This window comes from Jaculus jaculus, chromosome 1 (assembly GCF_020740685.1).
Source record: "Jaculus jaculus isolate mJacJac1 chromosome 1, mJacJac1.mat.Y.cur, whole genome shotgun sequence".
NCBI lineage: Eukaryota > Metazoa > Chordata > Mammalia > Rodentia > Dipodidae > Jaculus > Jaculus jaculus.
Window position 1 is genome coordinate 214,947,201 of NC_059102.1, and position 72,089 is coordinate 215,019,289.

The following is a 72,089-nucleotide window of genomic DNA, read 5'->3' on the forward strand; positions in this document are numbered from 1 at the left end:
TTGTGTATATACTTATTAATAAAAATTTGTTTATTTAGCAGAATTTGGTATAAGGCTTGATTTCACTGTCTCAAAATATCTTATACAGGAGCTAATGAGAAAGATGCCATCATTTCATCTCACTCAGAGATTGATAGCCAAGAGAACTTGACCATACTGAGAATGAAATCAGGTTAGGTCCATTCCCTTCCTGTATAGTTTACCACATTTAAATCCAAATCTGATTCTATGAATTGGCCATCTATGTCAGCTTCTCCTACCTGTGTCCAAACATGACATTACTCTCAAGTTTCTCTTTTAAGTTATCTTCATCAGATTCTGTAACTATGGAAATGACCAGAAAGGATTAGATCAGCATGTGAGCAGTACATTGGATTACAGGTATCTTTTAAATATCTGTGTAGTTTCATATTTCAATTTTTTCTTTAAGGAGCATATTTTATATTTTAATTTTACAATACCATTCCAATTCCTAAATAGTTAGAGGGCATTTAGTGATTATTTTCTGGGAATTTAATGATTATTTTCTGGTAATTTGAACACAAACCTTAGCCAAAAGCATCTGTTAGCTAAGAAGATAAAGCCTTTTAGCAGTTAAACAATTAAAATACTTAACAGAAAGTCACTTCAACCATTAGCAGTAAGACAAGATAACTGCTTTTTAGATGCATTGCATTTTTATTATGTTGTGTATTAATGAGTATTTTATCATTCAGATTTACCTAAAGTTCTTTGGAGAAAAAATATCTAATATATAATAAAAATTTCAGTGGGTTCTCCTAATAAGATATCATTTAACATCTCTCATGTTAAAACTTATCAACTGGGTTTGAATATATCTCCTACCCTCAGCAATAAAATACAACCATTGTAAACCTCAAAATCAATTTCAATGATTGTCCTTGGATGACCTCAGTAAGAGACAAGACAATAAAGCTCACTTGCTTTGCTCCATAAATTGGATAGTTTAAATGTTTGTGTCTGAATCCTGGGCTTTGTAGCACTCATTAGTAAATTTAAAGCTAGCTCAAGGCATAGTGGTACACTCCCATGATCCCAACACTCAGGAAGTGGAGGTAGGAGGCTGACCATGAGTTTAAGGCTAGCCTGGACTATATCAAGTGTGCTGTAGATCACTATGAGCTATAGTGAGATTCTGCCTCCACCCACCCCTCCAAAAGTGGAGCTTGACCTGAAATTCATTCTACAATAATAGTTATATTGCAGGAGATTCTCTGTATTTTCTGACAGAGATTGTACTTACACTTACTTTCATAGAGAAACAGTCTAGTGGCTTATATTTGACTAAAATTTGGCTTACTTAAGCCCCATTCCCTTTCCCCTAACTTATGTAGTTTCAAATACTTGACTAGCTACCATCTCTTACCAAGGAGACACCATCCAGGGTAGCTTTTGATTTGGAGAGGGGTGTTGAGACAGACTCTCATATATCCCAGACTGGCATTGAACTCCTAACCCACCTGCTTCTAGCCCCCAAATACCAGAATTATTGGTATGGGTGAACACACTAGGCTAAGCTTTCTAAAGGGGTGAGTTTTGTTGTCATTGTTGGTTTAAATGAATGTGAATTAATCAACTTCCCTTTTTTAGGACAAAATACCTGAGAAAAATCAGCTAAGATAAGACAGGCTTATTTTATCTTATAGTTCCAGGTTACCACCTACCATGGGTTGAATGGGCAGAGGCAGAGTGGCAGCTAATGACAGGTGGTCACATTCAGCACAGTGAGGAGCAGAGAATGATGAATGCTTCTCTCAGTCAGCTTTCTCTTTTCTTAAAGGGTCCAGTACCACAGCTTATGAAATGATGTTACCCAAAGTTAAGGTGGGCTAGCGTAATTTACATAATCCCTCAATCCTGTCATATTGGCAATCAATATAAACCACCCCAGGAAGGGAGATTGCATTTTTATTTCTCCAAAGAACTTTAGGTAAATCTGAATGATAATGGTGTGGTGACCATTTCAGGCCTTCCAGTCCGGCCTAGGTAGGACATCAGGGCAGTGATGCCCAAATGGGCTTTGGGAGCCCAGACATAATGGGTGGTCTCTGTATCTGCAGTTTCATTTCCCTTAGTGAGCTAAGTGTCTTCACTTCATAGGGTTGAATTATAACTTTCTTATAGGGTGTTCCAGCTCAGACTTGACTCCTGTACTTTTGGAAACCTGAGGGTTCGAGTTAAAGACACCATAAATAGGACTGAGCAGGGAATATAAAGTTTCCAGCCATTTCTCAGTTTCACAAAAAGCAGGACACTGGATTAATCTGCTTACAGCATCATTGTGCCATCTGGTGGGCACACTTGGAAGCTTTGAAGATGTTCCTACTCTTTCTGAAAAGGACGTGCATCATCTTCCCGACATTTCTGCCATTAGTTTTACAATTTTATTTTTTCTAACTCCTTATTCAGATGACTCACTTAGACATACTCCCCATACTTTGGAAAAATGCTTCTGTCCTTCTCACAAAATGAACGACCACACGAAACTGTCTACATCATTGACAAAACAAGAAAAGCTTCAGCCCCACAAAACTTGGTTTTGCTGCTGTGGTCTCCATGGTTGGAGTGTGCCTAAGCCAGACCTCTCAAGTATGGCCCAAGAGGGCACACAGTAGCTAGGACAACATCTGCAGGGGTACTTGACCCCTGGGGTCTTAGACTGGCTATACCTATATGCACTTCTGAACATGTGTTTTAAATGTGTGCATTCATGTATGTGCATGCGTGAATATGCATGTGGGGAGATATATATATATATATATATATATATATATATACAGTTTTGTATTACTATAACAAAACACATTAGACAGGCTACCACTAAGAAGTTTATTTAACTCACGGTTTTGGAAGAGCTTTATGAGAGCAATGAAAGGTGGAAGACCATGGTGAGAACATGGTGGTGGTGGTGGGGGGAACAAAATGTCACATCTCTAGGTAGGAAGTACAGAAACTCCAGATACTGGAATCCCATAATTCCCTTAATCCCCTTGGAGGACAGGCACGCATAGATCCAAGCACCCCTTCTTAGGCTCTAATCTCTTAAAAGCCACCAGATCTACTTAATTCAGTCACTCTGGGACCACACCTTTACCTGTGGTTCTTTGCAAGATACGCATTTAAGCCATAGTAAGAATGTATGCCATTCTGAAAGCCTTCACTTTTTAAAGGTTTTGGTCAACTTGTGTGTGTGTGTTTTAATATATTTTAATTTCATTCATACTTTGAATAATCGAGGGAATACATTCTGTCTCCATGTTCAACAAATCGGATATGGAGAATCCTTTATGCACAGAGAGGTCATACAGCTGGTCAGTGGAGATGGAAGCCCTGAGCTGGGGACTTAGGAGCACATGGGTTAAAGGAGAAACTGCTAACAAGGGACTAGATATTTACAAAAATTATATTTGAAAAGTCAAGTATATTTGAATTGAAGCGGTTGGTTTGATTTACTATTCCCAGACATTACATAGGCATAGACAATTTATTTAAACTTAGCGTTCTGCCCACATGCTGTGATGTAAATATGACTGAGAAGTATAAAAGTGCCACCTAGTGGATGGATAAAGAAATGAATTAAAATATTTACAAACAGATTTTTACTTTTTCTCCTCCTTTTCCTTTGGATATGAGTGTCTCCCTGAAAGGCTCATACATTGAACTGTTAGTCCCGAGTTCATGGTGCCATTCTGAGAAGTTATGGAAATTTAGGTGGCTAGAACAAGCTGGAGGCTGTAGGTCATTTGGGGACCAGTCCTTAGGATATGTTTTCATTGGCTCTTTCTTGTCCTGCTCTCCACTTCCTGCCCATCAAGAAGTCACAAACACATTTATCCATTTTTTTTCCTTAACTAAATTGTGGTGCAAGATCCACTTAAATCAACTATCAGTTTACTAGATATTTCTGGGAAAGCAATTTTGTCCTTATTATCTTGCCATTCTTTTAATGGGGATAGTTATTTCAAACAGTCACAGCAGAGACTTAAAATATAACACCTCATACTTTGTGACTGATACTGTTTTGTATGTAATAAGGTTTTCTATTACAGGTATTAAGCTCGTGACAGTATCTGAGCATTGTGATAAACACATAATTATCATAGATGTGTGAATTCCTGCCTATGCACAGCAGTGCACTTTGACAGTTCCTGATGTTTACAAGACATTCCACTAGTATGTGAGGGAGTGTCAAGGGGAGTGGAAAAATGGCATCAGCCACTAAAATATAAACATGACACCTTCCTATAGAACAAATCACACACATACACACACAAAGTGGGATTTCTTGCTGAGAACAGGAAGTATTCTGGGCATTGCATCCATACCACTCTGGTCCTCATCTGACTTCAAGGGTGATGCTACACCAATCAAGGAAAATACTTCCTGCTTCCCATGAAGGGGACAGAAAAGACAAAATCTCTAAATTTAGGGTGATAATATTTACCAACGTGTAGATTGCTTTTATATTGTCACTAGGAGAGAAAATGAATACACTTTGTAAGGCAAGGAAAATAAGCAATATTTATCAAAATAATAAATTTATTTATTTAATATTTTCTAAGCAATTTTATTTGTAGAACATGTCCTACAAACTGCCTGGCACATTTAAAGAATGTTAGGAAGACGGAAACAATACTTCAGTGGATGACTGGTTAAAGAAATGTGGATTCTCATGCTTCTGTAAGAGTCCGAGGAAGCCTTTTCTGTATCAGAAATATCTCCAAGGAAAATTTGAAGTGAGAAAAGTAAACATATGGAGCCCTTCAGTGTGGAGGAATGTTTCACCTCATTGAATGTTTTCTATCTCATAGCATTTACTTTTTGAATTAAGGGAATAATAATTCAAAAACTAACACATTGGGTGGGCAAGTGCAGGATGGAGTGAGTAGGCCAGATCCCTAATTCCTGGCTCCTCCCAGTTCCCTGGTCCCTGGTCCCTGTTCCCTGTGCTGAGGGTGTGCCTGCAGCATGGAATGGGTAGGCCAGATCCCTGTTTCCCAGCTCCTTCCAGTATGCTGGTCTCAGTTCCCTGCACCAGACTGTGTGTGGATGGGTGTGCCATGGAGTGAGTATACCAGATCCCTTTTCCCCCCAATCCCCTGTTCCTTGCTAGAAGAGGTCTGGTCCTTGTGTGGGCTGTGGAATAAGGCCTTTTGCTTTGAGATCTTAAGTGGCTGATGTACTATGATCCCTGTACAACTGAGTCAGAGGGTTCATGGGCTGAAGGAAAAAAAAAAACTTGCTTCCTCTCCAATAAAATAGTCTACCTGAAATGGGTAGAACATAATGCAAAGATGCCAACAAATGCCAGAAAATGGATATCTCCTCCAAGGATGCCTAGTCCTACAATGTAAACCTCCAATGAAATGATAGAAAAATCAACAGAAAGTCAATCTCCAAATGAAAACACAACAATGGATGAGACCATGATCAAAAGAATTGCTGAACTGGAAGCAAACCATCAAAAAAAAAAAAAAAAACCCAATAATCACATAAATAAAATTGAACAGAATTGTCTCTTAGAGCATTCAGCTTTTGACACTAGGCTTAACGTGATGGAAGCAAACATTAGAACTTTCAAAAGAAAATGAACTGAAGGTGAGTCAAGATATGGAAGATCAAACAACTGACTGAGTAAGTTTAATGAAGACATGATCAAATGTAAGAAAACATTCCAGGAAGCATCAAGAAAATCAGAACTTATCCAGGTGTGGTGGTGCACACCTTTAATCCTAACATTTGAGAGGCAGAGGTAAGGAGAATCACTATGAGTTTGAGTCCACCCTGAGACTACCTAGTGAATTCCAGGTCAGCCTGAGCTAGAGTGAGAGACTAACTCAAAAAAAAAAAAAGAGTGAAATATTACCTCAAAAAAGAGATGTACATGATGCACAATAACACATCAGAAAACAAAAAATCAAATAGAACTTATAAAAACTTCTCCAGAACCACTCACTACCAGAGAGAGATACTCATGTGGAAGACAGAACCTCTGACCAGAAGACAAGAAGGAAGAAATTGATTGGGAGGCTAAAAACTTTACTGAGTTCAAAAAAATCAAGTGACCAGAACATGAATGAACTGTGGAATACCCTAAAATAACCAAATATGTGGATCATGAGCATACCAGAAGTTAGAAGAAGTCCAGATCAGAGGCATAGAGAACATAAGCAACAAAATTATTGAAGAAAAATTTCCAAATCTTTCAAAAGAGAGGCCCATCCAAACACAAGAAGCCACAGTACACCAAACAGATAAGGTGAAAGAAGAACTCTCCAAGGCATATCGTAGTTAAAATTCTTAACAATGAAAACAAAGAGAGAGCATTAAAAGCAGCAAGAGAGAAACAACTCACAACATACAAAGGCAACCCCATTAGGATTACATCAGATTTCTCAATGGAAACCCTGAAAGCCAGAAAAGCCTGGAATAGAATACTTCAAATTCTAAAAAAACTATAGCTTTCAACCCAAGCTATTCTAACCAGCAAAAGTATCCCTCATAATACATGGTGAAAGAAAAACTTTCCATGAAAAAATACAACTCCATGATTATATGAACACAAACAAAGCCTACAGAGAATTCTTCAGGGAATACTCCACACAGAAGAGTCAAACTACCAATCTCACAAGCCAACAAGATGAAGATCACAATAACCAAAAATAGACCAGGCTTAACATAGTACAAAACACAGGAAAGCATCAAACACCATAAAACACCTCATTGTGGCAGGGATTAATTCAACCCTCACAATAATAACCTTAGATATCAATGCTCTTAACTCACTCATCAAAGACACAAGTTATCAGGGTGGATCAAAAAACTGAACTTCTATCTGTTGTCTTCAAGAAACCCACCTCACCACTAAAGATAGACACCTCCTCAGGGTAAAAAGATGGACAATGAAATGGAAATAACAAACAAGCTGGCATTGCTATATTAATATGTGATAACATAGACTTAAAACCAAAAGTAATCAAAAGGACAAAGAAAACCAATTCTTATTTATCAAGGGAATGATCCAACATGAGCATATTACAATCATAAATACATATGCATCAAACACAGGTTCAGCATTTATAAAAAAAAAAAAAAACCTACTCGACAACAAAATAGAAATAAACACCAACACCATTATAGCTGGAAACTTCAATACTCCACAAACATTAATAGACAGATCATCCAAGCAGAAAATCAACAGGAAAATAATAGAGTTCAATAACATCACAGATCAACTAGACCTGACATATCTACAGAACTTGAAAACCCAACTCTACAGAATGCACATTCTTCTCAGCAGCCCATGGAACCTTCCCCCCCAAAAGACCATATATTAAGCCATAAAGCATGCCTCCATAAAGTCAGGAAAACTGAAGTAACTTCCTGCATTATGTCAGATCATCATGCTTTAAATCTAGAAATTAACAAGAGACACATCAAGCACCCCACCAGCTCTTAGAGGCTAAACAACACACTTTTAAACACTGAATGGTTGTAGAAGAAATCAAAAAAGAAATTGGAAAATTTGTAGAATTGAATGATCATGAAAACACAACCTACCAAAACTTGTGGGACACAATGAAGGCAGTCCTAAGGGGAAACTTTACAGTGTTAAATGCCTTCATTACAAAGACAGAGAAATTCCAAATTAATAACCTAACTGTCCAACTACAGGCACTGGAAAAACAAGAAGAATCCAACCTGAAGAGCTCTGGAAGAAAAGAAATAATCAAGATCATAACAGAAATTAATAAATTAGAAACTAAGAAAACAATTTAAAAAATTGATGAAATGAAGATCTTGTTCATTGAAAAAATAAACAAGATTGACAAACCCCTGGCTAATTTGATCAAGAAAAAAAAAAGATTAATCTCAAATCAACAAAATCAGAAATGACTAAAGGAAAGATCAACGAAGTTGGAAGAATTGTCAGGGCATACCTCCAAAACATCTACTCCACAAAATAGAAAAATCTTGAAGAAATGGATAAATTCTTAGACACATACCACCTACCAAAAGTAAATTCAGAGCAGATTAATCTCCTAACAAACCTATCATATCCATCAAGATTAAAAAGGTAATCAGAAACTTCTCAAAAATTAAAGTCCAGGACCAATAGCTTCTCAGGTGAATTCTATCACGCCTTCATTGAAGAATTGTAACCAATTTTTCTCAATTTTTTTCACATAGTCAGAGACCAGGAAATTCTCCCTTTTATGGAGTAAACATCACCCTAGTACCAAAACCATACAGAGATGTAGCCACAAAAGAAAACTATAGGCCTATATCCATGATGAATTTAGATGCAAAGATCCTGAACAAAATCCACAGAAACCAAATTCAACAACACATCGCAAGGATTATCCATCTTGACCAAGTAGACTTCATCCCAGTAATGCAGTGATGGTTCAACATACATAAGTCAGTCAATATAATACACCACATAAACAAACTTAACCATAAGAATCACATAATCATCTCAATTGATGCAGAGAAGCTCCTTGACAAAATACAACACCACTACATGATCAAAACACTGGAAAGAATAGGCATGGAGGGTTTATATCTCAACAGAATAAAGACTATATATAAATCACCCTGTAGCAGACAGCTTCAGGTTCACTGAGATGGATTTCCAGACCAGGCACAGTTATGAAGGAAGGGATTTATTGAAGCTTACAGATCCAGGGGAAGTTCCATAATGGCAGAAGAAGTTGGCCTGCCTTCACGGGCCCAACCAGAGAGAGAGAAGCCCAAGCCAAAAAGCCAAAAACCACACAGCACACTTCAGGAACTCCAGCTAGGCACACTTTGCATATCTTTAGATTGAAATCTGAAACATACCACCACACCTTAAGATCCACCCAGTGACACTGCCTCTAGCCATGTGGCTGCTGATGCAAACTACAAACAAATACAAAACTGAATATATTGGGGGCCATCTATTCAAACCACCACACACCCAAAGCCCAAATAATACCTAATGGGGAAAACTCAAGGAGTTCCCACAGAGATCAGGCACCAGACAGGGGTGCCCACTCTCGCACTGCTCTTCAACATCGTACTAGAAGTACTAGGCCAAGCAACAAGACAGGAGAAATAAATAAAATGGATTCAAATTGGGAAGAATAGTCCAGTTAGCCCTATTTGCAGTTGACATGGTTCCGTACAGAAATGACCAAAATCTCAAAACTTCTAAAGGTTATTATTTCCTTTAGTAAAATGGCAGTATACAGAATCAATGCACAAATTCAGTAGCCTTTCTATATGTAAAGAATAAGTATATAGAGAAAGATATCAGCGAGACTGTTCTATTTTCAATAGCAACAAAAAATTAAATACCTTGAAATATCACTAACCAAGGATGTGAAAGACCTATATAACAAAAACATAAAAAATGTCAAGAGAGAAATAGAGGTGTAACTGAGAAGATGGAAAGACCTCCCATGTGCCTGGATAGGTAGGAGTAATATTGTGAAAATGGCAATTCTACAGATATACAGAATATACAGATTTAACACAATACCAGTAAAAAATACCAGTGTCATTCTCCACCAAGATTGAAAAAAAAAAAAAGATCTCGAAATTCATATTTAATGGCAGCAGGACTTGGCTTACTCACTCCAGACTGCTGTTCCAACCCTCACACTGACTGCACAGGGAACTCAGACCTGGGATGTAGGAAGGGAGAGAAATGGGTCTAGATAACTCACTCCAGACAGCCATGCCTGCCTATACACTTACCACACAGGGAACTCAGACCTGGGCTGTGGCCAGGCCTTGGAAATACAAACATATCCTCAGGGGAAAAAAAAAAAAAAGACTTCTGGAGGTATTACCATACTTGATCTAAAACTATATTATAAAGCCATAGTGACAAAAATGGCATGGTACTGGAATAAAAACAGAAACATAGACCAATGAAACAGAACTAACCCAGACCTTGATCTTTGAAAAATGTGCTAATATTGTAGACTTGAGAAGAGGCAGCATTTTCAACAAATAGTGTTGGACAAGTTGGATGGTCATATGTAGAAACATGAACTTTGATGCACTCATTTCTCCATACACAAATATCAAGTATAAATAAATTAAAGACCTCAATATAAAATCTGAAATTCTTCAACTACTGGAAGAAAAAATAGGAGGCATGCTCCATGATATACGACTGGGAAAAGACTTCCTGAACAAAACCCCAGTAGCCCAGGAAATTAAAAAGCACTCAACCAATAGGATCTAATGAAGCTAAAATCTTTCCCACAGACAAACATACCATAAGCAGAGCCAATAGATTATCCACTGAATGGTAGAAAATCGTCATCAGCTGAGATCACCGAGAGAAGCCTAATATCTAGAACCTATCATGTAGCAGACAGACTCAGGTTCACTGAGATGAACTTCCAGACCAGGCACAGTTGTGGAGGAAGGGATATTTATTGGAGCTTACAGATCCAGGGGAAGTTCCATAATGGCAGAAGAAGATGGCCTCCCTTCACAAGTCCAAGCAGACAGAGAAAAGCACAAGCCTAAAGGTCAAAAGCCACAGCACACATCAGGAACTACAGTTAGGCACACTTTGCATATATATAGATTGAAATAGGAAACCCACCACCACACCTTAAGATCACCCAGTGACATTGCCTCCAGCCAGGTAGCCAGCAGATGCAAACTACAAACAATAAAGAACTGAATATATTGGGAGCTGTCTATTCTATTCAAACCACCACATATCAAGAACTCTGAAATCTAAATAAAAAAATCAAATAACACTCTCCAAAATTTGGACAAAGGGCAGAGTAGTGAGTTCTCAGAGGAAGAATTACAAATGACTAACACACACTTTATAAAAATGTTCAACATCCCTGATCAATAGAGAAATGTAAGTTAAAACAACTATGAGATTCCACCTTACACAAGGAAGAATAGCAAACATTAAAAAATAAAATGAAAACAAATGTCAGCAAGGATGTGGAGAAATGGGAACACTTATTCACTGTTGGTGGGACAGTAAGCTGGTACAACCACCATGGAAATCAATATGGAGACTGCTGAAAAGGATAAATATAGATTTACCAACAGACCTTTTTATTCCCTTACTAACTGGACATTTACCCTAAAAGCTCCACATCACAGCTCAGGGATATTTCCTCAACCATATTTATAGCTGCTCAGTTCATAATAGCTAATACTGGAATCAACCCAGGAACCCATCATTGGATGAATGGATACCCAAAATGTGGTATATCTACATGATGGAATCCTACCCAGCATAAGAAAATATCATACAATGAAATTTGGAGAAAAATGGTCAAACTTGGATCAAATCATATTAAGTGAACTCACATAATCACAAAAAGACAATTAACGCATGGTCTCACTCATATGCATTTCCTAACCTGGATCAGCCAAAGTTGTTAACAGACCTGAATGCATCTTGAGATTTGGATGATAGAGATGGTAGGGTTTGGGTGGGGGGAAGGAGTGGGGGAGACACAAAACTGAACCCAAATTGAACTGGTACCATAGAAACCTATGTCCTGCAAGTTAGACTAAAAGGTTGAACTCTCAATAGGACCGTAGGGGGGAACAATTGAATCAAAGGGCCCTGGACAGGGTGAGATGAAACCTAACCTTAAATTTCTCCTGTTCCTATATGTTTTCCTGTCTTTCTTTTTTTTTCTTTTTCCTTGGCACTGGCCAATAATTCCTTATACCAGAATGTGGTTAACATCCACAGTGAGCTGTTGACTGGAAAGACCTACAAGATCTCTGAAAACAAACAAGACTTCTGTCAGATCACTTGAGGTTAATGGTAAGATCACCAGAGGTTAATGGTAAGACCGTAGTACCGAAGACATCATATGCTGTCAGCACGGACCATAGAGAGACCTGGTTGGAATCCAGAAGAGAGCCAGTCCCTATACAGTTAGCCTATCTACTGCTGGAAGGTGGTGCATGAGTTACCGGGGGAAAGTGGCCAACACCTGTCTGAGCAACTCAAAGTCTGAGCTACTTAGGAGCAAACAACCTGATCTGATGCTCCACAAGTACTATAGTGGCACATAGCCATGGTGGGTAACCAACTGCTCTTGGATTGGCTAACAGATCTAGTCAGTTTAAAGGAAACCATATCTGGAACTGGAAAACAAGTCAGAATCACATCCAGATAATGATGCTTTCCAATGTCAAGCTCCCACTAATCTTGGGCCATAAGAAGGTCTAAATCCTTTAAATTTTCTCTAAATTAGTAATGGTTACCCCATTTAATTTGTGCTGACTTCACTCACCATTGGAGAATCTGCTTCTCTTTTTCAGATGGGAGTGGGACCTGAGGAGATAAATGACCCAGCACACTCCACCCAGCTCCAGCTGAATCCACGGAAGAATTGTGGAAATGAGCAAGAGTGCTACTTTCTTGGTTAACCTGATGTCAGCACAGAGGTGAAGGGGATAGACACGGAGGACACTCAATACCTACCAAAGCAGAGATCCAGAGGCTCCTAAGACCCCATCACTGAAGTAGACTTAAAATGCACTCAGCATGGCTCAGGGAACTTTGCGGAAAAGGGGGTGGAAAGTTTGTTAGAGCTACAAGTTAGGACATTATGGATGGAGACATTGCCTCTGCCCCTTAACTGACTGTTGCCCCCAGAATGCATGACCCACAGTCCCCATGGATGTGACCTGCATTCCCAACAAGGAAGGCCTCTTCAGCAAAGGGGCAGGAATGAGGGAAAGAATGGTACCAACATGTGTTGTTTGCAGAATAAGTATGTCCATCTCTAATAATAATAAACATAAATTAAAAACTAAGTTGGTATGCAAAGATAAATATATAAAAAGTGTGTTTTTCATGAGTACTTCTCAAAAAGAACAGAAAGATCTCTTCAGCAGTTGCAACCTAATGTTGTTGTGTGATAACTGTTGCCTCGAGATTATTACTCTGGGGCTGGAGAGATTACTCAGTGGTTAAAGGCACCTGCTTACAAAGCCTGTCTTCCCAGATTCAATTCTCTAGTATCCAAGTAAAGCCAGACTTACAAAATGATGCATGCATCTGAAGTTCATTTGCAGCAGCAAGAGGTCATGGCACACCAATACTCTCTTTGTCTTTCTCAAATACATAAAAATATTTTTAGAAGCATTATTAATATAACAGATAATATGCCAGTATTTTGTAATCATGAAGATGTAGGGATTTTCAATCAAAGTTTTCATCTATAAGCAGTTTTGGATTTCACCTGTTTCTGCCATATCAGTCATTGTGAGCATGGGAGGTTTGAGTTTTATTTTATTTATTGATTTATTTTTGTTTTTTGAGGTAGTGTCTCACTCTAACCCAGGCTGACCTGGAATTCAGTATGTAGTCTCAGGGTGGCCTCAAACTCATGGTGATCCTCCTACCTCTGCCTCCTGAGTGTTGGGATTAAAGGAGTGCTCTACCAGGCCTGGCTGGGTTTTAATCTTTACTGGTGTTGATTTTGTTTTTCTTTGGGTGGTTTCTTTTTTGTCCCTGTCTCTAGTTTGTTCAACACATCTTTCTTCTTTCTCATCTCACAGGAGTCTGTGCACCCTGTTTACTTCAGTTTGAAATTACATATTTTCTGTAATTATCTTAGTTTGTTAATCATGTTAACTAAACAGTAAACCATGAAATAAGAGATGATTATTTACCCAACTCTAGTCTCCAAAGCTCATTAAGGCATGATCATATTCTCTAAAAATATATTTCATTTTGGACATTTTCTGTAGCTATTAACACGGGTTGAAAACAGTTCAGACTCTATTCTGTTTTACTATTTTAGGACAGTATTCAAGTAAATATTTACACAAAGAACACTCCAGGAATTAGATTACAAGAAGCATTTTGAGAATGCTGCAGATTCTACCAAGTTCAGCTGCCTGGTTCCTGCTGTAAGAATGCATTTTACATCATTTTCAGCCCAATGTATCATTACCTAGCTCTTTGTAAATCCATGCTCACAGTGGCAGATGCCTAAATGAGGTTTTAGTTTGCTTCTCTTAGTTCTCTGAACCTCCTGTTTCCACAAACGCTGCAAATCAGCACATTATTTATTTAGAAATAACTCTTAGGCAAGTACAAATTTAAGATTTGTCTCCAAGGCACTACTTCATTGTAAATTGTTGCTCATAAACCCATCCTGTCTAGAAATTCTGTAGTTCTCATTGTCATTCAATTTTAGGTATGCTACACATGTTGGTCTGAAACATATATTAAAAATGAGAGCTGAACATTTTCTTAAGTGTGTGTTTGTCATTTGTATTTCTTCCTCTGTGAATTGCCTGTTCAACTCTGTGCCCCATTTTGTGAGTGGGGTATTTGTCTTCTTATTGTTTAGACTTTTGAGTTCTTTGTAAATTCTAGAAATAAGGCCTCTATCAGTTGGATAACCTGCAAATATTTTCTCCCATTCTGTGGGTATTCTATTGGCTTTGCTTATTATATGCTTGTCTGTAAAGAAACTAGTCAGTTTCATATGATCCCATTGGTTGAGTGACTGTTTAAGAACTTGAGCCACTGGGGTTTTGTTCAGGAAGTCTTTTTCCATTCCTATATCATGGAAAGTACTTCCTAAATTTTCTTCCAGTAGTTGAGGTCTTTGATCCATTTGGATTTGAGTGCAGTGCATGGTGAAATGTGTGGATCAAGTTTTAGTTTCCTGCATGTGGTTATCCAGTTTGTCCAGTAGCATTTGTTGAAGATGCTATCTTTTTTCCAGCCTATATTGTTTGGGCCTTTGTTGAATATCAAGTTGCTTGACCCAGAATCCGGTCCTCAAGTCTATTCCATTGGTCTATACTCCAGTTTTTATGACAGTACCATGCTGTTTTTATTACTATGGCTTTGTAGTATAGCTTTAGATCAGGTATGGTGATGCCACCAGAGGTATTTCTTTTGCTGAGGATATGTTTGGATATGCGAGGCCTTCTGCCTTTCCATATGAAATTTGAGATCATTTTTTTCTATCTCTGTGAAGAACACTGTAGGGATTTTAATTGGAATTGCATTAAATCTATATATTGCCTTTGGTAGGATTGTCATCTTCACAATGTTAATTCTGCCTATCCAGGAGCATGGGAGGTCTTTCCATCTTCTCAAGTCCTCCTCAATTTCTTTTTTGAGAGTTTTTATATTTTCTTGTATAGATCTTTTACTTCCTTGGTTAACGTTATTCCAAGGTATTTTATTTTTTTTTTTTGCTATTGAAAATGGGACTATGTCCTTTATTTCTTTTTCTGTGTCATTGTCATTTGCATACAGAAATGCTACCGATTTTTGTTCATCATCCCTAATCATCAGAGAAATGCAAATTAAAACAACTATGAGATTCCACCTTATCCCAATAAGGATAGCCAACATCAAAAAGTCAAATGAAAATAAATGCTGGCGAGGATGTGGAGAAGCAGGGATACTCATTCACTGTTGGTGGGAATGCAGGATGGTACAACTACTTTGGAAAGCAATATGGAGACTCCTGAAAAAGCTGACTATATAAATACCAACAGACCCAGTTATACCCTTACTGGGCATCTACCCTAAAACCTTTAACCAAAGGCCAGAGAGATTTGCTCAACCATGTTTGTAGCAGCTCAATTCATAATAGCTAAAAGCTCGAATCAACCCAGATGTCCATCATTAGAAGAATGGATAACAAAGATGTGGTATATCTACACAATGGAATTCTATACAGCAGTAAGAAAAAATGACACAAAGAAATTTGAGGAAAAATGGTTGAACCTGGAACAGATCATTCTCAGCGAACTTACCCAATCACAGAAAAAAAAAAAAAAAATCGACACATAGTTTCACTCATCTACAACACCTAACCTGAATCTACCCAAGATACCTTACATACCCAGCAAGCACCTCATGGACTAGACAATAGGATGGATGGGAGGGCGGGGAGGAAATCAAAGGGTGGAAAACAGTAATCTGGACCCAAACCGCAATGGTACCATAAAGTTCTATTTCCTAAAAGACAGACCAAATGGCTGAACCTTCACTAGACCCTTACAGGAAACACCTGAACCACAAGACACTGGAGAGGGTAGGTTCAAGACTAACCTAAATCTTCTACATCTTCCCTCCCTCCCTCTCCCCCTCTTCCCTCTATCTCTCTGCTCTCTAACTCTTGTATATTAGTTATGTTTTTCCTCAATTTCTTAGTGGACACTGACCTGTAACCCCCACTTCCAGCTTGGGGCTACCATCCACAATGAGCTTTTGATCAGAGAAACCTATAAGGTTTCCTAAAACAATGACAGACTTCTGTCAGAGTACTTGATAACCCACCAAAGGCCAGTGGTAAGACCCTATTGCTGAAGACTCCATACGCAGCTGACACGTAAAATGGAATGACATGGCTGGAAGCCAGGAGAGAGTCAGTCCCCAGATAGTCAGCGTGTCTAGTGCCAGAAGGTGCTACATGGGAGACTGGGGGAAATGACCAATGTCTGTCCAAGCAACTCATTGTCTAACCTAATTAGCAACAAATAACCTGATGTGATGCCCACACAAGTGCAATAGTGGCACACAGCCATGGTGAGGAACCAACTGCTCTTGATTTGGCTAACTGATCCCCTCAGTGGTACTAGACCCATAGCTGGAGCTGGGAAACAAGTCACAACCATACCCAAACAGAAGCCCACTCTACAATATCAAGCTACCATCAATCATGGGGTACAAGAGGGCCTACACCTATCAAACTGTCTATCAAAAAAGTGTTATCTCAGTTTTCCAGGTGCTAGCTTACTCTTCGTTGGAGAATCTCCTTCTCTTTTTCAGATAGATGCAGATCCTAAGGAGAGAGCTGCCCCAACATACCTCAAAAGGGGCCCGACTGAAACTAAGGACAATTGGCGAAACAAGCAAGGGTGATGTTTTCCTGTGAACAGGATACCAGCACAAAGGAGAAGGAGACCAACACAGAGAAAAATCAACTCCTATCAAATCAATGAGCCAGAGCCTCAGAGGCCCCCAGCACCTCAGCACTGAAGCAGACCAAAAATGAACCCAACATGGCTCAGGGAAATTTTGCAGAAGAGGGGGTGGAAAGAATGTCAGAGTCACATGTTGGGTCATGATTTGTAGAGACATTTATCATAGCAATAACTGGGGGCTAACTCCACAATGCACGACCCATTTACATCAATAAGGAGGGTCCAGTGGGAGGGGGTAGATCATAGATGAGCCTAAACAATGGTACCAAACTGCCTGTATTTGCTGAAAAGAAAACTAATAAATTAAATTAAAAACAAAATGAGAGCTGAGTAGATGGCTCAGTGGGTTAAGGGCTTGATACATTAGTGTGATTGATGTGAGTTTGAATCCACAGAACCCACCTAAAAGATAGATGTTGTAATACTAGCGTGTCTGTAGCAAGAAGATACATTTAGGGGCTGGGAGAAAGGCAAGGCAATGAAAGGTGCTTGCAAGTCTGCTTGCCCAGGTCCAAGGTATTCAAGTAAGCTGAACAGAGAAAGTGGCATAAGCTTCTGGTTTTCATTTGTGTTGGCAAAGAAGCCCTGGTGCAAGTGTGTGCACACACACATGCAAGTGAATTAACTAATTACTTTAAAATTCAAAATAGAACAGAGGCTGAGACAAGAGAATTACTGGAAGGTTGCAAGCAAAATAACCTGAGAAACACAGGAGTGAAGGAGAGACTGTACCTTAAATGAGAAGACCATTGAAAGATGTTTTCCTGCACTGTGACACACACATCTATACTGACACCCATAAACATGCATACACACCTGCACTTACACCCATAAACATGAGCATACACTTGCACCTACACACACCTACACTTATACCCATAAACATGCACACAAACACATGTATGTACACCCATAAACATGAATGTGCACCTGAACTTACACTCACAAACATACACACGCAACTGCAATTACACACATAAATGTACATACACACTTGCACTTACACCCAAACACGATGAAAAGACAAGAACTCAGATTTTTCTGTAAACTTGTTATTGAATTCAGTCAAATTTTTCCTTGACACAAGAAGCAAAGCATGGTCAGAGAAAAAAAAGATTCTTGCAAATTGATGACAACACTCCTTAATTTGATTTCCTCAGGTTTCCAGTCCTTATTTAACACATGATTATATGGTGGTTTCCTTAGCAGTCTTACTTGATCCTGTGGTTTGAACATGATATGTCCCCAAAAGGCTAATGTGTGAAGGTTTGATCCCCAGCTATTGAGGCTATTTTGAGAAGAGGGAGACTCAGCAGAAAGGAGTCAGTCACTAACAGCACACCCATAAAGGGAGAGTCTTGCCCCTTGACCTCCTCTCCTCTATCTCTCTCTTCTTGCTGACCACCATAGGAGAGCAGTGTCCTCCACCAGATACCAGCTACCAGGATGCTCTGCTTCACCTCAGCCTAATACAATGAAGTCAGGTGACCAGATCATAGGCGACATCTGACAATGCAAGGTGAAATAAATCTTTTGTCCTTCAAACTATTTCAGGTGGTTTTCACAGAGACTATCAAGGCTAATACATGCTATAACTTGATACTTTTCTGGAATATCTGTCATATTTGAATCTTCAGAAATATCCCCTTACATCATTTGTTTGGCTAAGAAAAATCATGATCAAAGGCAAGAAGCTGGATGCAAGAAAACAAGCTATAGCTACAGAATAGGAATTTTGAAAATGACAGTTTATTTTCTTTTAATATTTCCTTACAAACATAAAACTTGTTATATTTGTTACTGTAGAGAAAACAGGATGGCTTTCCAATGACAGTAAGCCCTCTTCCAGTGAGTAAACTAGTTTGTCCTTCAGGATACTAAAACTGCAACAGTCAACTCTTCTACACTGCTTGAGTTTTCTCCAAAATCCAGTCCACATACTTGTCCACATTGGTGTAAATGCCTGGCCGCTCCCTTTGACCACAGCCTTCACCCCAGCTTGTGATGCCCACCAAGTGCCAGACTTCATTGTATTTACAGGACAAGGGACCCCCTGAATCTCCCTATTAATGGGGGAGAAAAGAAAATGTACACAGATTGCTTCAGACAGTTCCCATATAAATACATTTTATTTCCAGTGACTAAAATTCTGTCTGGCCCACCCACAATCTTTAAAGAATCTGATTGTAGGTCCAGTCTGTGCATTTTGACTTTCTTTTTCTGAATATAAAGGCCTATGCTATTAAAGAATACATTAATATCCCATTTTAATCACATTTCAGTGATTGAGAAAAGTGTATTACCTTACACGCATCCTTCCCTCCTTCTTTATATCCTGCACAGATCATCTTATTTGTTATTTTATGCCCTCTGTACCTTGTCTGGCATTCTTCATTTGATACCAAAGGAATCTTGGCTTTCTGGAGAGTATTTTGTATTTTGTCTGGAAAAGATTTGTTTTTAGTGTAATAATCATATGTGTGTGCGTGTATGCAAATAAATCTATTTAAAATCAAAATTTTACTTATAAATTTTTGAAATATAAGCATATTAGGCTTGTCTCATAGAATTTTGTATAAGGTCCGAATGTAAAGAAGACATTATTCCTAATGGTGTGTGTATTAGTTTAGTAATATAAATTAAATTTAGAATTAATTATACACTGCAGAATTACTTCCCAGATGAAACAATTGGGCAACAAGCTGCGACTTTCATTAGCAAGTGCTATGTCTCATGTTAAACTTCAATAAAAACAGTTTATTGAGAGGCTTAATGATATTTAAAATTTCCAATCAAACTATATGGTATCAGCCTCCCTTAGATGATGTTTTTCTCTTTCCTTCTTTGTTTTTAAAATTTTTTATTTATTCATTTGAGAGCTACAGACACAGAGAGAAAGACAGATAGAGGGAGAGAGAGAGAATGGGCGTGCCAGGGCTTCCAGCCTCTGCAAACGAACTCCAGACGCGTGCACCCCCTTGTGCATCTGGCTAACGTGGGACCTGGGGAACTGAGCCTGGAACCGGGGTCCTTAGGCTTCACAGGCAAGCGCTTAACCGCTAAGCCATCTCTCCAGCCCTCTTTCCTTCTTTATTACATGTTTTCCTTCAAGTGAGCAGTGCTGCTTTTACTAGCCTTGTGTTGTGTGTGACTGCACAGAGAAGCAAAGATCATGTTCAAACTATGGCCCTTGATTTCAGGATGCAGCATTGGGAGACAGCCGTTATTTACCTTGTAATTCTCTGTATCCCCAGCCAGTTACCCAACATTCAGTATGCATCACATTTCTGTCTCCTTTGGAAGGTAAGCATATAGGCCGTTGAGAATCTAAATGTTAAGAACCAGAGTTAGTTTTCTGCCACTATGCATAAATGTCCTCCAGAAGACTGGGTGGTGAAGGCATGGCCTCCAATCAGTGGTGGAACCTTCAGGAGTTGGGGCTGACAGGAGGAGGTTAGGTCATTGAGAGTGTACCTTTGAAGGTCTTGGGACCTCTCTCTCTCTCTCTTTCCCTCCCTCCCTCTCTCCTTCCCAAGGTATGAGGTGAGCACTTTGTCTCCCCACCCTTCACCACAGGCCCAGAAACAATGGAGCCCACCAACCTTCAACTGAACCTTCTGAAACCATGAGACAAAATTTACTTTTCTCCTCCCAAGGTGATTAAGTCAGATACTGTGTGAAGAAAGTCTGACACAGAAACAAAATACATTCCCTTTCCCAGAGGACTTTCATTTCACATGTCATTATTTGTGTTATCTAAGTTTGTTATATTTATTTTGCTAATTCTCATATTTTTCACCTTTCATGTTCAGCATTCTACATTATACACTGTAAGTTGAAGAGAAAAGCTATTTCTCATACCATTAGCTTTTATTCTACTTAGGATTATTATCCTGTAAGATTTGCTTAATCATTTCACAGTCTTCAATTCTTTTGTCAGTAAAAGGAAATATTAACCTAAATTATCTTTAATATTGTAGTATACTATAAAATCCCATCATTCTGTGTACCTGAAGAAGCCTATGTGACCCAGCTGTCAGGCAAGAGTATCAACTTTAACAGAGTGAAAGACCAGCTTCCCAGACCCTTACTGTCTTGCTAAAACAAACCAAATAAAATAAAATAAAATTAAATTAAATAAAATAAAATAAAATAAAATTAAATTAAATTAAAAAAAAGATTGACAGTCAGGCCATGGATTTTTCAGTGTGTAGCATTTTATCTAGGACATCATAAAAGATAATTTTCCACTTAAAATTCTACATACCTGTGTAATTAATAGTAGATTCCAGTCTCAACAAGGCAATATCATACCCACTTTCTGCCATTTTATATTGATCATGAACTATTATTTTTTGAACTCCAAAGAAAGCAGTAGTTTCATTAATTTCTGATTGATTTATAATGCCACTATAGACACGTAGAATTTTAGGTGTTTCTACCCTAAGGAGCATATAATAGATGGGGAAAGATAAGTTGTTACTAAGTAATTCCCAAACATTTTGAGTTTCATAACTATTTATCTGAGTAGTATAACTATTTATATTTTTCTGCCAAAGTTATGCCTTTACATGGAATGAAGTAAATTTTGTCCTAAAAAATTTAAGTCACATATTCTTTCCACAAGGAAAGTAATAGATTAACATTGGCTTTATATTAATTACATTAAATGAATGGTCTGTCCATTACTTGCACACACAAACTCATGAAGTGAATTGGGATTTAGTCTCAACCATGACATTGACTAACTGTGACCCTGAGAAATTTATGTGGACTTTCTGACTTTGCCATATATGAAAGTTCACTGGGGCTATTGATCTCAAATGTAGCCATTGAGTTATGTGAGTAATCAACATGCTTACAAAAACTACAACCTACAAAACACACACATCCACACACACACATCTGCATGTCTGGAGATAACTCAGGAGACACTAACAGTAATGAAGGGGAATAAGTTCAGCTAAAATTTCCTGCAATACACAAAAGCCCCAGCTGGGATGTTTGTGTCTGGCCACTATTGAAAGTGACTTAACTAAAGAATCTCATTTGATCATCTATAATGAAATATTTCTCTATTTTGAGGCAGAGGAAGAGGGAACTTTATGAATTTAGTTTTGGGTTCAAGACATCGAAGTACTCATAGTGAGCAACAGAAAGCCTTGAGGATGTCTTAGCTTCTAAATAGGAAAGTCGAGGGCTGGGAAGATGGCTCAGTGGATAAAGTGCTCATTACTACTAAGCCTGGAGGACCCTAGCTGCATCCTTAGGCCCCAAGTCAAAAGCTGTCCCTGAGGGCCTTCTGCCATCCCAGCACTCTGATAGTTGTAATTTCAGCACTCCAAAAATTAGATGAAGGCTAAAGACAGGGTAATTTCTTGGAAGCTCATGGCCAGTGCAGCAAAGCACTACAACAGCAGAGTGAGAATCCAGAGAGGAAAATGCTGCCTCAAATGAGGTAGAAGGTGAGGACCAACCTTGAAGTTGTCCTCTGATCTCCATGCTTGCACATAAGTGGCAAGCACTCTCATAACATACAAACATGCATGCACATGTGCATACCTGTATGCACATGTGTGTGCATGCACATGCACACACACACACACAATAAATGTGTAAGTAATTGAGTAAATAAATAATGAAAAGATGGAAAGTGAAATAGTGTCCAAATAGCCACCTTCTTGCACATTTTTTGTTGCCTCTCTCCCCAGAGGAAAAAAAAATAATAATTTAACCAACAGAATAATTCACAGGTAGAAAGTTATAAAAATTAACTAATATGGTAGTAACAGACTTCATCCATGAGTGAGATGGTGAGCTACTAACAAGAGTAGGCATACTAACTCATCAAAACAGTGAGCGGCTGTCAGGATCCACTGGTTCCCGATGATGGAGCCCCCGCACAGGTGTCTCTGAGTGGGCGAGGTGATGTGCAGAGTTACCTGCCATGGCCACTCACCACGAACAGATGCAGTCCCTCCAACAATTCTGGGCTTTATTCTAGTTGTACACTCTACAACAGAAGAACGAGAGGAGCACTCACTGGAGAATTTCTGGAAACCCCTCAGTCTACAAGTAGAGAAGTGGCGGGAAAGCAGAGCTTTGGTAACATAAGTAGCAGCAAAGAACAATAAAGACCTAGTTAGATAACAATTACACACATGTCTTAATGTTCACTGTATTTTGTTTCTCAGTTTAAATGAAAGGCTGACAACACACCCCTCAATGTTGCATTTGGTGTTAGGAAATGCCTCTTTTAGTAGCACTGCTAGGTATCTTCAAAGTTACATGTTATTAGGAACAACAACAGTATTGAGCATGACAAGCACCTCGGTATCCACTCCCTGTCATATCAGAATGTCATTTCATCTAAAACAGTGCAGGAAAACCTAGCTGTCTCAGTGAACTCAGAAGGTAAACTTGTACTGGCTAAAATAGCTGAATGGGGTGAGAGCTACACCAAAGAAGGTGTGCTACAAACAAATGCAGTTTCCTTTTCTTTCTCACTTTCTCCTGAAGCTATCAATCTACAGCTGATATGTTCTCTAACCTTGACAGGCCACAGAATGTTATGCAGAGGAAGGACTGGGAAATGAGATTTAATTTTATCAAGGTGTCAATTCTAGTTCCCAGTTTTTAAATCCTGTCTACTTTGCCATAAAAAATTTTGCTAAGTGTCTCTTCTATTCCCCAGAATGCTCCTTGTTTTCAGTAAATGCATCATAAGAAACATGGAGAGCATATGAAATATAACTTAGCTGAGTAAACTTTCTGAAGAGGCTTCAGTCATCCAAAGATTCCCATTGAGCCCCTCTAAACTCTAAGAAGGCATCATTTTCTGGTTAAGACAGTTTTGGCAAAATATAGCATTCAAAGGTCCTATGAAACAATACAGCACTCATAGTTCTATGAAATGTGCTCTCAGAGGTTATGGATCCATTTACCTTCTTGGTACGGTAAATAGAGTGTATATTTATAGAGCTATCAGGAAATTTCAGGTGCACCATATTTTGTAAACCATAATAAAATTAGGTGTTAAGCAAAAGTAGTCTAAAATATGTATCAATGTAAATAAATAGTTTTTATGGTAACTTAGAAGTATTTGTTCCATGTCCTTTGCTGTTTGGATTCTGTCCCAGAGAACTATTCCTTTGCCCATAAACTGTTATTTCTGTACTGGGAAATTAGCCACTGGGATGGAAATAGTGCTGAGCTGATTTCACTATAAATTTAGGTATTATAGGCTTCATATACTCTAGAAAATTTTTTATTTCCAGACTCATTCTTATAAATTAATGAGGTTTTTCTGTAACTTTCCCCAATATTCATTAAGTCTGCAGAGTATTTTCAGGGAATCCAAATGAATGGCAGGCCCTGAAAACAGAGCCAGGCCAGAATACTTGAATAAATACATAACTTTTTGAACATATGATGATAATTTAGGTTCCATTGAAAGACAACATGAGAATAAAATGAATAATTTGATTAACTATGACCCTTGTTGACATTTCAATCATAGAGGATAACAAGAAAAAATTTTGGCCTTGACAAAAAGAATCTGGCCTGGGCTGGAGGGATGGCTTAGCAGTTAAGGCATTTGTCTGAAAAGCCAAAGGACCCAGGTTCTATTCCCCAGGACCCATGTTAGCTAGATGCACAAGGGGGCACACACTTCTGGAGTCCTATTGCAGTGCTGGAAGCTCTGTTGCACCCATTCTCTCTCTCTCTCCCCCCCTTCTTTCTCTGTCAAATAAATAAATAAAAATAAAATATTAAAAGACGAATCTGGCCTGTGAGTACTGCCTGAATCTGAGCCACCATGAGTTGTCTTTTGTATAAATGACTTAAATTAAAGTATATATTTAATTCTTCAAGGCAATATATAATCTCATCAAGAATCAATGTATGTGTTTAAAGCATGGTTAGCTTGGATGAAAGAAATAAAAACAATAGAAAATTGCTACATTAAAAAAAACTTTTGCTCATTTTTATTGAATTTTTGATTGCTTTATTGAAAACTTCAATAAAAAATGCGAAGTTTTATTTATACTTTTTCTCTCTTCTATGTCTATTGTTGTTCTTGTTTTTGAGATGATTTTGCTATGAAGTTCAGCTTGGCCTTGAACTCATGATTCTTCTGCCTGAGCCTCCCAAGTCCCTGAATACCAGGCTTATACCATCCTTCCCAACCCCCTCTATGGCTATCATTCATTATCTTGGTCCTGACACACTCACTTCAGAATAACTCCTTCAACAGTGTTTTCTCAAGTACTCACCATTCTCCATTTTGCATAACCTTAATGTGTATCCAGAGATGCCTCCTCTTCCATGAAGTATTTTAGTTGGAGATCCATTTGAAGAAAGTTTTAAGTAACATTTGCCTCTACAGTTGAAAACAAGATTGTATAAGAATAACGCATTTTTGCAGGGCCAGAACAGACACATCTACTGAACCTTTAATTTGTCCTACTTTCTTTCACTGCAAGATTCTTGAGGTGGGGAATAGGTAAAGAACTGACAGCGAATGGCATTGGTGCACATTTTCTGGCAGGCTTCATGACCTTTCACATCAATAATGTCCAATTCTTCTCCCAAGAAGTCAGTGTCACGGTAAAAGGAAGAATGGCAGAATACTAGGCAACAAATGACATGTCAGATATGAAACATAACCTGGGTATTCATCAATGTCTCCAGAATTTCTAATATCAAGGAGAGGAAAGAATGTTCTTTGTTTACCTGGGACACTGTGCCTGCAGGTTTGGAGACTAAAACCAGAAAGGGTGTGGTTCTTTTTAATGCGTGTACTTGGTAATCCACTTTGAGATGTTTTAAGAAGACACAGATGTCTAACAAAAAAAAAAAAAAGAGGATGTACAAATCAAGCAGGTACAATGTAGTTACCAGCTATTTGCTAGAGACACTAGAGGGTAAGACTTCTTTCCACTGCCAGTTGAAAATTCTCCTGGTGATGTCTAGCATGCACCTCTTCCCCTTATGTCTTCTCTTCATGAACTCTTTTGGTCTTCTCCATCTTTTCTTATACTAACTATCTCAAGATATCACCAGTTCTTCCCTTCACAGCCCACATTATACTGTATACTGTATACATCATTGCTTGTCTGTGATGGTATATCTCAATCTGAACACTTCTCCATCACCCCAACTCTGGTCCAAGGAGACTAGGTGTCTTCTAATATATAATAGATGGTAGCCACCAAGTAAAGTGTGTAAATTTTACTGAGTTAACGAGAAGAACAGCTCTGTTTATCATGGGGCTGATCTGGTGCTTCTGAAAGTATGGCCTTACTACATGGAAAATATGGTTCTGTGATGGGCAAGGAATAAAAGAACTGACTTGCTGAACTGTTCTGGAGACAAGTCCATTAAGACAAGCAAAGGATCTGGCAGTTCTACTTCAGTTGAGATACAGAATCTAGGTTTGAATCAGGTTTAAAAATATTCTTTTTTCCTTAGTGAATCTTTTTTTAAAATATATTTTTATTTATTCATTTGCAAGCACAGAGAGAGATAGCAAGGAGACTTTCAGAGAGATTGGGCAGACCAGGGCCTCCAGCCACTTCAAATAAACTTCAGATGCATGTGCCACTTTGTGAATCTGGCTCTGTGGGTACTGGGGAATCAAACCTGGGTTGTTAGCTTTGCAGGCCATCACCTTACCCATTCTTCTTAAAGAATCTTATTTTTATTCATTTTTTTTGTTTATTTATTTATTTGACAGTGACAGACACCGAGAGAAAGGCAGATACATAGAGAGAGAATGGGCGTTCCAGGGCCTCGAGCCACTGCAAATGAATTCCAGATGTGTGCGCCCCCTTGTGCATCTGGCTAGTGTGGGTCCTGGGGAATCGAGCCTTGAACTGGGGTCCTTAGGCTTCACAGGCAAGCGCTTAACAGCTAAGCCATCTCTCCAGCCCTTCTTAGAGAAACTTAATGAAGGGCAACAATCTAACCTTTGATAAACAAAGTAATTCCCCCTACTTCCTTGCTGCTCTCTCTCTTGCTCTCTCTCTCTCTCTCTCTCTCTCTCTCTCTCTCTCTCTCTCTCTCTCTGTGTGTGTGTGTGTTTATGATCATGCATATGTGGAAGTCTGAAGACACTTTGAGCATTTGTCCTCTCCTTCAACTTTATGTGGGATAGGGCCTTGTTTTCTTTTGTTTTTGCTGCTTCATGTCTGCCACTCTACCTGGTCAGGATTCTCTTGGGTTTGCCTCCTACTGCAGTAGGCACATTGGGATTATAGATGTATAGATGTATATGCCACTTTGTATCCAGCTTTACAAGGAAATTGAACTTGGGTTGGAAGGTTTACATACAAACACCTGTAACCGCTGACCCATTTCCTCAATCTCCCAGCCCTGGTGTTGCTCCTTTGTAATTCCTATCAGTAGAGAAATGGGGCTTCAGTTCCAGAATACTCCCCACCCAACACACACACCACAGCACAACCCTCTTGATGTACACTTTCATTTCTACCCCTCTTGGCTTACTTTGGCTGTCATATTTCACTGATATTTATGATTCTTTCTACTGTGGGTTCAATGATCTTAAACAAGACACTGAACTGGATTTCCTCCTAGTGACACTAGCAACTAGACAAGTCTCCTTTTCCAAAGATGCAGTCCTCCCAGTGGGCTTGTGGGCCATAGAGAGCAAATAGAAAGGGAAGGAGCTAAGAATTTTCCTTTGCAATTTTTGGACTGCCCAAATGTGTACACTACAATTTTAGTTGATCAGACTGTTTAATAATGGATTTTGATCAGCTGATTTTAAAAGATAACAAATCACCCTTAATTTTAACTTACCTTTGAGATTCTTTTGGCCAATGTTGTGAAAAGAAAGTAAAAAATAAACAATTAGGATGATGAGTACAAATGCGGCGACAGACAAAAGCATCTGGTGTCAAAACACTGTCAATGTTATTGTCTGCAAATGCTGTGTCAGGGAAGATGTCCCTAATGCAAGCTGCATAAGAAGAAAATTATGTTAGGAAACCATTGCTCCAACAGTGTCGGCAAATTTTATATTAGATGTTTAAAGCCCATCCCAAAATCTTTGATATTTTTAAATTTAGAAGCAACAAAAATAATTACTTAAACTCAAAATTAAAAAGGAAACTCTAGGACATAATGAACTATATATCATACAAAGAAAGTTAATGAATTTATTACATCAGACAGTATAAGCTGGTAATCTAAAGTTAGACCCATTAGTGTTAAAATAAAATATCACCAGATTCATACATGTTTAAAGGGATAAGTAACACATTGAGAAACAAAAGTTACCCAGGTTAGACAATGCACAGGATTTCAAGGAAAATCCAGATACCACATTATTGAGCTTTGTTATTCTGCTTGGTATCCCAGTTTGGGAATTCTTCAACAGACAAATTTTACTGAATAAAGACAAAATGGAAAATGGGTAAAATCATGAGATGATAAGCAAGTGCTATTTTTAGAGAGAACTTGGACACAATAGTAAAGGTACTACCTGAAAAGCATTCATCGGAGAAGGTGGGCAGCTGCTTGAGTCCCAGCATCTCCTCTAAGTACATGGTGGCCCCTGGGCTCTTATGAACTTTACTGCATTAGCTAAATGACAGCACAAGAAACATGATGGTATCTACAGTGGGCTTGTATGGATGGGTGACTTCTCTAGCCTTTTTCAACTTTATGTGTATGTTAATCCCAAGGAACTTTGTTCTGGCTTGTAGTTCATATTGTCCTGAGACATAACACATGTTCTCTGAGGTCAGAGAAAGACCAGATATAGAAGGCTACTTTCCAATATTTTAATTATTGGTTTAAAATATTTTTATATTTTCTCTTTATCTCTTTTATAAATATAGAAATGGAATATTAAAATCCAGTGATATAATAAAATATTTATAATTTAAAATTATTGCTCCTTTCTGTTGGATTCCAGATAAATATAGTTTTCTTTGCAGATTTAGATCATTTTAAGTATTGCTAAATATAAAAAGTAGTAATACATTTTTCTAATAACACTAATGTTGAAGATACAGACCAAAGATTGTTAGTGAGCAGACATTTTCATATTCTCTATCTCTCTTTTTTTGGTTTTCAAGGTATGGTTTCACTCTAGCTCAGGCTGAGCTGGAATTCATGATGTATTCCCAAGGTGGCTTTGAACTCATGGTGATGCTCCTACCTTTGCCTCTCAAGTGCTGTGATTAAAAGCATGCACGACCACTCCTAGCTCATTTTCATATGACTATCCAGTATATTTATTCCTAAAATATTTCACTTTGTGTACATGGCTTTACCTCAATACTGGGGAATTCAACCTGGGCCATCAGGCTTTGCAAACAAGTACCTTTAATCAATGAGACATCTTTCCAGCCCCATTATTCCTAGAACATTTCAAAATCCAATACCAAACATGACAAAACTGTGCTCTTGGTTTTAGCTCCTTTGCCTTTGATAAGCAACTGTTATTTCAAGAGCTTGATTAAACTTTAGTTTTAACTGTGTTTTGCTGGAGTATATCATATTTTAGAATGGAAAGAACACTGCCAATCATACAGATTGCTGCTATTTCAAAACTGCTGACTTAAAAATATAGCACTGGATGTAGCATTGGATGTAGGCTAAGCATGTGTATATTTTATAGAACTATCATTGAGACAGATTTTTATTTTTGAGGTAGGGTCTCATTCTAGCCCAGGCTGACCTGGAATTCACTATTTAATCTCAGGGTGGCCTTGAACTCAAGGTGGTCCACCTACCTCTGCCTCCCAAGTGCTGGGAGTAAAGGCATGTGCCACCACGCCTGATGAGACAGAATATTTTATGAATATGTACTAGTTAGGCTTTCAATTAACTTTTCATGACCAAACAATCATTGCTATTATACGGGTTTCTGTTAGAGAACTTTACATTCATGAAAACCATTTTATAAGAAATTGGTGTTTTGCTTTTCACCAGACATTTCCATGTGCTTGGGTGCAGCTTTCAGCCTGCTCACCGATGTGCTGCACTGGGAAAATGCCTTGTTGCATATGTGAAAAAGTGACAGTGCATGTCATCCGTGCATCGCTCTTGGCATTCCAGAGCACTGGTAGCAACAGAGCCATTATAGTTCATGCCCTTCAGGTCTAGGTCCATATACAAATCTTTGTTGCAAGCTAAAAAGATAAAAGATAAAAGTAGAAAACACAAAAATCACACATAACCCCGCAGCAATGCCAGTACTGCAATCATTCTTCTTGAGCACCCTTTTAACTTTTCTCCCATGTTTCCTCAGAAGTTCTTTGTTTTTGTTGTAATCTGCTTTGTTCCTGTTCTCACATTGAAGCACTAAGAGAAAGCTCATGTCCTTATAATGCCATGACTTTAGACTTGTAAATTTCCATTGGATATCCATTGACTAAGTGATCAGCAACCTAACAAAAGTGTCCTTCTTGGGCTGGAGAGATGGCTTAGCAGTTAACCGCTTCCCTGTGAAGCCTAAGGACCCTGGTTCAAGGCTTGATTCCCCAGGACCCACGTTAGCCAGATGCACAAGGGGGCACATGAGTCTGGAGTTCGTTTGCAGTGGCTGGAGGCCCTGGCGTGCCCATTCTCTCTCACTCTCTCTCTCTTTCTGCCTCTTTCTCTGTCTGTCACTTTCAAATAAATAAATAAACATAAAACAAAAATTTTAAATATTTAAAAAAATAAAAGTGTCCTTCTTGCTGGGCATGGTGGCACACGCCTTTAATCCCAGCACTCGGGAGGCAGAGGTAGGAGGATCACCACGAGTTTGAGGCCACCCTGAGAGTCTATAGTGAATTCCAGGTCAGCCTGGGCTAGATTGAGACCCTACTTGAAAAAACAAAACACAACAACAATAACAACAACAACAATACAGCAACAACAACAACAACAAAATGAAGTGTCACTCTCACTAGTACAGCTGGTGTCATTTCAATCTTTGAATTTTCTCCTTTTGATCTGAATTAATATGTTTAATAAAGACTTCCATGTCAAATTTTAGGTAGGGAAGGGAAAAGAAAGTACACAAGTAATAAGAACTAGGTACGGACTGGAGTTAAGGTGCTTACCTGCAAGGCCAAAGGACCTAGGTTCGATTCCTCAGGACCCATGTAAGCCAGATGTACAAAGTGGCACATGTGATTGGAGTTCATTTGAGTGACTGGAAGCCCTGACATACCCATTTTCTTTCTCTCACTCTTTAACTATCTCTCTCTCTCTCTCTCTCTCTCAAGTAAATAAACTATATATGTATATGTATGTGTATATATACACATATATATGTTAAAAAAGAATGAGGTAGCAATGTATCTGTTTAAGAATTTAAGGCATCTGGCTTAGGACTACTTGGACCATGCCAGCTTGTTGCAAAATTGGGCCATTTCTCTGCCTTCCTGATTGAAGTGCCCCTGGGTCCCCCATGCCCAGACACCCTGCACCCAAGGGTGCAAACTGTATGGAGTGAATAGGCCAAAGCTCCTTGTTGAACCCCCACCTCCCAGTTCACTGGTTCAAATACCCATGCTGCTGCCTTGGGGAGGCCTGGTCCATGAGTGGGGGCTATAGAAGCAGGCCTTTTGCTTTGGTATCCTGACTGGCCTCTGGGTACCCACAATCCTATTCCCCTGAGTCAGAGGGTACACAGGCCACTGTAGTATTAGGTATATTACATCTGGCTCTCCAGCTTCCTGGTGCCTGGCTCCCCAACCTGATTCCTGGGTGATGAAGTATACCTACAAGTGGAATGAGTAGGCCAGACCTCACAGTACCCCAGGTAACTTTGACGCATTGCAACGTCCACAATCTGTGTATCTGTGGTTATAACCCCATCATACACCAATACACCAATACAATTCACATTTAAAACAGAACACCCTCTGAAGATCCTACAAGGACAAAAATTTGCTTCCTCCTAAATAGAGTAAAGCATTTCCCCAAGATGGGTAGACCACAACATAAAAAAGCCAATGAAAGAAAACTGAGAGGTCTCCACCAAGGATACCTAGTCCCACAGTGGAAGCCTCCAATAAAGTCATAGAGAAACCAACAGAAATTCAATGCCAAAATGAAAACACAACAACCAATGACACCCTGATCAAAAGAATTGCTGAGCTGGAAGCAAACCATCAAAAATCCAATAACTGTGTCAATGAAATTTATCAGAATCATCTCTTAGAGTGTTGAACTTTTGACAATAGGCTTAACTTTTTTGAAGAAAACATTGGAACCCTCAAAAGAGATACAAATGAATTGCAGGTGAGTCAACAATTAGAAGATCTAAAAAACAGCTGATTAAGCTTAATGAAGACTTGGTTAAATGTAAGAACGAATTCCAGGAAGCATCAAAAAAATCATAACTACAACTAAAATCATACCTCAAAAAAGAGATGGACACAATGCAGAACAACAAAACAGAAAACAAAAATCAAATAGAACTTATAAAAAACTTTCTAGAACCCCTCACCAACAGAGTTACTCAGGTGGAAGACAGAACCTCTGACCTGAAAGACAAGACAGAAAAAATTGATTGGGAGGCCAAAAACTTTGCTAAGTAATAAAATCAAGTGCACAGAATACTAGGGAACTTTGTAATACACTGAAACAACTAAACATCCAGATCATTGGTATAACAGAAGGGAAATCCAAGCCAGAGGCATAGAGAACATATTCAACAAAATCATTGAAGAAAATCTTCCCAATCTCTCAAAAGAAAGATCCATCAAGATACAGGGAACTCACAGAACACCAAACAGACAGGACCAAAGAAGAAACTCTACAAGGCACATCATAGTTAAAACTCTTAACAATGAAAACAAAGAGAGAGTGCTAAAAGCAGCAAGAGAGAAACAACTCACTACATGCAAAAGCAATCCCATTAGAATTACCTCAGATTTCTCAATGGAAATGCTAAAAGCCAGAAGTGTCTAGAATGGAACACTTCAAAGTCATAAATATTATAGCTTACAACCCAAGCTACTCTACCTAGCAAAAGTATCCCTAATAATAGATGGTGAAAGGAAAACTTTTGATGAAAATGTCATCTCTATGATTATGTGAACACAAGGCCAAACATACAGAGAATACTTCAGGGAATGCTCTGTTGCAGTCAGGTTCATATTGCTGGCAGAAATCACTCAACTAAGATCAGCTTATGGGAAAAAGAGGTCTATTTTAGCTTACAGGCTCAAGGAGAAGCTCCACGATGGCAGGGGAAAACAATGGCATGAGCAGAGGGTATACATCATCCCCTGGCCAACATAAGGTGGACAATAGCAACAACAAGCATCACACAAACTGCTACCTTAGTCCATGCAAAGCTCTTTCTCACCTTTCTAAGGCAAACTTCACCGTACATAGTTCTTACTGCATTCAGGTCTTTCAATTCTGACCAGAAGAGTCCTTCAAGCTGTACTTACAGCATGACAAGTCATCTCTTAGGCCAAGGTTTCAAATCCTTCCACAGTCCTCTTGAAAATCAGCTCCAAAAGGCCAAAGCCACACAGTCATGTGTCTAGCAGCAATCCCACTCCTCAGTACCACTTTACAGTTGCAGTCAGGTTTGTACTGCTGGTAGAAATCACCAAACTAAGAGGAGCTTGTGGGAAAAGGGTTTATTTTGGATTATAAGCTTGAGGAGAAAGCTCCATGATGGCAGGGGGAAACAATGGCATGAGCAGAGGGTGGACATCATCCCCTGGCCAACATAAGGTGGATCATAGCAACAGGAGACTGTGCCAAGCACTGGCAAAGGGAAACTGGCCATAACACCCATAAGTCCACCCCCCCAAAAGTATGCAATACACTGCCCCAGAAGGTGTTAATTCTCAAATGTCCATGAGCTGGGAATTTAGAATTCAGAACACCTAAGTTTATGGGGGACACCTGAATCAAACCACCACATGCTCCACACAGAACAGTCAAACAACCAATCTCAAGAGCCAATAAAAGATGAACACAACAATGAAAAATAGCCCAGGCTCAAAACAGTACAAAACACAAGAATGCACCAAACCACATAAATCACCTCATCATGGCATGGATTAATTTGATCTTCACAGTAATAATGTTAAGTATTAATGGTCTTAACACACCTATCAAAAGACATATGTTATCAGGGAGGATCAACAAAATGGACCCTTCTATCTGTTGTCTTCTGGAAGCCCATCTCATGATGAAAGATAGGCATCTCCTCAAGGTCAAAGGATGGAAAATGATGTTCCAAGCAAATGGAAATAAAAAACAAGTGGTGATGCTATATTAATATCTGATAAAATAGACTTCAAACAAAAATTAATCAAAAGGACATAATGCCACTTCTTATTCATCAAGTGAATGATCTAACATGAGAACATCACAGTCATAAATCTATATGCACCAAACACAGCTGCACCACAATTTATAAAACAAAACCTACTTGACAACAAAACAGAAATAAATAATAAGACCAGGATAGTTGGAGTCTTCAATGCTCCAATATCCTCAATAGTCAGATACTCCAAGCAAAAGATCATCAGGGAAGTAATAGAGCTCAACAAAATCATAGATCAACTAGATGTAATGGACATCTACAGAACTTTCCACCCCAACTCTACAGAATACACATTCTTCCCAGTAGCTCATGGACTCTTCTTCAAAATAGACGATACATTAGGCAATAGAGCATTTCTCTGTAAATTCAGGAAAGTTGAAATAATTTCCTGCATCATGTAACATCATACTGGTTTAAAGCTAGAAATTAATGAGACACATTAAGAACTCACCAGCTACTTGTGACAAAACAATACACTTTAAAGAATGAATAGATTGTGGAAGAAATCAAAAAGAAATTGAAAAATTTTTAGAGTTGAATGATAATGAAAACACAATGTACAAAAATTATGGGACACAATGAAGGCAGTCCTAAGGGGAAAACTCATAGCACTAAATGCCTTCACAACAAAGACTGAGAGATCCAATATTAATAACCTAAATGTCCACTTGAAGGCATTGAAAAAACAAGAGGAATCCAATCTTAAGAGCTCCACATGGAAAGAAATTATCAAGAGCAGTGAAGAGGGACTTCCAGCCAAGATGGTGACCGCCCAGCTTCGCTGCAAATACCAGGGAAAGAAAGGCAAGAAATTAAGGGTTATCAGGGTCTTCTTGCCAGTGGGAGGGCACAGAGTGCAGAAAAACAGGGAATCGCAGATCTCCTCTTGGGTGGGTAGTCTACCCCCCCATACAGCCACCTCACCCCGCACACCAAGCGGCTGTGCTCCAATTGCGCGCCCACCAGCCTGCTGCACTGTGCTCTGATCGCAAACCTGCAGGGCCCTCCACTGCTATGCTCCACTTGCATACCCGTGGGGATCTCCACACCTGCAGGGACCTCTGCTGTTGTGCTCTGATTGCATGCACTGGCCTGCCACACTGTGCTCGGTTCGCACAAACGCGGTGGCTGGGATCAGGCAGCCTCCAGACCCCCAGCTGCTGTGTTCTGGCCAGCCTTCACTGTGCCCTGATCCCATGCACACAGCAGCTCCCTCTGCACTACAATTGCACGTGCAGCAGGCCCAGTCGCACAGCAAGGGCCACACAAGCCCACACTGAGTCACTAGCACCAGCTCAGGTGCCATCCATTACCTGTCTGTCACCACCCATACCCCACTCCCCTGTGGAGGGAGAGCGCAGAATTTTTGCAGGTCCCAGTGTTCCCATGTAGAGTTTGGGCAGCTTCAGGGCTTGCTACCTCAGTCTCCTTCCAAGCTTGAAGGCAGGCAGCTTTGGTGCATTACTGGGTGAGAATTCAGGCAACTTTGGCACCCCTGTCAAGCAGTAGATAGGCGGCTTTGGCAAGAGAGAGCAAAAACACAGGCTGCTTAGCAACTGCCCAAGGCTGCCTTGGAGTCTCATTGAGCTAGAGCCCAGGCTGGTCCACCCATCTACCTGCCCATACACTGTCATGGGTAGACTACAGTGCAAAAGAAATAACATGAAAAATAAAATGCAAGAAAATCCAGATAGATCACCCAGGCCAACAAGGATTACATCTAATCAAAACATAGAAGACTTTTTAGGATCAGAATATCAAGTGGAAGCTATGAGCAATGCAACCCTGACCAACCTACTGCTAGAACTTGCAGGAAAGCAACAAAGGACCGATAATCATGTGGATGCTACCATCACTAACCTAGAGCAGTATGATAAGAAATTGGAAGGAATTCAAAGAGAGCTAATAGAGTTGAGGGAGAGTGAAAAAAAAAAAAAAGAGGACCTTAAAAAATCACTTGGCCACACTAAATGAAAACATAAAGAAATACAAGGATGAATTCCAAGAATCGTCAAGAAAATCAGAAAATGAGGTGAAAAGGGAGCTGGACAGAATGATGGAAGTGATACATAGGAAAGTAGTAGAAAATGCAAACTTAATTGAACAAGTCCAAAACTCTCTAGAGGCTCTCAAGAATAGAGTCAGCAAAGTGGAAGACAGAAATTCTGATCTGGAAGACAGGATGGAAGAAACAGTTTGAAAATTCAAATATTTCAGTAAGTTCAAAAGTTTCTGTGAAAAGAACATGAGGGAATTGTGGGACACATTTAAACGTCCTAATATCAGAATCATTGGAATACCAGAAGGAAAAGAATTTCAGACCAAAGGCACGGGGAACTTATTTAACACAATAATTGAAGAAAACTTCCCCAGCCTCTTAAAAGAAAGGCCCATCAAGATACAAGAAGTGAACAGACTGGACCAAAGGAGAAACTCCCCAAGACATATTATCATTAAGACTCTAAACATTGACACCAAAGAGAAAATCCTAAAAGCAGCTAGGGAAAAACAGCACACCACTTTCAAAGGAAACCCCATCAGAATTACTACAGACTTCTCAATGGAAACCCTGAAAGCTAGAAGGACCTGGAATGAAACTCTCCAAACTCTAAGAAATTATGGCTTCCAAACCAAACTACTCTACCCGGCATAAGTCTCCCTTATAATAGATGGTGAAAGGAAAACTTTCCATGACAAAACTCAGCTTTACAACTATATGAACACAGAACCAAACTGACAGAAAGTATTCCAGGAAATTCTCCACAGAGAAGAAACAAATAACCAAACACAAATACCTGCAAGAAGCAGATCACAACAACCAAACCCAGAGCAGACACAAAAAATTTCAAATTCCATGAAACCACCAACACACCTCTACCATCACAACATGGCAGGGATCAAATCAAATCTCACAGTCATTACCCTAAATATTAATGGCCTTAATTCACCCATCAAGAGACACAAGCTAATAGGGTGGATCAAAAAATTAGACCACTCAATCTGTTGCCTTCAAGAAACCCACATTACCACTAAAGACAGGTGAAAGGGTGGAAAACAATATTCCAAGCAAATGGGAATAAGAAACAAGCAGGTGTAGCTATATTAATATCGGATAAAATTGACTTCAAACCAAAAATAATCAAAAAAGACAAGGAAGGCTAATTCCTACTTATAAAGGGAACAATCCATCAAGAGGATATTAAAATCATAAATCTGTATGCACCAAACACAAGGGCACCACAGTTCATAAAACAAAACCTACCTGACAATAAAACAAAAAGAAACACCAGCACCATCATAGCTGGGGACTTCAACACACCATTATCACTAATAGACAGATCATCCAAACAGAAACTCAATAGGGAAGTAAGAGAGCTCAACAAAACCATAGAACACTTAGACATAACGGACATCTACAGAACTTTCCATCCCAAATCCACAGACTTCACATTCTTCTCAGCAGCCCATGGAACATTGTCTAAAATAGACCATATACTGGGTCATAAAGACTGCCTCCACATATTTAGGAAAATTGACATAATTCCCTGCATGTTATCACATCACAATGCTATATTGCTAGAAATCAACAACAAAAGACACACCAAGAATCCCAAGAGCACCTGGAAACTGAAGAGCACACTCTTAAACAATAAATGGATAGTGGATGAAATAAAAAATGAAATTGCAAAATTCCTGGAATTGATTGACAATGAGAACACATCATACCAAAACTTATGGGACACAATGAGGGCAGTCCTCAGAGGAAAATTCATAGCACTCAATGCCTTCATAAAAAAGATAGAAGGATCCCAAGTCAATAGCCTAACCATCCACCTAAAGGCACTGGAAAAACAAGAAAAATCCAACCCAAAGAGCTCCAGAAGGAAAGAAATAATTAAAATCAGAGCAGAAATTAATGAATTGGAAACCAAGGAAACAATTAAGACAATTGACAAAACAAAGAGCTGGTTCTTTGAAAAAATAAACATGATTGACAAACCTCTGGCCAATATTATCAAGGAAAAAAAGGAGAGACTCCAAATTAACAAATTTTAAAATGAAAAAAGAGAGATCACAACAGACATAAGTGAAATTGGGAGAATCATCAGGACTTATTTCAAAAACCTTTACTCCACAAAACTAGAAAATTTGGAGGAGATGGATAAATTCCTGGATGCATATCATCTACCAAAGCTAAACTCAGAGGAGATTAATCACCTCAATGAGCCCATCACACTCATGGAGATTGAAAAAGTAATAAAAATCCTCCCAAAGAAGAAGAGTCCAGGACCAGATGGATTCCCAGCCGAATTTTATCAAAACTTCATGGAAGAACTCAAACCAATCTTCCTAAAACTGTGCCACACAATTAAAGAACAGGGAAAGCTACCCAACTCCTTCGATGATGCTAGTATCACTCTAATGGAGAATCCTGAAAAAGCTGACTATAGAGATACCAACAGACCCAGTTATACACTTACTGAGCCTCTGCCCTAACACCTTCAAACCACAGGCCAGAGAGATTTGCTCAACCATGTTTGTAGTGGCTCAATTCATAATAGCTAAAAGCTGGAATCAACCCAGATGTCCATCACTAGAAGAATGGATAACTAAGATGTGGTATATCTACACAATGGAATTCTATACAGCAGTAAGAAAAAACGACACAAAGAAATTTGGCGAAATATGGATCATTCTCAGTGAACTTACCCAATCACAGAAAAAAAATCGACACATAGTCTCACTCATCTACAACACCTAACCTGAATCTACCCAAGATACCTTACATACCCAGCAAGCACCTCATGGACTAGACACTAGATGAATGGGGAGGGAGGGGAGGACATGGAAAGGGTGGGAAACACTAATCTGGACCCAAACAGCAATGGTACCATAAAATTCTACTTCCTAAAAGGCAGACCAAATGGCTGAACCTTCACTAGACCCTTACAGGAAACACCTGAACCACAACACACTGGAGAGGGTAGGATCAAGACTAACCTAAATCTTCTACATCTTCCCTCCCTCCCTCCCCCCTCTCCCCCCCCTCCTCTGTAACTCTTGTATATTAGTTATGTTTTTCCTCATTTTCTTAGTGGGCATTGACCTGTAACCCACACTTCCAGCATGGGGCTACCATCCACAATGAGCTTTTGATCAGAGACACTTACAAGGTTTACTAAACCAATGACAGACTTTTGTCAGAGTACTTCATGACCCACCAAAGGTCAGTGGTAAGACCCTATTGCTGAAGACTCCATACACAGCTGACACGTAAAATCGAACGGCATGGCTAGAAGCCAGCAGAGAGTCAGTCCACAGATAGTCAGCGTGTCTAGTGCCAGAAGGTGCTACATGGGAGACTGGGGGAAATGACCAATATCTGTCCAAGCAACTCATTGTCTAACCTACTTAGCAACAAATAACCTGGTGTGATACCCACAAAAGTGCAATAGTGGCACCCAGCCATGGTAGGGAACTAACTGCTCTTGATTTGGCTGACTGATCCCCTCAGTGGTACGAGACCCATAGCTGGAGCTGGGAAACAAGTCAGAACCATATCCAAACATAAGCCCACTCTCCAATATCAAGCTACCATCATGGGGTACAAGAGGGCCTACACCTATCAAACTGTCTACCAAAAATGTAAGTGTTATCTCAATTTTATGGGTGCTAACTTACTCTCCATTGGAGAATCTGCATCTCTTTTTCAGATAGATGCAGATCCTAAGGAGAGAGCTGCCCCAACATACCTCAAAAGGGGCCCAACTGAAACTAAGGACAATTGGCGAAACAAGCAAGGGTGATGTTTTCCTGTGAACCGGATACCAGCACAAAGGGGAAGGAGAGCAACACAGAGAAAAATCAACTCCTATCAAATCAAAGAGCCAGTGCCTCAGAGGCCCCCAACACCTCAGCACTGAAGCAGACCAAAAATGAACCCAACATGGCTCAGGGAAATTTTGTGGAAGAGGGGGCAGAAAGAATGTCAGAGTCCCATGTTGGTCATGATATGCAGAGACATTTATTATACCAAAAACTGTGGACTAACTCCAGAATGCACGACCCAATTACATCAACAAGGAGGGTCCATTGGGAGGGAGTAGATCATGGATGAACCTAAACAATGGTACCAAATGGCCTGTATTTGCTGAAAAGAAAACTAATAAATTAAATTTTAAAATAAAGATAGCTCCTCCACCCCCACTAATATATTATTACCTATTCATCATTATATTGGTATGTTCTAATGTTCCAGATTTTCATTTATGAAGCCTAAGACTTCCTGTGACACAGTGCTAGCTAGTTTTCTTTTAAGTGTGTTCACATCATAATTATATTCAGAGACTAATGTTCAAAAGATCAGAAATGTATTTTCACTAGAACTTATAAGATGATGCTAAACTGACCAGTCTGTTTTCTTTTGTTCTTACTGTCTTAGTTCTGATATTTTGTTTCACTTTTGTTTTCTGAGATAACCAATGCTACTTACTTCTACAATCTTTTTTGGGCTTAAATTACAAATATATTTCACTTGTAATTCTCAAAAAAAAGAACAGCGAAGAAAGTAATGAATTAGAAACTAAAAAACAAAAAATAAAAACCAATGTAATTAAGAGCTGGTTCTTTGATACAATAAAAAAGATTGATAAACCCCTGGCCAATTTGATCAACAACAACAACAACAACAAAGAGAAGTCTCAAATTAACAAAATCAGAAATGAAAATGGAGAGGTCACAACAGACATCCATGAAATTGGAAAAGACATTAGGACATGCTTCCAAAATCTCTACTCCACAAAATTGGATAATCTGGAAGAAATGGATGAACTCCTAGCCCCATACCACTTACCAACACTAAGCTCAGAGCAGATTAATCTCCTAAGCAAACCATTGAGATTGAAAAACATCTCCAACAAGCAAAGTCCAGGACCAGATGGTTTTTCAGACAAATTCTATCAAACCTTCATTAAAGAGCTGAAAACAATTTTTCTCAAACTGTTTCCCATAATCATTGTCCAGCGAATCCTCCCTAGCTCCTTTTATGAAACTATCATCACCTTAATACCAAAACCAGACAGAGATGCAACCAGAAAAGTATGGTCCTATATCCATGATGAATTTAGATGCAAAATCCTTGAAAAACAAATTCACATATCAGAAGCATTGTCCACCTTGACCAAGCAGGCTTCATCCCAGGGATGCAGGGATGGCTCAATATGTGGAAATTGGTCAATGTAATACACTACATAAATAAACTCAACCATAAGAATCACATGATCATCTCAATTGTTGCAGAGAAGGTCTTTGACATAAAACAACACAATTTCATGATTAAAATGCTAGAAAAAATAGGCATGGTAGGTATATATCTAAACACAATATCTAGAATCTACAAAAAACTAAACAATAAAAACCAAACAACCCACTCCAAAAATAGGTTATAAAACTGAATAGGGAATTCTCAGAGGAAGAATTACAAATGGCTAATACACACTTAAGAAAGTGTTCAACGTCCCTAACCATTAGGAAAATACAAATTAAAACAACCATGAGATTCCACTTACTCCAGTGAGGATGGCTATCATTAAAAAAATCTGGGGGCTGGAGAGATGGCTTAGTGGGTAAGGCAGTTGCCTGCAAAGCCAAAAGATCCTGATTCAACTTTCTAGGACCCACATAAGCCAGATGCACAAGGGGACACATGCATCTGGAGTTTGTCTGCAGTTGTTGGAGGCCCTGGTGTGCTCATTCTCTCTCTCTTTCTCTCCCTTTTTCTCTTAAGTAAGTAAGTAAGTAAATAAATAAATATTAAAAAAATTTAATAACAAAAAATGTTGGTGAGGATAAAGGGAAAGAGGAACCCTCATCCACTGTTGGTGACAATGTAAACTTGTACAATCACTATGGAAAACAATTTGGAGATTCCTGAAAAGGAATGAGCATAGAGCTATCAACAGTCCTGGTTATTCCTTTACTGGCCATTTATCCTACATGCTCCATGCATTAATACAGAGACATTTGCTCAACCATGTTTATAGCTGCACAACTCATTACAGCTAAGAACTGGAATCAAACCAGATTCCCATCATTGGATGAATGGATAATGAAGTTGTCATTTATAAAATGAAATTCTACTCTGCAGTAAGGAAAAATAGCACAATGACATTTGTAGAAAAATGGTCAGATTTGGAACATCATACTCAGAAAGCTCACACAATCACAGAAAAATAAATACTAGATGGTGTCACTCGTCTGGGGTTTCTAACCTGGACCTGCTCAAGTTGCTGATATACCTGATAGGCAGCTCAGGGCCCAGACAATAGGGATGAAAGGGTTTGGAGATTGGAGAAGAAGTGAAGGGGAGAAAACAAACACAAAATTAAACCCCACATTAACTGATGACATAGAAACCTTTTTCCTTGGAGACAGATTAAAAGATATAACCATCAAGATGAGTAAGAGGGGTGCACCTGAAAAGTAGGACCCTGGTGAGGGTGGGATGAAGCCTAAGCATAAAAGAAATATTTTTTCTGTCTCTGACCTGTAACTCCAACTACCAGAGATTGGTTACTACCTACATTGAACTGTTGATCAGAGAGACTTCCAAGGTCCCCAAATCAAAACAGCTTTCTGTCAAAGTACTTGCTTACCTGCCTGAGACAAAAGGTAAGACCCTGTTGTTGAAGACACCATAAGCTGCTGACACAGAGCATGGAGAGACTGGGCTGGCTGGAGTTCAGAAGAAAGCCAGTCCCCAGCTAGCCTGTCTAGTGCTGGAAAGTGCTACATGAGCTACTGGGGGGGGGGGGGGGGGATGGCCAACAACACTCTGAGCAACCAGAGGTCTAAGCTACTCAGAAGTAAACACCCTTACAGGATGTACTCTCCAGTGTGATAGTGGGACACAGCCTTAGTGGGCAACCAATAGCTTTCTGATTGGCTAAGAGTTCCTCTCAGAGTAAAGACACCCATATCTGGAATTGGGAACCAGACCATAATCCTATGAAGATAAAGATTATGTTCTCAAGTGTCAAGCTCTCACTAGTCTATGGCTAAAAGAGGGAATACACACATCAAACTATCCCTAAATTAATAATGCTTATCCCGTTTAAACTATGAAGACTTCACTCCACAGTGGAGAATCTGTTTTTATTTTTCAGAAGATAATAAGACCAGAGGAGATAAACTACCCCTTGCACTTAAGCCAAGCCACAGCTGAAACCACAGAGGAATTGGGGAGATGAACAAGAGTGCTGCTTCTGTGCTGAACCTGATAATCAGCACCAGGGTGTAGGAGACAGACCCTGAAGATATTCAACACCTACCAAAGCAGAGATCCAGATGCTCCTAAGAGTTCATCACCAAAGTAGACTTAAAATTCACCCACCATGGCTCAAGGAATTTTGAGGAAGAGGGGGCAGAAAAATTGTAAGAGCCATATGTTGAGACATCATGCACAGAGGCATTCCCTCCCCCACAAAATAACTGACTACTTCTCCCACATGCATAAACTACAACCCCATGTGGAATACCTGTAACCCCAATGAGGAGCATCCCCAGTGGAATGGGGGCAGGGACAAGGGAAAAGAAGGCACCAACACACGATGTATCCATAGGAAACATCTTGTTAATAGTAATAATAATAAACATTTAAAAAAAAACAGATCCTGAATAAGGACAATGGGTTGTGTCCATTGCAATGTGATACATAATGATCTTTGGCCTCTTTAGAGATCCCAAATCCCTTCAGATCAATGAAGCTAATAGGTGGAATTTAAGCAAATCACCAGTATTATTTTATACTTCTCTTGAGAAGGTAGAAAAAACTGTTTTCGTTTTTTTTTAATCATTTATTATTATGTATTTATCTGCAAGCAGAAACAGAAATAGAGAGAGAGAGAAGACAGACAGAAAGAGAATGGGCATGCCAGGGCCTGTAGCCACTACAACCAAACTCCAGATGCATGTGCCGATTGTGCATCTGACTTACACGAGTCCTGGGGAATCGAACCTGGTTCCTTTGGCTTCACAGGCATGCACCTTAACTGCTAAGCCATATCTCTGCAGCCTCAAGAAATGTTTTCCTAAGTACTGCAGAAAGAAACAATTCAAGGCATAAAAGCAAAACTCCAAAAGAAACAAACAGCATTCTATGTTCATATAATGCTATTCTCTAACTCAAGAAATTAGACAAAGAAAGGGAGAAAGGTTAGTGCAGGGACCAATCTCTCACTAATAGGCTAAGTGGGACTGAGCTGAAGACATAATTTAACCATACCATTCCCACATAAAGAGTAGTTGTATAGGTTATGGTTGCATTACTTATGGCTCCAGAATCTAAGTTGGTCAACATAGCTACACTTATGTGTTCACTTTCCAGAGTAGTAGGTAGAAAAGATCACAGAGGAACACAGTTGGCAAAGCTGTAACTCAGAGGCCAAAGTTTGGTGCTTCTAACACAGCTAGAGAACCTTCTAGGATTCACCAGCTCTTAGAGCATGGACTGAAGTTGGTGATCACAATTGCTTATTTATTTTATACTTTATAGTAACAAAGTACCTCAGCCAGCACACAGTCCCATTGGATCAGATCAGCAAAGGGTAAGGGGAGAATGGGGAAACAAGAGAAGTTTGAAGTCACACTAAGAGATACCCCTCAAGTTAGTATGCATAGAAACTGAAATAATTTTCTCCTTGTAATAGCACAGATAGGTGAGTGTTGTTGAACAGATAAGAAAACTGAAATTTAGACTTAACAAATGTGCTTCAGCAGCACATATACTAACATTGGGATAATGCAGAGTTAATACATGTACACTATTTCATAGCTAAATTTGTTCTTCTTGCTCTCAATCAAAGATACAGCTTTTTCAAGACAGGTGCAAGCAGGAAGAGAAGTCCTGAGAAGCTAGATACTGACCTTAGGGTTGAAAATGCCCTGTTTTCATTTGTAAGTAAGTCTTGCAGGACCCTTTGCTATGGGCATGGAGGCTTCAGGACGATGACCCTTTCATCTCACTTGACAAGGAAAAGACCAAGTGGCTGATAAAAATGTCAAAGAGAATGAAAAGAACATGCTTACACAAATTAGCTTTATTCATACAAGCTTGTTTTGTTTCTTTAAATCAGTAATTATAATGGTCAATCTCTGGTTGTCAACAGGATTTAGAATCACCATGGAAATAAATATCTGCACATGTCTATGAAGGATCTTTTAGATTAGATTAATAGAGGTGGAAGAACCCATCCATTCTATGGGCTGGAGTTCTAGCCTGAATAAAAAGGAGAGAGAAAACTGAGCAGCACCAGTCACTGTTGTCTGCCTCCTGACTGCAGATTGACTGTGACCAGCTGCCTTAAGCTCCTGCCACCATAACTTCCCTGATTATGGTGCACTGTGACTTAGAACAGTAAGCCATAATTAACCTTCCTACTTTAGCAGCTTTCATCAAGTATTCCCCCCCACACACAGGAATAAGAATGGTATCTAAAATAGTAGTCCATTGAAGGATGCTATGAAAGCAAGAAGCTGAGAGCGAAAAATGCCATGACGAAAGATGGAGATGGAAAACCAAATGTCTGCCAGCAGTGGGAAGATAAGTAGAAGTCAAAGAAGAACTTTTCCTCATTTCATCCAGAGCATTTCCTATCATGGAGACAGTGCTCAGCACATGTGCAGCCTGAAGGGTTGGTTTTAACTGGTGAGATGAAGACACACAAGGAACATAAAAGCAAATTTCACTTCTCTGGTGACTGTTTAATGGAGTGCACACTGAACTCTAAGAAGTTACTGGAAGGAAGACTTGGCCTGTGGCAAGGAAGAACCTTCTAGCAAAATTAATAGAGGAATGATGAAGAATGTAACAAACCCATTCAATGGAAAAAGAGCTCATCTAACCACAGTTACTTAGGCAAGCTTAGGCTAGTCATGAACACTGAAAATTAAGTTAACTTGAAGTTATAAAATATAGTAATTTTAGTGAACTTTTCGATTGTTCTAATAAATGTTTGAACTGAAAAAGGAACTTAAGAAATTTTAATAAATTATACAGTGTTCTTACAGGGGAGAAGGAGACAGGCATGCTTGCAATTTTAGTCTACATGGAAAGATCTTTAGTAGGGAAGTTTAGTTCTCCATAGCAGCATTTTCTTTTATAGGTATAAAAGTACATTTGATAAATTACATGTATATATCATACTAACTAGTATTTACTAATTTCAACAATGCGTCTTACCACTTAGTTGATGAGAGCATTGTTTGAAGGAATATCCAGAAATCGCTCCTGTCATATTTATCTTTGGTAGTGTTTCTGTAACACTGTCTTTCAGGATACAAGCAAACCTGTTCTTTAAAAAAATAATGTTACTCAGTGGGAATTTAGGTAGAGTATAACATCTCAGAAGTCAGCACCTGGAAGGGCAAAGAGAAGGATATAAATGCTTATCTCAGATTCTGGCAATTTCAACATCCTTTCATTTACAAGACCACATGGATGCTCCTTTCAAACAGGAACAAACGAAAAAGTGAACTATGGCCAGTTGCTGAAATGTTGATAAGAATCTACCTGTCTACAAGTCTATGATCTGCAATTGTTATTATTTTTACTGATTTTGAATGGTGATATTTTAAAAGGTGGTAGAAATATACATTGTCCCTGATTTTGCCTCAGGACCAGCAAAGCCTACAACATTTACCCTTGGTCTTGTTAAAAATGCTTGCTGATTGGTTCTAGATTCTAGAAAATGAACTTAGATATGCATGGCACCATGTAACTCTCTGTGAATGTAACAATAACAAAGATGGAAACAATTTTGCACAAAGGCTTAAATATTAAATTTTTAGGTTTAACATGGAAACAAAGTGGGTTGAATGTTCTAAAATTTTTAAAATATGGTCAGAGAGAGAGAAAAAATGAAAAGCAAGTAATGAATTTTGATGGGATCTTAAGTCATAACTAAAAGTTGCATTTGTCAAGCAAGATGATGTAAAAAATGCTTATTTGGTTTTATATTCTTTTTATTGTAAAATATGTGTTGAAGTAGCTAGAGTTGTAATGTTGTGATGTTTTAAAATCACTTCCAATACTTAGGAACACATACAAGAGGGTAAAGCCAAAGGACGTAGTCTTGGTGGTAGCAAAAGGTTATTGTATGAAGTTCTACAATTATCTTTATTAATATATTATTTTTGCTAACAAAATATTTGAGATACTTTTCATATAATATCAAATATGAATAATCAATAGAAATGTAATGTCGAATACATACAAATAGAGGCAAGGAGATAAGATATTCCCTTAGGAGTGAGATGTTAAGTTGAATTTATTTTTTCCCCAAATGTGTCTAAATACAATTTTCTCTAATATTTAATGTTCCAACAAAATAAAAACTTATCTTCCAGTTGCTAACATTATACTTCATAAAGTAAGAAGCAGGAGTTTGTTAGTAGACAACTTGCCTGTGAATGTGGCTCCCCTTCACACACACACACACACACACACACACACACACACACACACACACACAGTTACCACTGGGAAGGATCTCTTGACTCTGACTCGGCCATGAATGTGAAGAACAAGCACCGTGGGTGCTGGGTGCAGATCATTTGGCAGAATTTGGCACTTGGTGTAAAAACAGTGTCAATATCCCCTCCTTGAAAGCAGGTATCTTTGAACAGCTTAGTCACACAGTCTGGGATGGAACACATGAAATGTATCATTGTAAATGTTAGTTGGCACAACTCTAATTAGATAACAAGATGACATGGTCAAAGTAAGTCAGTGTGCATTACAGAAAATACACCTGAGCTGTTACATCACATCAACCAACAATCTTATGGTAAATTCTTTGTTTTATAACTTTTTTGTTCATTTTTATTATTTATTTGAGAGTGTCAAAGAGAGAGAAAGAGAGAGAGGGAGATAGAAAGAGAGAGAGAGAATGGGCGCACCAGGGCTTCCAGCCACTGCAAACGAACTCCAAACACATGCATGCGCCCCCTTGTGCATCTGGCTAATGTGGGTCCTGGAAAATCAAACCTTCAGCTGGGTCCGTAGGCTTCACGGGCAAGCACTTAATCCCTAAGCCATCCCTCCAATCTTAATTTCTTCTTTTTTTTTTAAAAAAGATCTATTTTAATTAATTTATTTATTAGAGAGAGAGGGAGGGAGAGGATGGGCTTGTCAGGGCATCTAGGCACTGCAAACAAACTCCAGACGCATGTGCCACCATGTGCATCTGGCTTATGTGGGACCTGGAGAATCAAACCTAGGTCCTTAGGCTTAGCAAGCATGCACCTTAACCAGTAAGCCATCTCTCCAGCCCATAGGAATTTATTCAGTGAACAGCCTCAAATGGAAACAGAATCATACAGTATTGCATTTGCATCAATTGCATCACAATTGTGAGTTATTGTCTTGAAGACAATGAGTGTTGTGTGTGTAATTAAATTATTTCTTCATGCATATGTAGTGTGTGTGTGTGTGTGTGTGTGTGTGTGTGTGTAGGCACACGTGTGTCCAGGTGTGTGTACAGATGTGTTAGCATGCGTGGAGGCTAGAGGTTGATGTCAGGGGTTCATTCCTCTTTCTTTCCATCTTACATTATGAAACAGGGTTTCTTGCCAAATACTGAGCCTGGAGCTTTTTCTTCTTTTCCAAAGTTCTGTGTTGCTTCCACACATACTATATGGCAGTTTCCCATTAAAAAGAGGGTGTTCTCATCTCACCTCACCTCACAGTATTCCTGTTAACCACAGACACTCCAAGTGCCAACCTTTGGGTACAAACCAATTGTGTCACAGACAATTGGTAACATTCAGAATAGTAAGTTTTGTAAGTTGAAAATATTTTCACATAATAAATGTGCTGTTGGGGACTGGAGAGATGGCTTAGTGGTTAAGCGCTTGCCTTTGAAGCCTAAGGATCCTGGTTCGAGGCTCGCTTCCCCAGGTCCCACGTTAGCCAGATGCACAAGGGGGCGCACGCGTCTGGAGTTCGTTTGCAGTGGCTGGAGGCCCTGGCACACCCATTCTCTCTCTTCTCTCCCGGTCTGCCTCTTCCTTTCTCTGTCACTATCAAATAAATAAAAATAAACAAAATAAATAAATAAATGTGCTGTTGGAGGGAAGACAAATTCATCCAGATAATATGGAAACCACTATGGAGATTTCCCAAAAAGCTGAAAATAGAGTATATGACACAGCTATACTGAAAAGATAAGGCAGCACACCACGGAGACCCTTGCATACCTATATTCATCCCAGCACTGCTCACAATAGCCAAATATGAATATTCTTGTCATATCCTCAGTCCCTTGAGGAAGTTATCAATATTCATCATTAAATAGATTTTTAGGTTTGAATTTTCAGTTTCTTTCTTTCTTTCTCTCTTTCTTTCACCATTTGTCTGCAGATGAATATGCACTATGATTTTTTAAATTAATTAATTTTTTATTAATTGGTTTTGTACTTAGTGAATACAGTCAATTTGGTACCATTGTTAGGCTCATCCATGTCCTACCCCCTCCCCCTGACCCCTTCTTGTTGAGGTATATGGGTCATGCATTCTGGAATTAGCCCACAGTTATGGGTAAGAAAATGTCTCTGCATATCATGACCCAACACGTGGCTCTGACATTCTTTCCGCCCCCTCTTACTCAAAATTTCCCTGAGCCATGTTGGGTTCATTTTTGGTCTGCTTCAGTGATGAGGTGTTGGGGGCCTCTGGGTCTCTGGATATCTGATTTGGTAGGAGTTGATTTTTCTCTGTGTTGATCTCCTTCACCTTTGTGCTGGGACCTGGTTCACCAAGAAAACAGCACCCTTGCTTGTTTCACCAATTGTTCTTAGTTTCATCGGGTGCCCTTTTGAGGTATGAATACTGGGCTTCAAAGACTCATTCTTGGAATTAAGCAAACCTTGTCACAATGTGTCAGTATTATAATTCTTTTTTTAAACATCCTGCTGGATTGTCTGGTACAGATTTTCTGAAACAGAGTCCTGCATACAGCTGTATTCTTGTTATTAACTTTTACCACTTCCTTATAGTAATTTATGTGTAAATGTTTACATTGACCTTAGCCTGGATTTGCTTACATTTTAAAGTTTCTATATGCAATGCATTAGTTGTAATTAAGTTTAATATCTTTTCTAATTTCCATTATGATCTCTTTATTGAACCATATTTATGAAAAAGAAAACTTATCCCACATGTGAGATTTTCTAGTATACTCTGGATTGTCTTTTAGGCTCAATTCTGCCACAATTAATTTACATACTTTATGCAATTTCTACTCTTCAAATTTTGTGGAGACTTGGGTAGAGTGGCCAATTTATTAATGCTCCACAAATGTACATAAAGAATAGATATTTTACTTGTATGCAGGTGTTAAATTTAATGTTCAAAATATGTCAATTGAAATAATATTACTATGTTTATCAATGGCATAGCAGTACAATTTCAAAACAATCATAATAAAGGAAGAAAATAACTGAATAAAAACTTTCCTCAAAGTAAAATGAAATTATGAATTATATAGTTTAATATATTACATGGAATTTGTTATCTTAAATCTCTACCTACATTTGCCATTTTTCTCATATATTGGGAAAAAATAATTTACTATGGGTTAAATACTAGCAACAATATCAGAAGTTAAATGTAACATCAGTTGCTTTTAAAAGAATTCTTACAATTTCATTTTACATAGTGTGGTGGTTTGATTCAGGTGTCCCCCATAAGCTTAGGTGTTCTGAATGCTGGGTTCCCAGCTGATGGAGATTTGGGAATTAATGCCTCCTGGACGGAGTGTATTGTTGGGGGCTGGCTTATGGGTATTAAAGCCAGTTTCCCCTTGCCAGTGTTTGGCACACCCTTCTGTTGCTGTGGTCCATCTTAAGTTTGCCAGGGGGTGATGTCCACCCTCTGCTCATGCCATCGTTTTCCCTTGCCATCGTGAAGCTTCCCCTCAAGCCTGTAAGCCAAATAAACCTCTTTTTACCAGAAGCTACTCTTGGTTGGGTTGATTTCTACCAGCAATGTGAACTGGACTGCAACAGTAAAGTGGTACCGAGGAGTGGGATTGCTGCTAGACACCTGACTGTGTGGCTTTGGCCTTTTGGAGCTGACTTTCAAGAGGAAAGTGGAAGGACTTGAAACCTTGGCCTAAGTGATGCCTTGCAGTGCTGTAAGTACAGCTTGATGGACAATTATGGTCAGAGCTACAAGACCTGAATGCAGTAAGAACTATGGACTGTGAGGTTTGGCTTATGAGGGTGAGAAAGAGCTTTGCCTGGACTGGGCTAGCAGTTTATGTGAGAAGCTTGCTCTTATGCCCATGTCCTGAGAATTTGTGCAGGGTTGCTTTGCATAGAAATGAACTGGTGTGTGCAGAGGGATATGGCACAGAAAGAAAAATCTTTGGGTGAACTGTTGCCCATTCAGCTGCAACTGAGAGATTACAACCTTTGAGACTGGGCTAGCTGACCTGCGCTGGGGCAACAAGAAGAATGTAGACTCTTTTGAAGGGGCCTGAGTGCTCAAGGAGTGTCCTGTTCTTCAAAGTCTGCTTTATTCCCCCCTGGATTAACAAATTGGCACCCTACCTGGTATTGTGGAGTATAAGAAATGCTGGAAAGAGGGTCATTGAGTTTGCAACACGGTCTTGTGTTTTGGAAATGGCCATGGGCAGTGTGAAGCAGGTTTGTTGGTTGCCTGCATAGAGACCCCATGGCGCCATGAGGATGAACCGTGGTTTGCAGTGGAGACCCAATGGAGATGCCGGGACCATGAGATGGCTGCCAAGGAGCTGCCGGCCCCGATGAAGTTTCCCAGGACTGTGGGTAGCCTAGCTGGAGGGGCGGAATTGGAATGCCAGAGACTTGTTACTGGTTAGAATTATCCGACTTGAAGATTTGTCACTGGCTAGAATTGTTGGACGTGAAGCTACAGAGTTTGATGTTTGCCCTGGTTGTTTAAATCTTGTATTGGTTGAATGTTTCTTTGCTATGCCCAATGCCATCTTTTGCAGTGTGAATATTTATTCTGTGCCATTATGGGTTTTTTAAGGTTATTTTTTGGTATTATGGCTCAGTTAAAAGATCTTAAACTATGGGGATGTATGAACATCATTGGGATTGATTAAAAACTATGGGGACTTTTAAAGTCAGACTGAATGCATTGTATTTTACATCATGTATGGATATCAGTTTATGGGGGCCAGGGGCAGAATGTGGTGGTTTGAGTCAGGTGTCCCCCATAAACTTAGGTGTTCTGAATGCTGGGTTCCCAGCTGATGGAGATTTGGGAATTAATGCCTCCTGGACGGAGTGTATTGTTGGGGGCTGGCTTATGGGTATTAAAGCCAGTTTCCCCTTGCTAGTGTTTGGCACACCCTTCTGTTGCTGTGGTCCATCTTAAGTTTGCCAGGGGATGATGTCCACCCTCTGCTCATGCCATCGTTTTCCTCTGCCATGTGAAGCTTCCCCTCAAGCCTGTGAGCCAAAATAAACCTCTTTTTCCCAGAAGCTACTCTTGGTTGGGTGATTTCTACCAGCAATGTGAACGGACTGCAACACATAGTGAAGATAAGATGAAAGATATATATAATAATTTATTCTGACTAATATTGAAAAGACTATTTATAATTGTACTAATTCATTATACTTAATATTGACTGGGTAATTTACAAGCAAATTTAGTGGTTGTAGAGTAAAATGGAGAATTGAGAGCAATAGCTCCATATTTGAAGTGCATAAGCTGTTATGAATGTTATGAATGGTTCTTTAACATATTAAAGTCCAAAATTTCTCATTCTTGAGCATGTTGTTCGACTCAAGTAATGACTCATGAAAAACTTATTAGTGAGGCCAGCAAAGACTTCTGCTTTTTAATATTGGTCTTTTAAATGTGTATAAATATAATAACAAGTACTTCAGAATCATAGATTCTTATTGGTAATCCCACATTTAATTTCCCTTGTGCTTTGGAACCCCTGGACTCATAAGAAGGAAAATAAATGCATTGATTTAATTTCTTTCTAGACTCAATGATACAGTATTCTTTCACACACAGGCACAGGGGATTTTATTTTTTTCTAGAGAAAATGGCACAGGATTCTCTTACATGTATGGGGGGCGCACAGTGTAGCTCCTGTTATTAGATTTCTGTTGTGTTTCCCATCTATAGATCAGAAAACTAAGTTATTTCTAGTTCATATTTAAGCTAACACTTACCACCATAAACTGAAGCAAAGAAGATGAAATGTACCACTTGAAGTAATAAGATCATCCTACAAAGAGATGAAATTGCATGATTTTAGAACATTAATTTTAGGGTTGGAGAGATGACTTAGTGGTTAAGTGCTTACCTGTAAAGCCCGAGTACCTTGGATCAAGGCACAATTCTCTAATACTCACGTAAGCCAGATGCACAAGGTTGGTGCATGCATTTGGTGTTCATTTGCAGTGGCTGGAGGTCCTGGTGTACCCATTCTCTCTCTCTTTCTATCTCCTCCTTTCTATACGTCTCTCTCACATCAATAAAAATAAAACAAAAATTAAAAAATCATAAATTTAAACTTATAACTAGCCTACTAATACCATAATTTACAACGAATCTGGAGTTAAAGGGATAGTGCACTTAGTAGTGTCCACATCATCCCAACCATAATGCTGATGTTTTTATAATAACATGCCAACTTTATTGGTTAATGTGTGCTAAACTTGGGAAGAGTGATATTTAAATTTAGCCTTAAATTTTACATACTGCATAACTGAAAAAAATAAATGTGTTTTTTTTTGTTTGTTTATTTATTAAGTCAGAGAGAGAGAGAGAGAATGGGCACACCAGGGCCTCCAACCACTGCAAACAAACTCTGGATGTGTGTGCCCCCTTGTGTATCTGGCTAATATGGGTCCTGGAGAATTGAACCTGGGTTCTTTAGCTTTGCAGGCAAGCACCTTAACCACTAAGATATCCCTCCAGCCCACTGAAAGTTTTGAATCTTAGTTATTATCCCATTAGAGATTAGCTGTAATGCTCAATATTAAGAACTGGAGAGATGGCTGAGTTGTTAAGTATGCTTCCTGAGCAAGCACGACGAACCTAGACTGCCAGAGTTTGAATCTCTAGATCCCATTCAAACAGGTGGGTGTGGCCACATGCCTTGCAACATGAATCCTGCATGGGAGAAGACTCAAGACTCAAGAAGCCCAGCAAATTCTGTAATCAGTAAAAAGACTGGTTCAAAACAAAAACTGGGCAGAAGACTGATGGAGAGAGCACCTGATATTCCTCTCTGGCCATGGTAGGAAAGTGTAATGGCTGCAGGTGAGCATATGGGGGTGCCACACCACACCATACCACACCCCACCACACCTCACCATATACACACATGCCACATCATACCACCACTCTATGCCACACCACACCACACAGCACACCACACCATACACACTACACCATATATGGACTCACCACATGCACACATACATACACACACACATATGCACACACAGGAAATAAATCAACATTAAAACTGAGGCTACTTTGACACTTTTTTCAAATCAGAACTAATTTTTATTTTCTCTTATTCCCATTATAAGTTTTAATCAAAATATTTTTACATATTTTAAAGAGAGAAATAGAGAGACACAGAGAGAGAGAGAGAGCATTGGCATGCCAGGGCCTCCTCCTGCTGCAGAAAAATTCCAGACACATGTGCCACTTTGTGCATCTGGCTTCATGGGGGTGCTGGGGAATCAAATCCCAGACAACAAGTTTTGCAAGTAAAGCACCTTTATCCACTGAACTATGTATCTCATCCATAAATTTTTAATTTTTTTGTATATGTACAATAGGTGTGATGTTGTGTGTGTGTGTGTGTGTGTGTGTGTGTGCATGTGCTCTGTGTACATAGAGAGAATACCAGGTGTCCCCTTCCATTGCTCACCCACTTGTTTTCTTAAGGGGGAATATCTTCACTGATTCTGGAGCTTGCCAGTTCCACAGGTCGTGGGTTGCAAACTTGCATGGCCATTTTCAGCTGTTTATGTGGGTTCTAGGGAATTGAACTCAGTTGCTCAGGTTTCCTCAGTCCCTTATAATTTTTCAGGAAGCACTCTTAGCACTGAGTTAACTTTCAGGCCCCAATTTAAAAAAATTCCTTAGGAATGTAAATGTTAATGAAAAGCCCATTATACCATATGAAAAAATATTCTGTATAAGGTTTTATAGATGTCATTTTAAAATCGATTTTTAAGCCTTGAATAAAAGTTGTAGAGAATGTTATTTGCTATTATACCTTCATTCTCTTTATTTCCTTTCACTTACTAGAAGGTGATGTTTTGAGAATGTGCCCTCTGATCTTCCAGTATTTATTTATATAAGTAATATTAAAATTTATTTTGTAATATAAAACATATAGCTAACATATCAAGTGTGATTTCACAGGTGTTATTGCTGATTTACATTTTATAGTAGTAATATGTGGTATTAAAGTTTTATTTGTTCCTTTCTCTTTTCCTTTTTGGATTGTCAATTTTTATTTTAAATTTTATTTTGACATGTTAAAGGTGATTATCTTTCATTGAAAATAATGCACTTTAGAGAAGAGTGTACAGAAGTTCTGAAAACAATTGCCTTTATATATATGTGTGTGTGTGTGTGTGTGTGTGTGTGTGTGTGTATAGATATATATTATATATTATATATAAGATATATGTATATTATATATATCATATATATATACATATATTATATATATGTGTATATATATATATGTATGTAGAGTTTTTATGTGTACATTCAAAAGCTCTCTTTTCTCTCTCTCTGTTTTTCTCTCACCTTAAGCATGCTAGGTCAGCCCTATATTCGTGGAGTCATGATCTCATTCCCTTTTCTCATAATCTGTTTACAAGTACTTAAACGAAAGGTCATAAATGCCATCTTTTAAAAATATTTTACTTATTTAAGACAGAGAGAAAGAGAAAGAGGGAGAGAGAGAGAGAATTGGCAAGCCAGGGCCTCCTAGCCACAGCAAAGGCAGCAAAGGAACTCCAGATTTCATGTGCCATTTTGTACATCTGGCTTTATCAGGGTCCTTAGGCTTTTTATGTAAGCTGAGCCATCTCTCCAGCATATAAATGCCATCTTTTGAGATTCTATACATTAGAAGCTGACTTGCTTATGAGTTTTCTCTCAGACATTATGAATTTAAGGATTATTGAGACTGCCACGTTGAGACAAGCAAGAAGCCAAGCCTGTGCCTCCGTGTTCAGAGGAATTGCTTATTGTGGGGCAGACATTTTTTGTAGCATTTGATCAAGAAAGAGCACAGCACTAATCATTAAATCAATGAGTACAAATATAAATATTTAGAGTCTTTGTACTTCTGTTACTGAATTTTAAGAGTTCTTTATGAGGTAATGTTTGATCCTTCTCAAAGACATGATTCCCAACACTTCTCCCACCTCAGGGGTTGTCATATCTATTTATTGATATTGTCCTTTCAAACGCAAAGTCCTATGAGTCTAAATATCTACTCTTTCTTTTGTTGCCCACTTTTGATGTCATATTTCAGATTCAAATGTGCAAACCAAGGTCATGGTAACTCTGAAATTTTATTTCTTCTAATTTTATTCTCTTCCCCTAAAGACATCTCTTTTCCTCCTATGCAGGGACTAATGTTAATCTTTTTGCAACATTCTATAACATTCCTTAGCATTGTGGGTGCTGCAGAAGCCGGAGCTGCCAGGTTGCCTTCTCTTTCCTTTCTCTCCACTTCCTTTTTACCCTTGCTAGTCATACCTTCTCTCACTATTACCTGACCCTTTTCCCAACTCCACCTTTATTTTCTCTTCCAACTCATTTCCATATAGTCTCATGGTGTCATGGGGCAATAGTTTAGCCAAGATGAGTCCACTCTGTGCATTTTCTTTGCTCCTCTTCTTCCCATCTGTTTTCTCTTCTAATTCATTTCCTTTCTTTTCATATTTAAGTACTCTATATATGCCAAAGAGTTCTGAGTGAATTTTCCTTATAACAGTTTTCTATTTCTAGAAAAAACTTCAGTTACATCCATAGATAGTCATATTCACTTATAAGTTTACATGTGTTTACTAAAAACAGAACAGATTGTTCCACCAAAGACCTGATTTACAGCCAAGTAAATCAGTATTTCTCATTTTTCATTGTTGAATTTTTCTCAAAAAATACTTATTTAGAACAAATTACCATTCCCCTTCCATTCTGCTTCCACTCTCAAACTGGACAGTAACAAAAACTTTCTAAAATTTTAAGCCCCCATTACAAAAGCAAGGCATTTTGAGGTACAATTAATTGAGAGAAATGTTAAATAATCTTGAACTATACCTGATAATTGTCTCCTCTCCTTGCTTGCTGCAATTCTCAATAATGGTCTTTTCTTTCTTTCAAAATGGTGTTCATTCTACTCTACATGAGCCTGGGAGGTGGAGTTCAATATTTACTTGCACTGATTTCCAATGTTATGTCACATGGTCTCTTGTACAGCATGTCTGAGAGTATCTCTAAAATATGCATATCAAAAATGTACCATAGATGAATTAATCTTCAATATAATTTTTAATTTTATTTTTACCATATATTCAAACAATTGACACGCACCAAATACTTAGAAAAAGTTGAACTTGAGTGAATGCCTTAGCAGCTGGCCAAACTCAGATTTAGTATGCCTGCCAGTAAAATACACTGCACTTCCAAATGGCAGTGTTAACCATTAACTCCAGCTCAATGTCAGTCCCAGAAGCTCCAAAGAAAGCACAGACAGTTGACAGACAACAATTTGTGGGGCAGTGAAGGGGGTAGAATTAATGAGATAGGGATAGGTAGAAAATAAGGTACAAATTGTCAATGCTTTTCTGTGATAGTTTTCTTTTACAGAATGTCATATGTTCAGAGGTGTGCGCAGATATGATTAGTTCAAGCTCTTATCACACTAGTGAACATTGAGTCTAATAAAAATTAGCAGAAATGTTCACGATTCCCCTGTTTCCATTCAGATCTCAGGACACTGAGACACAGATGCAAAGCTAGAAAGTGACTTGTCTAGCTGTTGTAGGACAAATAATAAAACAATAGCTCAATTCCTCGAAGTATGAGGGATCTTTTTATTATGCAGGAGCCTCCCACGGGTAGGACTTATTACAGTTATAGAAAGAAAAGGGAAGTAGTTTTCTTGATTTCACATAGCTGTTTTTCTGTGAAGTATCTTCCCACTGAACTTGCTAAGAGGCCCAGTGCTGTGTGTAAGGCCCAATACTCCATGTTCTCTGTTATAGACCTAGTCAGCCTTTCACTAGTCTTGTCAGCAGAGCAAAAGCCAGTTAGATGCCCTGGAGACAAAGGGCCTAAAGTGCTGGCCATATTGTTTTCTCTGAGTTCCATGTTCTTCATTCTTAGCATTAGGCACTAATGTGCTTTATGAAATTTTTTTGTGGTAACCTGACCACCTAATCAACACACACACACACACACACACACACACTCACATACAAACCTACCTCCTTACTAAAGCAAAGCAGTTTGAAAACTTTTAGGGACTGGGGAGCCACCTCAGTGAGTCTAGAGTTTCCTGAGCAAGCATGAGGATGGAAGGTCATGGTGGTGCATGCCTGCAATCCCAGCACTGGGGAGGCAGAGACAGGAGAACCCTGGAGAGTTAGTGTATACAAGATGGTTAACTCTAGGTTCAAGAGATACTATCTCAAAAAATAGTGAGCCACCTCAGTGAGTCTAGAGTTTCCTGAGCAAGCATGAGGATGGAAGGTCATGGTGGTGTATGCCTGCAATCCCAGCACTGGGGAGGCAGAGGCAGGAGAACCCTGGAGAGTTAGTGTACACAAGATGGTTAACTCTAGGTTCAAGAGATACTGTCTCAAAAAATAGTGAGGAGAGTGACTGAGAAAGACACAAGCACACATGTTCATGTGTACCAACATACAAATGCAACCACACATACACAAACATCCACAAATACAGACAAGCACAAACACACATAAAAGTCTGATTTAACTTACTTTAGAGAAAAATAATTTAAAGCTTAGAATAGGATCTGAATTTTCTACAGAAAGCTAAATTAATCTTTTAAGTTCTTTATAAGAGGAGTTATAATTTTAGAAAGTAGTCTGAAGATGTGAGCAAAAATGCAAAAAAAAATTGTACCCATTAGAGATCTCACTATGTACCAAAAGAAACACTATTCTGTTCTCAGGGGAGATCATTTACTCAGGTTTTTATTTTATCTGTTGCTAGCTCATTTTTACCTATTCTGCATATAGAAGCCTTAAATTACTTTCTTAAATTTCCCATTTAAAATCTAATTCCAGAGGCTGCAAGGATGGCTTGGTTGCAAAGCCTAACAACCTGGATTTGATTTCCCAGATTTCACAGACAGACAGAGTGCCACCAACGTCTGTCATGCATCTTCAATAGGAAGGGACTCTAGGAGACCCATCCCCCACACTTGCAAATAAACTAAAGTATTTAAAAAAAAAACAAAAACAAAGTCCATCCCAGACATGTACACAAACGACAATGTGACTGTGACCTTCAGACCCTAGAGAATCTCAGCAATTGACATTGAACATTTCAATATTTGAGGACACAGAGAAACAATCTCATTTTCCAGGTATAACAATTCTGGCCTGTGTTTTCTGAACATTCTGAAACTGTCAAATATTATGCCCTCATGGCCAAAGGCTAAGTGGCAAGATGCTCCAGGATGAAGAACACTGGATAGCACTTTCAAAAACTCCTATATCAAGAAAAACAGATTCAAGCATTTTTCTTCAAATTTCATTGTGTTGTTTTTCTTTTTTTTCCATTTTTTTCTCAATTTTTATTAACATTTTCCATGATTATATAAAAAATATCCCAAGGTAATAGTCTCCCCCCCCCCACTGTCCCCTTTGAAATTCCATTCTCCATCATATCCCCTCCCCATCTCAATCAGTCTCTCTTTTATTTTGATGTTATGGTCTTTCCCTCCTCTTATGATGGTCTTGTGTAGGTAGTGTCAGGCACTATGAGGTTATGGATATCCAGGCCATTTTATGTTTTGAGGAAGCATGTTGTAAGGAGTCTTAACCTTCCTTTGGCTTTTACATTCCTTCCACCACCTCTTCTGCATTAGACCCTGAGCCTTGGAAGGTGTGGTCGAGATGTTACTCAGTACCAATCACTTCTTTCCAGCACTCTGATACCTCTGAGTCGTCCCAAGGTCACTGCCATCTGAAAAGCGAAGATTCTCTACTCAAAGGGAGAGTAGCATTGATATAAGGGTATGAATATTAAGATAAGTGCTTTCTGGGCACTTTGATAAGCATAATATATACATTTATCCAGACCTCAGCAGATGTTATAATCCTAGAGCTCATGACTATCCCTGTTTTAAGTTTTCAGTATCAGGGATATATTTCCTCCCATGGAGCGGGGCTCCAGTTCAATTGGAGGGCAGTTGGTTTCCACCATGCCGCTATTGCACCCGTTGGCTCATTTGGCCTAGTTGGCCAATTATAAGGCTTGCAGTGTCCACTGTTGAGTATCTTTGCTGGTGGTATCTCTTTCTCCCATTGAACTGCATGCAGAATGGCTTCTTCAAGCTTTCTGTCAGCTGGTCTACATGGAGGAGGTTACCAGCTCAGTTCCAGCAGGATTTTTCAGTGGCCTTGCAACCCAAGTATGTGGAGTCTTCAGCAATAGGGTCTTACCATCTTTTGAGAATGCTCTATTTAGCTCCATAGCCCATTTTTTAATTGGCTTGTTTGATTTCTTATTATTTAACTTTTTGAGTTCTTTGTATATCCTAGATATTAATCCTCTATCATATATAGCTGGCAAAGATTATTTCCATTATGTAGGTTGCCTTTTTGCTTGATTCAGTGTCGTTTACAGTACAAAATATTTGTAATTTCATGAGGCCCCAGTGCTTAATCTGTGGTTTTATTGCCTGAGCAGTTAGGGTTATATTCAGAAAGTCTTTGCCAAGTCCAATGTGTTGAAGATTTCCCCTACTTTTTCCTGTAGCAGTTTCAGAGTTTCTGGGCTGATGTTAAGGTCTTATACCCATTTGGACTTAATTGTTGTGCATGGAGAAAGAGAAGAATCTATTTTCATCCTTCTACAGATACATATCCAGTTTTCCTAGCACCATTTGCTGAAGAGGCTATCTTTTCTCCAATGAGTATTTTTGGCATTTTTGTTGAATATCAAGTGGCTATATCTACCTGGACTTACATCTGGGTCCTCTATTCTGTTCCATTGATCTACATGTTTGCTTTTTTTTTTTTGCCAGTACCATGCTGTTTTTGTTACTATGGCTCTGTAGTATAGGTTAAAATCAGGTATGGTGATACCACCAGCCTTATTTTTTTGCTCAGTATTACTTTAGATATTCAATATTTTTTGTGATTCCAAATAAATTTTTGGATTGTTTTTTTCTGCTTCCGTGAATAATGCCATGGGAATTTTGATGGGGATTGCATTAAATGTGTAGATAGCTTATGGTAAGATTGCCATTTTACAATATTTATTCTTCCAATCCAGGAACAAGGGATGTTTTTCCCTTTCCTAGTGTCTTCTGCAATTTCTCACTTGAGTGTTTTATAGTTTTCATTGTAGAGATCCTTTACTTCCTTGGTTAGGTTTATTCCAAGGTATTTTATTTTCTTTGATTCAAATGTGAATGGGAGTGATTCTCTGATTTCATCCTCTGTGTGTTTGTTGTTAGCATATAGGAATGTTACTGATTTCTGTGTATGTATTTTTTTTTTTTTATAGAGAAGGGATTTATTGAAGCTTACAAATCCAGGGGAAGTTCCATAATGGTAGAATGTGTATGTATTTTGTATCCTGCTACATGACTGTAGGTGTTTATCAGCTCTAACAGTTTGCTGGTAGAGTTTTTAGGGTGCTTTATGTATAGAATCATGTCATCTGCAAATAATGATAGCTTGATCTCTTCCTTTCCAACTTGTATCCCTTTTATGTGTGTCTCTTGCCTTATTGCTGTGGCTACAACTTCCAGCACTATATTAAATAAAAGTGGGGACAGTGGACACCGTTGTCGTGTTCCTGATTTTAGTGGAAAAGCTTCTAGTTTTTCCCCATTTAGTAATATGTTTTCTGTAGGCTTGTCATAAATAGTCTTTATTATATTAAGATATGTTCCTTCTATTCCCAGTCTCTGTAGGACTTTTATCATGAAGGAATGTTGGATTTTGTCAAACGTTTTCTCTGCATCTAATGAGATGATCATGTGAATTTTTCCTTTCAGTCCATTTATATAATGTGTTACATTTATCGATTTGCATGTGTTGAACCATCCCTGCCACTCTGGGATAAAGCCTACATGGTCATAGTGTATGATCTTTCTGATATATTCTTATGTTCTGTCTGCCAATATTTTGTTGAGAAATTTTGCATCTATGTTCATGAGAGAGATTGGTCTGTAATTTTCTTTTTTGGTCTATCTTTGCCTGGTTTTTGTATCAGGGTAATGCTGGCTTCAAAGAAGGAGTTTTGTAGGATTCCTTCTTTTTCTATTTTGTGGAAAAGCTTAAAAAGGAATGGCGTTAGTTCTTCCCTGAAGGTCTGGTAAAATTCAGCAGTGAATCCATCTGGACCTGGGCTTTTCTTAGTTGGGAGATTTTTGATAACTGCTTGGATGTCCATGCTTGCTATAGGTCTGTTTAAGTGATTAATGTCATCTTGATTTAACTTAGGTAGGTCATATAAATCAAGGAAATCATCCATTTCTTTCACATTTTCATACTTTGGGGAGTATATGCCTTTATAGTATGTCCCTATGCTTTTTTGAATTTCTCTGGCATCTGTTGAGATGTTGCCTCCTTCATCTCTAATTTTATTAATTTGTGTCTCTTCTCCCTTTCTTTTGGTCAGATTTGCTAAGGGTTTATCAATCTTGTTTATCCTTTCAAAGAACCAACTCTTTGTTTCATTGATTCTTTTGATTTTTTTTTTTTTTGGTTTCTATTTCATTAATTTCTACCCTAATCTTTATTATTTCTTCCTGTCAATTGATCTTTGGTTTGCCTTGTTCTTCTTTTTCCAAGGCTTTAAGATGAAGCACTAGGTTGTTTACTTGCGACCTTTCTAGCTTCTTAATATAGGCACTTAAGGCTATAAATTTACCTCTTAGAACTGCCTTCATTGTGTCCCAGAGATTTTGGTATGTTGTGGTCTCATTATCGTTTGACTCTATGAATTTTTTGATTTCCTTCTTGATTTCTTCTTTGACCCATTCATCATTCAGTAGTGTGTTGTTTAATTTCCATGGTTGTGTTTATGTTCTATAGACTTTCTTGCTATTGATTTGTAGTTTGATTCCATTGTGGTCAGATAGAATGCAAGGAATTATTTCAGTTTTCCTGTATTTGTTAAGATTTGCTTTGTGTCTTAATATATGGTCTATTTTAGAGAATGTTTAATGTGCTGTGGAAAAGAATGTACATTCTGTAGCATTTGGATGAAATGTCCTGTTTATATCTGTTAGGTCCATTCCTTCTATGACCTCATTTAATACAGATGTCTCTCTGTTTATTTCTTCCCGGGATGACCTGTCAATTGATGAGAGTGTGGTGTTGAAGTCACCCACTACCATTGTGTTTGGTGTTATCTGTGACCTTAGTTCTTACAGCATTTGTTTGATGAATTTGGGGGCCCCCATGTTAAGTGCATATATGTTTAGGATTGTAATGTCCTCCTGTTGTAGTGTTCCCTTAATCAATATAAAGTGGCCTTCCTTATATTTCTTAACTAATGTTGGACTGAGGTATACCTTGTCAGATATTAGGATAGCAACCCTTGCTTGTTTTCTAGGTTCATTTGCTTGAAACACTGTTTGCCAACCTTTCACCCTAAGGTAGTGTTCATGCTTTGCAGAAATGTGGGTCTCTTGTTAACAACAAATTGAAGGATCCTACTTTTTTTAAAAGGTATTTTTCTTTTGTTAGAAGTTTTAGGTTTTCTGATGTTTAATTTTTTAATTTTTAATTTTTATTTATTTATTTGAGAGTGACAGGCAGAGAAAGAGGCAGAGAGAGAGAGAGAATAGGTGTGCCAGGGCTTCTAGCCACTGCAAACGAACTCCAGATGCATGTGCCCCCTTGTGCATCTGGTTAATGTGGGTCCTGGGGAATCCAACCTCGAACCGGGGTCCTTAGGCTTCACAAGCAAGCGTTTAACTGCTAAGCCATCTCTCCAGCCCCGATCCTACTTTTTAATCCAGTCTGCCAACCTAAGTCTTTTGGTTGGGGCATTGTGGCTGTTGGTATTAAGAGATATTATTGAAAGGTGTGTATTCATTTTTGCCATTTTTTTGTAGTTCTTTGGTTTTGCCTTTACTCTCTTGTGTTAACTAGTATTTGAATATTGTTTGTTTTTTCCTAGTTCCTTATATATGTCTTTTTTTATTTCTTCAGCATGGTGGATTCTGTCAAGTATTTCCTGTAGAGCTGATTTTGTCTTCAAATACTCCTTTAGCCCGCTTTTGTCTCGAATGTCCTTATTTCTCCATCTATTTGAATGGACAGCTTTTCAGGATAAAGTAACCTTGCTTAACAACTGCTATCTTTCAGAACTTGGAATAAATCATTCCATATCCTTCTGGCTTTTAAAGTTTGTGTTGAGTAATCTGCTGTAATCCTGATATGCTTGCCTTTGTAGGTAACTTGATTTTTCACTCTGACTGCTTTCAAGATTTTTTCTTTGTTGTGTGTGTTTGGTAGTTTGATTATAATATAGCAGGGAGAGGTTCTTTCCAGGTTTTGTCTGGCTGGTGTTCTAAAGGATTCTTGTATCTGCATTGGCACCTCTTTCCCAATTTGAGGGAAGTTTTCTTCTCTGATTTTGTTGAAGATGCCTACTATGCCTCTGGAGTGAAATTCTTCCCCTTCTACTATGCCCTGAATTCTTACTATCCCCTGAATTCTTTTCATAGTGTCCCAAATATCTTGAAATTCCCACTCATACTTTTCTATTAGTTTGTCTTTCTCTTCTTGTTTAGATATTCTGTCCTGTCCTTCATCCATTCTACTGATGAGATTTTCTACAGAGTTTTTTTATTTTATTAGCTGTGTTCTTTATTGCTAGTAATTCTAACTGGTTTTTCTTAATTATTTCTATTTCCTTATTTATGTCTAGTATTGACCTCTTTATTTCATTAAATTGGTGTTCTGTGTCTTTTTTTGCTTCTTTTGATTTCTTCTTTGAGTTCTTTGAACATATTTATAATAATTCTTTTGAAATCTTTCTTAGGCATTTCCTCTAACTCATTCTCACTGAAGGTCATTTCTAATGCATTAATACTTCTTGGTGAATTTATATTGTCTTGATTTTTGGTGTTTCGCGTGTTATAATGTATGTATTTTTGCATCCTGGATTATTTAATGATTGGATTTTCTAGTTAGCTGGGTATTATTAGATATATCAATCGATCTGATGTTATATATCTTCAAGGTAGGAGCTTAAGTTGCTAGTTGTGGCTTTCAAGACTCTCAGAGTATCTACAAAAGTGATCCTAGGTGTTGGGTTTCCTGGTATGAGAGTATTCGAGTAGGCTGAGTATAACCAAATACATATAGTTTCTAAAATTTAACTAAACTGTGCACACTTTCTTTGGAAACATCACAGAGTATTTATCCAAGAGTAGGTATTATGACAACCCGATCCTCTGTCTGTTCCTTAGGCTGTGTGGTGCCCCACCTACTCCCTTAATCATGACAACAAGGAGGTTAAGATTTCTGGTCTGTAGAGGGTTCCAAGTTGTCTTGTGTCTTGGTGAGACCCTTCTCTAATGTATAAAAGGAGAGGAAACAAAGCCACTATAAGTCAAGAAGCAACAAACAACAAGCCCAAAATACAGTTTATTTAAGAATGGTAAATCTGACCATCTATCAGATTTAACATATAATTTATCCTGATATGGAAGGTGCTATTAGTACTTCTGGTTCAGGCCTATATACCAGGTTTATTAGGCAGATACTGACCTGGTGTAATCCCAGTTACCTTTTGAGATGATTTTCGTCTATTATGCTGCTCCAGCTTGAGTCCTGCTGTGGGTTCTGGTTGGCATGGCTGGGTCCCTGGACTGCTGCTCTGTTCACTGGAGCTGGGCACTGGCGGTGGGGGTGGGGGGAGGCTTCCAATGCTGCTCTAGTTCTCTCGCTGTTCCATGTGTTCTTCTGCCTTGTGATCTGCTCCTCCGTTGTTCACTGCTGTTCTCCCTTCACGTTTCTTGAGTTTGCAGAGCACTCCGGTGTGAATGGAAAATCCCCTCACCTGGCTTTACCTGTGGCTCAAGCTGAGCCTGGTGGCTGGCTAGCACATGGTCCCATGGACCTGCTGGAGCCACTTCTGCCAGCCCGAGTGGGCTCTGGATGCCCTGGATCTCTCCTACTTCTCTGCTGCTGTTTCAATTTCCTATACACCTCACTCTTTAGTAAAAGTGTGTATTTAGCCTTTTTTTTTTTTCTTGGCTTTTTCCTGCCTAGGCTGCTTTGGTGTGGTACCTACACCACCATCTTAACTGGAAGTCCTCATTGTGCCGTTTTTCCTTACTGCTGTGTAGAATTCCATCATGTAGATATACCACATCTTGGCTATCCATTCTTATAATGATGGAAATCTGGTACCAGCACAAGGGTGAAGGAGATAGACATGGAGCATACTAAATTCCTACCAAAACAGATACCCAGAGACACAAAATCCCAAGACCTCATCACTGAAGCAGACATAAAATGAACCCCAACACGGCTCAGGGAAATTTGTATAAAAGGGGGCAGAAAGATTGTTAGAGCCACATGTTGGGTCATTATGCAGAGACATTGCCTCTTACCCATAACTGATGGCTAGCCCCACAATGCATGACCCATATTCCCCAATGAGGAGGGTCCCTGAGGAGGTAGGAGGATAGGAAGGAGGCTAATGATGGTACCAACATGTCTGTGTACATACTGTGTACATAACTAATAAAAAAAAAAAGAAAAAATTCTAGGGGCAAAGGAAGAACTCACTGGGGAGATAACGGAACAGCCAGCAAGGTGCAGGTAATCTTGGACCTGATCTCCACTGACAGATGGAACACCTTTTTCAAAAATCAGAGATACTGGCCTCTTGTTCCATAGGACAGAAAAAAAGGGGAGAAAGTTGAAGTGAGAAGAGACATAACCTGAAGTGCTAGCACTTTCTTCTGTTATGTGGGAAAAGCATACTCATTTATTCTGTTCTGTAGGGAGGACAGTCACTCAAGAGTTTTTGTTTGATCTGTGGCTGTTACTTATGTAAAAACTGCAAAAAGTTACTGTTTAGAGTTTCTCATTTAAAAATCATGTCTATTTCAGACACATAAACACAAAAACACATATGCATGATGCCTGAACAATCAGCTTATACAGAATACCAAATTGTGCCAAGAAAGACTTTCATGGTAAATCAACATGTGAGATTATATAAGATCCTTACTTTCTTGTATTACTTTCTCTTTGAAAGCCCATCTCTTTCCTAACACTCATATGAAAAGAAGATTATAACTGCCTATCCCTGAAGAGAGAAAAAGAAAGACTTCAAATGAGAAAGATATGTATGCCATTAGATATTTTCCTACATTAGATTTAGCCACATAAGGAAATTTCTAAAGCCTCTGAAATAGTATAAGGGTTCTGGAGTATTTGGGCTTATTCAGTGTATAATAGCAGTCTTAACTGCATAGAAATTCTTGAAATAGAACTTTCTTTCAAGTTGACAATATCCACTAAAACTTTTTTTCAACAAATACAATGCAGCTTAAAATTCTGATATCTACTGCTTTGATCTTAAAGGCGAGATTTTTTCAGTAAAATAAACATTTTCAAGCATGATCAAAGTCAAGAATTACTAGCTAGAATCAAAGCAGGAATATAAAATTTAGTCAAAGAAACCTATGTGTGAGTCAGAAGTTATGATCATAGATGAGAGATGTTACTATATCATGCCCTAAAATACCTTTCAAGACAAGAAGACCGCAAAGGCCTTGCAGAGACCCCTTCTCAGTCATGGTGACCATTCACTTCCTTTTGGAGAGTTGTTTGGAGTGCTGCTGTTCCTGAAATAACCTCCTTTTAGTGTCAAGATTTAATGTTGAACTTTCATAAAGGCTTCTAAACCCTGGCATTGTCCATATCATGGCTGATGATACTTTGTTGTAAGGTCATGGAATGATGTTTAGCAGCATGTCTGAACTGTACCCATGAAAGCTGACCCACCCCCTCCCCAAGGTGACAATTAAAATGTCAGGACTTATTGCTAAATGCTCTCTGGGGGCATAAAACACACCTGATTAAAATCACTGCCTCGGATAATAATGAAATTGCAAGTGATGGTTGCAGGTTATAAATGCTTCCTTCTCACAGTAGGAGGCAACATGATATTGACCTAGGAGAAATCAGCCTGGGTATCAATGGCAAGCTTAGTCCTGGATGCTTCTTTGTAAGAGATTTGGAGCTAGTCATTTTACCTCTTCAAGACTCCATTGCCTCATTGCATTCCTTTTCAAATACTGTATGGGGAGGGTGCATCTTTGGAATTGCTGGGAGTTTGGTGGAGCAGATAGTCAAAAACAACTGACACAAGGAAAAAAAAAAGTTTAGAGACAGGCATTGGAGGGCTTGGCGAAGCTTTATGAGATGGTGTGTATATGTCCTGTATGTTTCCCATGTGCAGCACAGGGTAAGAGCAGTGAGACTTCCAGGACCAACACACCCACTACTCTGTCTCATATAGACTTGCTAGAGACCCAGGGTTCTACTACCCTCCCTCTTTCCTGTGAGACTGAAGCCATTCCCACTTCTTCCTTCCTCGACCTCCTCCATGTTTTAGTTCCAAGAGGCTTTTCTCTGCTGGAATGCCTCCTTTGTTTACCCTGTATATGAACACATGGAAAATATCTATAACATCCCAGTCCAACTGGGCTTCTGGCAACTTTGTAATGATAATTTATGTTAGGAAAGGTTCACATTTCAAAACTGTCCTATCTGTTTTGAAATAATGAAGTCATTTTCCAAACACAGTAAGTCCAAGGGTTCTCTGGGCAAGTGTTCCAAAGTCCCATTTAAACACCCTTTAAAATTATCCACACTAAAATCCTAAGATAAAAGATTCTTGTTGCAAACCATTTATTTCCTTTGGAACATAAAATAAATTTGATACAGAATATCAGAGTGTTCATTGTATACAAAAACAAAAGTTGAGATTGTGTGCTTTTAAAATAAAAACTCAATTCTTGCAACCAAACCAGGTTTTACAAAAACTCCTTGCTTCTGGGATAAATCCTTAACTCTTCAGTTCCTTTGCTCAGTGTGTGGATCCTTAACCCTCTGACCCACACAGTGTGCTTTGAGTATAGGAAGATGTCTTTTAGAAAATTTCACTGCTATGTTTGTCTACTTAACAGTCAACATTTTGGCCAATTCTGTGCAAATATGAATTAGTTTCACTGAATGGAATCAAGCAATGTACAGCCAACTCGTGATCAATGGTGAGTTTGGATTTCATGTTGTATGAGGATTCATATTTTCCATTCCAATACACTACTTATTTTCATAAAGTTAGAAGCCTGCACTTATGCAACATTTTATACCTAACAATGACTCATGAATTACTACTGTAGATACCAGTATCCAATGAACTCCCAGGGTTAATTTTCTTTGCCCTCCATGAACCCTGTACAAAAGCCAAACACAGGAGGCAACTGCAGTAAAGAATGCCTCCTTTCCTGCTTTTTTATATATGTAGCCTTGACTATGTGGAAATGCCCAGGCCACAAACGCAGATGGCTGACATGATAAGTGTCCCTATTCTCCCTGGACACATATGACATCTTTTATTATTGTTGTTATAAGAGGAATTGGTACAAAGATCTTCTGTTGGGCAGAAAAAACCCCAACTTCCCATCTCTTTACTCCAAGTGAAATAGCAGCATTGGGTCCTAATGAGTGAGCAGGTGAGGCCACAAGAAGTGAACTCTGAGATACAGAGTTCCAGCAGGAGCAGGACGATGAGCACGATCCCTGGTACTTTGCTGGAACGTGGAGTCTCTTGTCTTACAGCTAGAGGGGAAGGCAACACAACCGAGTCACAGTCTTTGGGCATTTTATTTCACAACCAACAAGCATGTAGCACCTTGATTATCTTCCGTTCAGATCCCCCACGTCTTAGTGCAAAAAGCACATATTGGAGAGGCACTGTCCTCTGCAGCTCTGTCAGCACTATATCTTTGATCCTTATGCTAAGGATGTGAGGTAGAGTCAACTATCCACAGTTTGCAGAAGAGGAATTAATCCCATGACTCTATATTTTATTTGAGACTGAGTGGTAAATCTGGTACAAGCTGGCCTCTTCCTCACTACCCAGCCTCCTCATGCTGATGACATCACCAAGGTGCCTCCATCATCACTCTGTGTTTTCTCCAAGATCCAGTCCACATACTCTGCAACTTTGGTGTAGACACCTGGTTGTTCCCTGCGGCCACAGCCTTCACCCCAACTGGTGATTCCCACCAACTGCCATCTCCCATCATGTTTACACACTAAGGGGCCACCAGAATCTCCCTGGACCACAGTAGGCAGGAAAAGACAACAACAAAATGTTATAACATGGGTAATTCAAATAAATGACTTTTACATTTTGTGGTCACACTTAGCATAACACCAATATATAGCACACAGCTTCTCAAAACACTTTAAGTATCTCCAGTAGATATGATTCAAATTGATGTTTGGTTGCACGGTTAGTGTATTCCATCTTCCTTTCGGAGGAAAACCCAACAAAGAAATGTTGGCATCGTTATCTCATCATCAAATTCATCTAGTATTATGTTTTAGTGTAATTGTGACAAAGTTTTCCTTAATTATGACAAATACCTGTCTGGATTGTGTCATATCTACTACTATAAATGTACATGATGGGCATTATGTGTATACTTTAACATGGTAAAGGTTATTTATCAAGTCATCAGCTAATTTGTCTCAGAATTTAAAAATAAACTGTGATGAGGGCTGAGGATATTCGAACCTGATCGTAAATCACCAGAACTCACTGAAAAGCCAGGCAGGGTGGTTGGTGCCTGCACTCTCAGTTCTGGGGAGGTAGAGACAGAAAGAACCTTGGGGCTTGCTGGCTAGTCAGTCTATTTGAATCATAAGTTTCAGGTTCCATAAGAGACTGTCTTGAAGCATAAGGTGGAGAATGATTAAAGAAGACACCTAATATCAACCTCTGGCCTTCACACTTATGTACATACATGTGCACACACACAAACACACATAGAGACATGCATACATGTAGGCATAAGAAACTACATTAACATGAAAGTAACCTGTAATGTTATCACTATTGGAAATTTGTCTTGAGCTATTTACAATGAAATGTTGTGTATTGTTTTGTTTTCATAATCAAATGCATTACCTTGCATGCATCTTTCCCTCCTTCTTTGTAGCCAGCACATATCATCTGTTTGGTTATAATATAATTTTTGTACTTTTTCTGACATTCTTCATTTTCTACCAAAGGAAGCTTTGCCTTTTGTAGAGTATTTTGCACTTCACCTGTGAAATAATCAATATGTAACTCCAGAGATGGAAAATTTAATATTAAAAATTCAGAGGGAAGAGCCAGGTGTGGTTGCACATGCCTTTAATCCTAGCACTTGGAAGGCAGAGGTAGGCAGATCACCACGAGTTTGAG

The 72,089-nt window shown here is 38.8% G+C and overlaps 2 protein-coding genes across 2 annotated transcripts in view; both read right to left on the reverse strand.

The window, feature by feature from the left end:
• Nucleotides 1-18,884: 18,884 nt before the first annotated feature.
• F11 (coagulation factor XI) lies at nt 18,885-53,600 on the reverse strand. The gene is made up of 14 exons (XM_004666371.1): nt 53,546-53,600; nt 47,841-48,003; nt 46,545-46,651; nt 29,990-30,149; nt 28,288-28,397; nt 27,808-27,967; nt 25,720-25,829; nt 25,454-25,616; nt 25,260-25,366; nt 22,828-22,996; nt 21,251-21,426; nt 20,215-20,310; nt 19,287-19,426; nt 18,885-19,046 (listed from the first exon to the last, which is right to left on the reverse strand). The coding sequence occupies exons 1-14, from the start codon at nt 53,598-53,600 to the stop codon at nt 18,885-18,887; spliced, it is 1,878 nt and encodes a 625-aa protein (XP_004666428.1).
• A 17,325-nt stretch (nt 53,601-70,925) lies between these two features.
• Nucleotides 70,926-72,089, reverse strand: part of Klkb1 (kallikrein B1) — an 18,278-nt gene continuing 17,114 nt past the window's right edge. Inside the window, exon 12 of the mRNA XM_045139642.1 lies at nt 70,926-70,954. Coding sequence (XP_044995577.1) covers nt 70,926-70,954 — 29 coding nt within the window. The remainder of the gene's footprint in view (nt 70,955-72,089) is intronic.

Bases quoted from the DNA above. Each gene is read 5' to 3' on its own strand.
- F11 (XM_004666371.1), bottom strand. From the start codon at position 53,600: ATGATCTTATTACTTCAAGTGGTACATTTCATCTTCTTTGCTTCAGTT. The intron at 25,617-25,719 runs GTAAACAAAGAA...TTTGTTGCCTAG, and splicing joins CTGCAGGCACAGTGTCCCAG to TATTCTGCCATTCTTCCTTT. The intron at 19,047-19,286 runs GTAATACACTTT...CCCCATTAATAG, and splicing joins GAGGGAAGGATGCGTGTAAG to GGAGATTCAGGGGGTCCCTT.